This window comes from Channa argus, chromosome 8 (assembly GCF_033026475.1).
Source record: "Channa argus isolate prfri chromosome 8, Channa argus male v1.0, whole genome shotgun sequence".
NCBI lineage: Eukaryota > Metazoa > Chordata > Actinopteri > Anabantiformes > Channidae > Channa > Channa argus.
The window spans coordinates 24,093,630-24,164,918 of NC_090204.1; the positions used below are offsets into that span (position 1 = coordinate 24,093,630).

General features: G+C 42.3%; 2 protein-coding genes and 1 long non-coding RNA gene across 4 annotated transcripts in view; all 3 read right to left on the reverse strand.

Annotated features, from left to right (window-relative positions):
- Nucleotides 1–23,838: 23,838 nt before the first annotated feature.
- On the reverse strand, nt 23,839–24,650 carry LOC137131158 (uncharacterized). The gene is made up of 3 exons (XR_010914960.1): nt 24,540–24,650; nt 24,079–24,180; nt 23,839–24,000 (listed from the first exon to the last, which is right to left on the reverse strand). It is a non-coding gene; the product is annotated as an uncharacterized lncRNA (long non-coding RNA).
- A 5,609-nt stretch (nt 24,651–30,259) lies between these two features.
- Nucleotides 30,260–33,339, reverse strand: LOC137132295 (spore coat protein SP96-like). Of its 2 annotated transcripts, none has more exons than XM_067514628.1 (5): nt 33,195–33,261; nt 32,573–32,692; nt 32,320–32,487; nt 32,074–32,190; nt 30,260–31,255 (listed from the first exon to the last, which is right to left on the reverse strand). In XM_067514628.1, the coding sequence occupies exons 1-5, from the start codon at nt 33,244–33,246 to the stop codon at nt 30,795–30,797; spliced, it is 918 nt and encodes a 305-aa protein (XP_067370729.1). In that variant the 5' UTR covers nt 33,247–33,261; the 3' UTR covers nt 30,260–30,794. The 2 variants fall into 2 exon arrangements, 1 of the variants encoding a protein (XP_067370729.1); XR_010915093.1 differs by having other exon boundaries at nt 30,918–31,255; nt 32,573–32,674; nt 33,195–33,339.
- Nucleotides 33,340–66,554: 33,215 nt separating this feature from the next.
- Nucleotides 66,555–71,289, reverse strand: part of orc1 (origin recognition complex, subunit 1) — a 14,616-nt gene continuing 9,881 nt past the window's right edge. The window contains exons 13-17 of the mRNA XM_067513824.1: nt 70,512–70,661; nt 68,434–68,553; nt 68,169–68,338; nt 67,884–67,971; nt 66,555–67,191 (exon numbers count right to left, since the gene is read on the reverse strand). Of these exons, the coding sequence (XP_067369925.1) occupies nt 66,997–67,191; nt 67,884–67,971; nt 68,169–68,338; nt 68,434–68,553; nt 70,512–70,661 (723 nt within the window). The 3' untranslated portion in view covers nt 66,555–66,996. The remainder of the gene's footprint in view (nt 67,192–67,883; nt 67,972–68,168; nt 68,339–68,433; nt 68,554–70,511; nt 70,662–71,289) is intronic.

Genomic DNA, 71,289 nt, shown 5'->3' on the forward strand with positions numbered 1-71,289 from the left:
AGTCGTCCGTTGGAAAGGACAGGAATCAGCGTAGCATTGATAGGAATGACTGTGAGTGAATAATGGAACCCAGGGATGCAGTATAGATAGAAAAATGAAGAGGACCAAGAACTGAGCCCTGCGGCACACCAGTAGAGAGTCTATGAGAGTGAGAGAGATGACCCCACCAGGATACCTTGAAGGTTCGTCCCGATAGGTAAGAACAAAGCCGGTCTAGAGCTGATCCAGAGATGCCCAAGTCAGAGAGTGTGGACAAGAGGATCTGATGGTTCACATTTTCAAAGGCTGATGATAGATCAAGTAGAATTAAGACAGATGATTGACCTGTGGCTTTTGCAGCTCGAAGATATTCCACAACAGTCAGGAGTGCTGACTGTGGAGTGACGCCTCTTGAAGCCAGACTGGTTGACGTCGAGGAGGTTGTTCTTGGAAAGGAAGTCTGAGAGTTGGTTGAAGACAGCTCGTTCCATTGTATTGGCCAGAAAAGGAAGGAGGACGAGAGGTCTGTAGTTCTCCACTACAGAGGGATCAAGAGAAGGCTTCTTGAGCAGTGGGGTAAACTGGGCCTGTTTGAATGAGGTTGGAAAAGTCCCTGTTTTGAGAGATGTGTTGATGACTTGTGTAATATCTGGCATTAGAGCGGGTGCAACTGCTTGAAGAAGAGTGGAATTGATTGGATCCAGAGTGCAGGTGGTCGGATGGTTAGAGAGGAGGAGGGTGGATACGTCATCCTCAGTCAGAATTGCAAATGATGAGAGCAATGCAGTGTTGGAAGAAGTTAGACGGATGTCATCATCTGGACGAGAGAACTATGAGCTGATGGCTGCCACCTTGTTGGTAAAGTTGGCAAAGTCGTCAGCAGTGAGAGATGTTAATGGAGGAGCTGAAGGAGGGTAGATGAGTGATTTGAAGGTGGAGAACAGCTTCCTGTTGTCTGAGGTGTTGCTGAGCTTCTCCTGGTAGTAATGTATCTTTGCCCTGGTGACACTGTGAGAAAAAGATCCAAGCAGATCCTGATACTCAGCAAGGGCAGATGGAGTCTTGGATTTGCACCACTTCCTCTCAGCAGTCCTGAGCCTGGTGATTTGTTAAACTGCACTTTGTTAATATTGGAAAAAATGAATAAAATAGCATTATATTTAGTAAACAATTACATGATGACATAATTAAATAATTACCTAAGGTGAAGAGAGGCATCGAGCATGTATATCTAAAAATGATTTACATTATGAAAGATACATATTTAATAATGATACATAGAGTTTGTAAAGAAAAACAAAGTCTATGCACCCTGAGAAAAATATTATACACAAATTAAAAGTATATTTATTAAGTAGGAGAGACAAAAAAAATATTTACACTTTATTTACACAGGGGAATTGCCTCTTTCAAGGGTGATTTTATTATTATTATTTTACTGCATAATAATGGATTTTGTATAACAGTGGAGCAGAAGCGAAAGAGGTTGGTGTGTAAAATGTGGTGCACTTCAGTGTAATAGTTGCCTTTTTCTCAATTGAGATTATCATAACATTGTTGATGTTTTTAGGCATTAATCCCCATTAGTCCCCATTTCTTCTTCAACTGTGTTGTGTTTTGACCTTCATATGGAAATTTGCTGTTGTCTAGACAGTCCTGTGCTGTTGCTTTCTGACTATGATGCCACACCTGCTGTTGTTTAATTGATGCCACGGCTGCACTTTATTATCCACTCAATAAAAGGCTATTGAAAATCAAAATAGGTTTTTTCCTCAAGTAGGCTCGGTTGTGTGACATTGTTCTTAACTCCAGTATTTTGTGTCGTGACACCTCTGCGTGCTATCAGGAAAACAATCATGTTTTCTGTTTTCATGAGAAACACCCTGTCTGGTCTATGTCTGCTTCTATACTTTCATTCTATAGAGAAGCAGATAAGTGGTGATATCCAATACATGAGTTACTACAGCAAATTAACAGAAATAGTTTATATTTTTATTTTTAAGTCTTTCGGCTTATCCCATGACTTCAGGGTCACCACAGCAGATAATTTGTCCGCTTGTAGATTTGGCAAAGTTTTGCTTTTTTTTAACACTGATTTTCACTTCCTGACACAACCCTCCCAAATTTCTACCGGGCCTTGGACCGGTACTGCGTGGCCGGGGATGAGGATGGGCTGTTGGGGGTTCGGTGTCATGTCTAGGGACACTCCAACAACTATGGTCGGGAGCCTGCCACTCTACAACTGAGCTATGTTAATATTGTAATTGTTTAAAAATGTTCAACTTTGTGCAGTTAGTTGATGTTTGTTCAAGCATTTGTTGACTACTACACTTCTGGAATGTAAATGTCAGTGCTTTGCCATGTTTTATAGATCAATATATGCACCAGTTAATCGTGAAAATGAGTTGCAGGTTAATCCATACTTGCTGCTTTTGTTTGCTTGCTAAAAAGAAATTATTTAAATTCCGAACTGATGTTTTGGCAAAACAAGGTTGTTGAATAAGCCCCTATTTCTATTGAGAATTACATGTTTAATTAGAAAATAATATCAGGTTAATCATGTCAGCAATTACAGCCATGTTAAAATATGCTGTGTATTATTTGTTTTATATTATATATTTTCCTATCCTTGTAAAATATCTGCTGGGTTTTAACTCTTCTGCAATTTTGGGCTCATGACATGTTAGAGCTCCTAAAATCTGACTACAGCCCTTGTTAAGTGTAATGTTTGACTTTGCATAGAACTAATGCAAAGAGTGAACTACTGAAAAAGTCTGGAAAACCACAGGATTTAAATTTTATTTAAACTTGAGCTTTAAACTTTTAGGTTAAATGTAGAGTAAAAGTAGCAAAAAATACTTGAAATTATACTTAATGATTTGAGTAAATGTGCTTAATTATTTCCCACTGCTGTCAACATAATTTTTAGTTTCATTCTTTTCCTTCTCAAAGGACGGTTTCCATATTCTCTTGATTGGTATCTCCAGGTCATTAACACTCTTTAAAAGCACTGAAACCAGTACTCAAATAAATAAATAATTAAAAACAGGCCTTTAAACGTACTAACTAAAAAAAGATTGTTTTACTTTATTGTCCACAAAAGCTGAAGCAAAAAAAAAAAAAAAGACAATATTAACATTGTGTCACCACCCATCTTTTAATATTTCAGTTTTAATATTAGACATTTTAAATGGAAAACATTTCAATTATAACAGATTTACAAAACAATTCTCCTGGAAAGATAAAACAAGTAAAACCAAATAGTCTTTCCTCGGATCATATACATAGTATAACAGTTTACTAATTTTACCTGTTCTTTACCCGGAATCTAGCCCCTTTCTAAAGAAAGCCAGATATTTCAGCCCCTGTAAATACTAACTACTAATTATACTAATTAAGTTGGCAGAAAGCATTGAATACAAATCAGAATTTGAAATACTGTTTTCTGAGATTTGATTTTCTATAGTTCCCCTTAATTCTAGTAAAGGGTAAACATAAGGAGTCCAATCAGCACATGAATAACCCCACTTCTTATACAACAGCCATCACTGGTAGGAGTTTTAGTTGTAGCTGATTGTGTTCCTGAGATGGAGGTTGTGGTTTGAACAGCAGTTGTGGTTTGAGCAGCTGTTGTGGTTGGAGCAGTGATTGTAGTTGGAGCAGCAGTTGTTGAAGCAGAAGTGATGGTTTGTGCAACAGTCGTGGTTGAAACATCAGATGGTGACGCAGATGTCGTGGTTGGAGCAGCGGATGCTAAAGCAGAGGAGATAGTTTGAGCAGCAGTTGTGGTTGAAACAATAGATGTTGTTGGAGCAGCAGATGTTGAAGCAGAGGTTATGGTTTGAGCAGCAGTTGTGGTTGGAGCAGCAGATGCTAAAGCAGAGGAGATAGTTTGAGCAGCAGTTGTGGTTGAAACAATAGATGTTGTTGGAGCAGCAGATGTTGAAGCAGAGGTTATGGTTTGAGCAGCAGTTGTGGTTGGAGCAGCAGATGTTAAAGCAGATGTCGTGGTTGGCGCAGCGGATGCTGAAGCAGAGGGGATAGTTAGAGCAGAGATGGTGGTTTTGGCAGCAGTTGTAGTTGGAACATCAGATGTCGAGGTGGATGTTGTGATTTGAGCAGCGGTTGTAGTTGGAGCAGCAGTTGTTGAAGCAGAGGTGATGGTTTTAATAGCAGTTGTGGTTGGAGCAGGAGATGTTAAAGCAGATGTCGTGGTTGGCGCAGCGGATGCTGAAGCAGAGGAGATAGTTTGAGCAGCAGTTGTGGTTGAAACAATAGATGTTGTTGGAGCAGCAGATGTTGAAACAGAGGTGGTGGTTTTAGTAGCAGTTGTAGTTGGAGCAGCAGTTGTTGAAGCAGAGGTGATGGTTTTAGTAGCAGTTGTGGTTGGAGCAGCAGATGTTAAAGCAGTTGTCGTGGTTAGCGCAGAGGATGCTGAAGCAGTGGAGATGGTTAGAGCAGAGGTGGTGGTTTGGTCAGCAGTTGTGGTTGGAGCAGTAAATGTTGAAGCAGAGGTGGTGGTTATAGTAGCAGTTGTAGATGGAGCAGCAGATGTTGAAGCAGAGGTGGTGGTTTTAGTAGCAGTTGGAGCAACAGATGTTAAAGCAGATGTCGTGGTTGGAGCAGTGGATGCTGAAGCAGAGGAAATGGTTTGAGCAGCAGTTGTGGTTGAAACAATAGATGTTGTTGGAGCAGCAGATGTTGAAGCAGACGCTGCAGTTTGACCAGCAGTTGTGGATGGAGCTGAAGTTGTGCTTGGAGCAGAGGTTGTGGATGGAGCAGAGATTGTTGTTGTGGCTGGAGCAGAGGTTGTGGTTGGAGCAGAGGTTGTTGTTGTGGTTGGAGGAGAGGTTGTAGTTAGAGCAAAGGTTGTGGTTGGAGCAGAGGTTGTTGTTGGAACAGAGGTTGTTGTTGTGGCTGGAGCAGAGGTTGTGGATGGAGCAGAGGTTGTGGCTGGAGCAGAGGTTGTGGTTGGAACAGAGGTTGTAGTTGAAGCAGAGGTTGTGGATGGAGCAGAGGTTGTGGTTGAAACAGAGGTTGTGGATGGAGCAGAGGTTGTGGTTGGAATAGAGGTTGTAGTTGGAGGAGAGGTTGTCGATGGAGCAGAGGTTGTGGCTGGAGCAGAGGTTGTGGTTGGAACAGAGGTTGTAGTTGGAGCAGAGGTTGTGGATGGAGCAGAAGTTGTAGATGGAGCAGAGGTTGTAGTTGGAGCAGAGGTTGTGGATGGAGCAGAGGTTGTGGTTGGAACAGAGGTTGTAGTTGGAGCAGAGGTTGTGGATGGAGCAGAAGTTGTAGATGGAGCAGAGGTTGTAGTTGGAGCAGAGGTTGTGGATGGAGCAGAGGTTGTGGTTGGAACAGAGGTTGTAGTTGGAGCAGAGGTTGTGGATGGAGCAGAAGTTGTAGATGGAGCAGAGGTTGTAGTTGGAGCAGAGGTTGTGGATGGAGCAGAAGTTGTAGATGGAGCAGAGGTTGTAGTTGGAGCAGAGGTTGTGGATGGAGCAGAGGTTGTGGTTGGAACAGAGGTTGTAGTTGGAGCAGAGGTTGTGGATGGAGCAGAAGTTGTAGATGGAGCAGAGGTTGTAGTTGGAGCAGAGGTTGTGGATGGAGCAGAGGTTGTGGTTGGAACAGAGGTTGTAGTTGGAGCAGAGGTTGTTGTTGTGGCTGGAGCAGAGGTTGCGGTTGGAAAAGAAGTTGTAGTTGGAGCAGAGGTTGTGGCTGGAGCAGAGGTTGTGGTTGGAACAAAGGTTGTAGTTGGAGCAGAGGTTGTTGCTGGAGCAGAGATTGTGGTTGGAACAGAGGTTGTAGTTGGAGCAGAGGTTGTGGCTGGAGCAGAGGTTGTAGTTGGAGCAGAGGTTGTGGATGGAGCAGAGGTTGTAGTTGGAGCAGAGGTTGTTGTTGGAGCAGAGATTGTTGTTGTGGATAGAGCAGAGGTTGTGGATGGAGCAGAGGTTGTGGTTGGAACAGAAGTTGTAGTTGGAGCAGAGGTTGTGGTTGAAACAGAGGTTGTAGTTGGAGCAGAGGTTGTTGCTGGAGCAGAGGTTGTGGTTGGAACAGAGATTGTAGTTGGAGCAGAGGTTGTAGTTGGAGCAGAGGTTGTGGATGGAGCAGAGATTGTAGTTGGAGCAGAGGTTGTGGATGGAGCAGAAGTTGTAGATGGAGCAGAGGTTGTTGTTGGAGCAGAGGTTGTAGTTGGAGCAGAGGTTGTGGCTGGAGCAGAGGTTGTAGTTGGAGCAGAGGTTGTGGATGGAGCAGAGGTTGTAGTTGGAACAGAGGTTGTAGTTGGAGAAGAGATTGTTGTTGTGGCTGGAACAGAGGTTGTAATTGGAGCAGAGGTTGTGGTTGGAGCAGAGGTTGTTGGTGTGAGTAAATTACAAAAACAAATTGGTCCACTGCTGATGGAACCAGCACTTTCCATAAATGTTAGGTTTTTCAGGTTGTCGGCAGCTGCACAGATGTTTGCTGATGCACAGCCAAAGGTTGGAGTTGTACCAGAACTAGTTGTTACTGGAAATGAGAAAAATGTTGGTTCAATATTGTACATCTGTTATGTTATTATCACTTTTTGAACATTTTTAAAATAGCCTGATCTTTTTATCTCTACATTCACTATCTCCTCACTATAGCTGCTATAAATCTTTTGTATTAGAAGAATATAAAAGTAACATGTTCCACAAATGTGAGTAAACCTGCTGAAAATTTGCCCTCAGGTTGAAGTAAATGTACTTGATTACTTTCCGTTACTTTTTGATTACTGCTACATTTTGTCACACATTGGCAGAAAACTCACAGCTCACTTGAAAGCAGCAGGTCTCCACATTTTGACACTGTAATGGTGTTGTGCATTGAGAGGTGAGCACTTGTCCATCTGTACTCACCAGGTAGAGTTTCAGAGTTGCAGTTATCTGTGTTGCAGCACTGAGCAGATGCAGCTGCACCAAAAACACCCAAGTGTGTTGAAAATGTCTGAGAGCCTGTGGTTGGACACAGGGAGGATGACGCACAGGCTTTGTAGATCTGCTTCACAGTAGATTCAGATGAAGTGGCTGCAGAGTCAAAGTGTGTTTTGTTAATATGGACAGAAATGAGCCAGAACGTCACTGAATATGGAAAGATGACATTACCTTGAATGGTAGCTGTTATACACATGGTCTCTGAGGAACATGTGACTGCTGTTGTGTTTGAACACTGTGCATCAGTGCAGGTTTGACACTGAAGTGCTCCAGCTGCAATGGAGACAACACAGTCACTTAGTGACAACAAAGCCACTGTCTGAGTTTTGATAAAAAGGCTGAAAATTCTTCTTGTTCAAAAGCTTTTAAAACATTGTGTCGTCGTTGTTTTAAAGATGGTTAAACAATATCAGATACCACATTATATACAGTATGAGACTTAGTATTTTCTAGCTAATTTCTCAGTTTTCTTCTTCTAGTAGTTATGTACTGTACTATGTGGACTCGTATCTTGTACAGTACTGTGCTTTACCTGCTATTAATTTAGTGGTTGGTTTAAAAAAACTGGTTAAACATAGAAGTTAAACTCTGCAGTGTGTGTAGAGACTGTATTGTAGGAAGAAGTCCAGTTACCTGTGCTGGAGAAAGCCCAGATGAGGGTCAGAGAAAGAATCAGCTTCATCGTGATGAACAGGTACTGTAGGTACTGCAGGTACCGCAGGTACTGCAGATGGGTTTTCCAGGACGGTTAAAGCACAACTTGCTCAGTGCTGTAGTTTATATACTGAAAATTATGGGATTGGGTGTGTTTCCATTTTGCAGCGTGACAAGATTGTCACTTGTTCTTTTGTTACCTGACAAAACCATGATGTCATTGCTCTTAATCATCGTCCCTGTTTTCTGTTTCAGCAATGTTCACCTGCGTACGTCTGTGCACTGACACACGAAGTCTACAATACAAATATTTTTGTTTTGTTTTTGTTTTTTTGCATTAAATACGAGTAGATTCTGTATTTAGACGACTGTCTATGGGTGTTTGCTTTCTGGAAAGACTTTATTGGGTTTGTGTTTGTATAATTGGTGTTTTTGTTTATTACATACAGTAAAACAATCAGATCACTGACCAATGTGTATTTTTATTTTATAAAAATTAGGTCATTTATGTTTTTACATTTTATGATATACATATAATTATTGGGATGGAGGGAGAATGGACTGTGCTGACAGAATTCCTTTATCAATACATTGGTTACTTATGTTCATCTTGTGTGTCATTTAGAATTAAACTGAAAGTAAATTTGACCAGAATAATAGTTTGAGTTGAACTGATCATATTGTTGATGCTGGTGCACAAAGTGTCCTGAAGTAAATAGTTCAAACATTCCATCCGTCTTTTGTCATTTACATTGTGTCCTAAGCAACAGATCTGGCCTATTATACTAGTTGATGAAGTTTAGTATTGAAATACTGACTCTCCATGATCAGTTCAGGGAAGCACAGTGGTTACAAATCATGAATATATGGGATCGTAACTGCATTTTTAGGCATAACAATAATATTCACTTTTCTTCTACAACTGTTTTTGTTTTGACATTTATCTGGAATTTTCTCTTGTATGCAGAATAATTTTGGACCGTGGTAACCAGCGTAAAGTCCTTTCTTGTTGTTGCTTTCTGAGTATGTTGCCACACCTGCTGTTGTTTGATTGATGCCACTGCTGCAGGTTATTATTCCCTCAATAAAAAGGCTATTGAAAATCAAACATAGCTTTTTCCTTAAGTAGATTAGGTTGTGTGTCACACACATAGATGTGTGTGACATTGTTCAGAACTGCAGTACTTTTCTGTTGTGACACTTCTTTGTGTGTTATCAAAGGAAAAAAACATGTTTTGTGATTCATACATGTAATTAATTTAGGTGTGGTTCTTTTCACATGTTTTTTTAAATAATAAACATCCTGTCTGGTCTAAGTCTGCTTGCAAACTTTATTTTTGTAGAAAAGTGGTGACATCCTATGCATGAGTTACTACAGCAAATGAACAGAAAATTATTTTTGACATACTATGTTAATATTTAAATAGTTTTTGGTTTTTCAACTTTGTCAAACTACAGATTTGTCATAGTAAGCATTTGTTGATGTTTGTCCAAGCACTTGTTCAGTGCTAAACTTTTGGAACTGAAGTATTATCATAGTGTTTGGGCCTTAAAATCTCAGAGATATGATGTCCAACCACATTGTTACTCTAGATGGCATAAATCTGGCCTCCAGTACTACTGCAAGGAACCTTGGAGTTATTTTTGATCAGGATTTGTCCTTTAACTCACATATAAAGCAAATCTCTAGAACAGCCTTCTTCCACCTGTGGAACATTGTCAAAATTAGAAGCATCCTGTCTCAAAGTGATGCTGAAAAACTGGACCATGCATTTGTTACCTCTAGGTTGGACTACTGTAATTCCCTACTTTCAGGATGCCCCAGTAACTAAAGAGCCTGCAATTAATCCAAAATGCTGCAGCAAGAGTGCTGACTGGAACTAGCAAGAGAGATCATATTTCACCTTCATTAGCTTCTCTCCATTGGCTTCATTGTTGCTTCTTGTTGCCCTTTTCTTTTCTCTGTCCAATTTACACTCACCCCAACCAGGCAAGGCAGATGGGTGCCCACTCTGAGCCTGGGTATGCTGGAGGTTTCTCCTGCTAAAGGGAGTTTTTCCTCTTTACTGCTATATGTTGAAGTGTTTCTGGGCAAGACACTGAGCCCCTAACAGCCCATTCCCCTCCCCAGCTGTGCAGTGCCGATCCAAGCCCGGTAGAAATTGGGGAGGGTTGCGTCAGGATGGGCATCCGGCGTAAAAACTGTGACAAATCAACATGCGGACAATGATCCGCTGTGGCGACCCTGAACTCACGGGATAAGCCGAAACGTCAAAAAACAAAAAAAAAAAAAAAAAAAAACAACTGTTGCCTAGGGTTTGCTCAAGAGTTTTTTCTAAACATCTTTATAGTCTTGACTTTATTCTGTAAAATGCATTGAGATGACTCTGTTTCGAATTGGCACTACATAAATAAAGTTGAACTGAATTGAATTTCAGTGCTTTGGCTTAATTACTTAATCTTAAAAATAATGGAAAATTAATTACTACATTATTATTCAAGTTTTTCCATCTGGATGACCAACGATGTTGTAAAGCTTAGAGACAGTGGAACCGAAGAAAAGACAGGAGGCAGAGCTGGAGGTTGCAGAGCTTAAGATGTTGAGGTTCTCTTTGGGAGTGACGAGGATGGACAGGATCAGGAATGAGGACATCAGAGGGACAGCTCAAGTTAGATGTTTAGGAGATAAAGACATTTTCAGAGGAGACACTGAATATATCAGTAGAAGGATGCTGAGGTTGGAGCTGCCAGGCAGGAGGTGTAGACGAAGACCAGAGAGGAGATTTATGGATGTAGTGAGAGAGGACATGAAGTTAGTTGGTGTGAGAGAAGAGGATGCAGAGGACAGGGTTAGATGGAGGCACATGATTCACTGTGGCGACTCCTGAAAGGGAACAGCCCAAAGGAAAAGAAGGATATTATGTGTATTGTATTTTTTTTAATTTTTTAATTTTATTTATTAATTAATTTATTTATTGTCCTTTCAGCTTATCCCGTGAGTTCAGTGTCGCCACAGCGGATCCTTGTCCGCATTTTGATTTGCCACAGTTTTTACGCCGGATGCCCTTCCTGACGCCACTCTCCCCAATTTCTCCCGGGCTTTTCCTATTCTTGTAACACATCTGTTGTGTTGTGACTTGTCTGCAGTTTGGGGCTCATGACATGTAAAGGCTCCTAAAATCTGACTGCAGCCCTTGTTAAGCATAATGTTTGATTATGCATTGAAGCAATGCAGAAAGTTAAGTATTGGAAAAGTCTGGAAAGCCACAGGACTCAAATTTTATTTAAACTAGAGCTCTAAACTTTTAGGTTATATATAAAAGGAGCAGAACATACTACACACTCAAATTGTACTTTGACTTGAGTGAATGTGCTTAATTATTTTCCATTGCTGTCAACATAATTTTTATTTCCATTTCCATTTCCCTTCTCAAAAGGCTGTATCCATATCCTCTCAATAGGTACCTGCAGGTCATTAACACCTCTTAAAAGCACTTAAATCAGTTTCCTTAAATAAATGAATGAATTAATTAATAAAAAGAGGCAATAAAACATTTCATAAACTAGTAATAGTCATCTATGTTAGTTATAAAAGTAGTTACAAACCTTCTAACCAAAGAACGAATTGTTTCACTGAGATAGACTTTATGGTCCGCAAAACATAACACTAAAAACAAGACATATTAACATTGTGTCTCCCTCTGTATTTTAATATTTTAAATTTAATATTAGAAAATTTTAATTTTAAACATTACAATTATAACTGATTTACATAACATGTCTGCTGGCAAAATATAACAAATAAAATTTAAAAAAATTCTCCTCTGATCATATGCGTAGTATAACAATGTTATCATATCAATGTCATTGTACCATCACCTTTCCAAAAAAAACAAAAACAAAAAACATATATTTCAGGCCCTGTAAATACTAACTAGCAGTAAGCAGTAAATATAAAACAGAATTTCAAATACTCTTTTCAGAAACCTTGTTGTGACTTCATATTTTCTCTGTTCATTTTATTTCTGTGGTCTAATAAAGGGTTATCACAAGAAGTCCAATCAGCACATGGAAAACACTAATTCTGATACAACAGGCATCACTGGTAGTAGTTTTAGTTGTAGCTGATTGTGTTGTTGAAGCAGAGGTTGCGGATGGAGCAGAGTTTGTTGTGGATGGAGCAGAGGTTGTAGTTGAAGCAGAGTTTGTTGTGGATGGAGCAGATGTTGTAGTTGGAGAAGAGGTTGTGGATGGAGCAGAAGTTGTAGCTGAAGCAGAGGTTGTAGTTGAAGCAGAGTTTGTTGTGGATGGAGTAGAGGTTGGAGTTGAGATTGTGGATGTAGCAGACGTTGTAGTTGGAGCAGAGGTTATGGATGGAGCAGAAGTTTTGCTTGGAGCAGAGGTTGTAGTTTGAGCAGAGGTTGTGGATGGAGCAGAGTTTGTAGATGTAGCAGAGGTTGTAGTTGGAACAGAGGTTGTGGATGGAACAGAGGTTGTGGATGGAGCAGAAGTTGTAGTTGAAGCAGAGGTTGTGGATGGAGCAGAAGTTTTAGTCGGAGCAGAGGTTGTGGATGGAGCAGAGGTTGTAGTTGAAGCAGAGTTTGTTGTGGATGGAGTAGAGGTAGTAGTTGGAGTAGAGGTTGTGGATGTAGCAGACATTGTAGTTGGAGCAGAGGTTGTGGATGGAGCAGAGGTTATAGTTGGAGCAGACGTTGAAGATGGAGGAGAGGTTGTGGATGGAGCAGAGTTTGTAGATGGAGCAGAGGTTGTGGATAGAACAGAGGTTGTGGATGGAGCAGAAGTTTTAGTTGGAGCAGAGGTTGTAGTTGGAGCAGAGGTTGTAGATGGAGCAGAGGTTGTGGATGGAGCAGTGGTTTTAGTTGAAGCAGAGTTTGTTGTGGGTGGAGCAGAGGTTGTGGATGGAGCAGAGGTTGTGGATGGAGCAGAGGTTTTAGTTGGAGCAGAAGTTGTGGATGGAAGAGAAGTTTTAGTTAGAGCAGAGGTTGTGGTTGTGGCTGGAACAAAGGTTGTAGTTGGAGCAGAGGTTGTAGTTGAAGCAGAGTTTGTTGTGGATGGAGTAGAGGTTGTAGTTGGAGTAGAGGTTGTGGATGAAACAGAGGTTGTAGTAGGAGCAGAGGTTGTGGATGAAGCAGAAATTGTAGTTGGAGCAGAGGTTGTAGTTGTGGCTGGAACAAAGGTTGTAGTTGGAGCAGAGGTTGAAGTTGTGGCTGGAACAAAGGTTGTAGTGGAAGCAGAGTTTGTTGTGGATGGAGCAGAGGTTGTGGATGAAGCAGAGGTTGTACTTGGAGCAGAGGTTGTGGATGGAGCAGAGGTTGTAGTTGGAGCAAAGGTTGTGGATGAAGCAGAGGTTGTAGTTGTGGCTGGAAAAAAGGTTGTAGTTGGAGCAGAGGTTGTGGTTGTGGCTGGAACAAAGGTTGTAGTTGGAGCCGAGGTTGTAGTTGGAGCAGAGGTTGTAGATGGAGCAGAGGTTGTAGATGGAGCAGATGTTGTGGATGTGGCTGGAACAAAGGTTATAGTTGGAGCAGAGGTTGTGGATAGAGCAGAGGTTGTAGATGGAGCAGATGTTGTGGATGTGGCTGGAACAAAGGTTGTAGTTGGAGCAGAGGTTGTGGATGGAGCAGATGTTGTAGTTGAAGCAGAGTTTGTTGTCGATGCAGCAGAGGTTGTAGTTGGAGCAGAGGTTGTAGTTGGAGCAGAGGTTTTGGATGGAGCAGAGGTTGTAGTTGGAGCAGAGGTTGTAGTTGTGGCTGGAACAAAGGTTGTAGTTGGAGCAGAGGTTGTAGTTGTGGCTGGAACAAAGGTTGTAGTTGGAGCAGAGTTTGTTGTGGATGGAGCAGAGGTTGTAGTTGAAACAGAGTTTGTTGTGGATGGAGAAGAGGTTGTAGTTGAAGCAGAGGTTGTAGTTGGAGCAGAGGTTGTGGATGGAGCAGAGGTTGTAGTTGGAGCAAGGGTTGTGGATGGAGCAGAGGTTGTAGTTGAAGCAGAGGTTGTAGTTGGAGCAGAGATTGTGGATGGAGCAGAGGTTGTAGTTGGAGCAAGGGTTGTGGATGGAGCAGAGGTTCTAGTTGAAGCAGAGGTTGTAGTTGAAGCAGAGGTTGTGGATGGAGCAGAGGTTGTGGATGTAGCAAAGGTTGTGGATGGAGTAATGGTTGTGGATAGAGCAGAGGTTGTAGTTGGAGCAGAGGTTGTGGATGGAGCAGAGGTTGTGGCTGGAACAAAGGTTGTAGTTGGAGCAGAGGTTGTAGTTGAAGTAGAGGTTGTGGGTGAAGCAGAGGTTGTAGTTGGAGCAGAGGTTGTGGACTGAGCAGAGGTTGTAGTTGGAGCAGATGTTGTCGATGTGGCTGGAACAAAGGTTGTAGTTACAGCAGACGTTGTAGTTAGAGGAGAGTTTGCAGTTGATACAGAGTTTGTTGTGGATTTTGCAGAGGTTGTGGATGTAGCAATGGTTGTGGATGAAGCAGAAGTTGTAGTTGGAGCAGAGGTTGTGGATGGAGCAGAGGTTGTAGTTGGAGCAGAGGTTGTAATTGAAGCAGAAGTTGTGGATGGAGCAGAGGTTGTGGATGTAGCAAAGGTTGTGGATGGAGCAATGGTTGTGGATGGAGCAGATTTTGTAGTTGGAACAATGGTTGTAGTTGGAGCAGAGGTTGTAGTTGTGGCTGGAACAAAGGTTGTGGTTGGAGCAGAGGTTCTGGATGTAGCAGAGGTTGTAGTTGGAGCAGACGTTGTAGATGGAGCAGAGGTTGTGGATGGAGCAGTGGTTTTAGTTGAAGCAGAGTTTGTTGTGGATGGAGCAGAGGTTGTGGATGGAGCAGAGGTTGTGGATGGAGCAGTGGTTATGGATTGAGCAGAGGTTGTGGATGGAGCAGAAGTTTTAGTTGGAGTAGAGGTTGTAGTTGGAGTAGACGTTGTGGATGGAGCAGAAGTTGTAGCTGAAGCAGAGGTTGTAGTTGGAACAGAGGTTGTGGATGTGGCTGGAACAAAGGTTGTGGTTGGAGCAGAGGTTCTGGATGTAGCAGAGGTTGTAGTTGGAGCAGACGTTGTAGATGGAGCAGAGGTTGTGGATAGAACAGAGGTTGTGGATGGAGCAGAAGTTTTAGTTGGAGCAGAGGTTGTCGATGGAGCAGAGGTTGTAGTTGGAGCAGAGGTTGTGGATGGAGCAGTGGTTTTAGTTGAAGCAGAGTTTGGTGTGGATGGAGCAGAGGTTGTGGATGGAGCAGAGTTTGTAGATGGAGCAGAGGTTGTGGATAGAACAGAGGTTGTGGATGGAGCAGAAGTTTTAGTTGGAGCAGAGGTTGTAGTTGGAGCAGAGGTTGTAGATGGAGCAGAGGTTGTGGATGTGGCTGGAACAAAGGTTGTGGTTGGAGCAGAGGTTCTGGATGTAGCAGAGGTTGTAGTTGGAGCAGACGTTGTAGATGGAGCAGAGGTTGTGGATGGAGCAGTGGTTTTAGTTGAAGCAGAGTTTGTTGTGGATGGAGCAGAGGTTGTGGATGGAGCAGTGGTTTTAGTTAAAGCAGAGTTTGTTGTGGATGGAGCAGAGGTTGTGGGTGAAGCAGAGTTTGTAGATGGAGCAGACGTTGTAGATGGAGCAGATGTTGTGGATGGAGCAGAAGTTGTAGTTGGAGCAGAGGTTGTGGATGGAGCAGAAGTTGTGGATGTAGCAGAGGTTTTAGTTGGAGCAGAAGTTGTGGATGGAAGAGAAGTTTTAGTTAGAGCAGAGGTTGTGGTTGTGGCTGGAACAAAGGTTGTAGTTGGAGCAGAGGTTGTACTTGAAGCAGAGTTTGTTGTGGGTGGAGTAGAGGTTGTAGTTGGAGTAGAGGTTGTGGATGAAGCAGAGTTTGTAGATGGAGCAGATGTTGTGGATGGAGCAGAAGTTGTAGTTGGAGCAGAGGTTGTGGATGGAGCAGAAGTTGTGGATGTAGCAGAGGTTTTAGTTGGAGCAGAAGTTGTGGATGGAAGAGAAGTTTTAGTTAGAGCAGAGGTTGTGGTTGTGGCTGGAACAAAGGTTGTAGTTGGAGCAGAGGTTGTAGTTGAAGCAGAGTTTGTTGTGGATGGAGTAGAGGTTGTAGTTGGAGTAGAGGTTGTGGATGAAACAGAGGTTGTAGTAGGAGCAGAGGTTGTGGATGAAGCAGAAATTGTAGTTGGAGCAGAGGTTGTAGTTGTGGCTGGAACAAAGGTTGTAGTTGGAGCAGAGGTTGAAGTTGTGGCTGGAACAAAGGTTGTAGTTGGAGCAGAGGTTGTAGTGGAAGCAGAGTTTGTTGTGGATGGAGCAGAGGTTGTGGATGAAGCAGAGGTTGTACTTGGAGCAGAGGTTGTGGATGGAGCAGAGGTTGTAGTTGGAGCAAAGGTTGTGGATGAAGCAGAGGTTGTAGTTGTGGCTGGAAAAAAGGTTGTAGTTGGAGCAGAGGTTGTGGTTGTGGCTGGAACAAAGGTTGTAGTTGGAGCCGAGGTTGTAGTTGGAGCAGAGGTTGTAGATGGAGCAGAGGTTGTAGATGGAGCAGATGTTGTGGATGTGGCTGGAACAAAGGTTATAGTTGGAGCAGAGGTTGTGGATAGAGCAGAGGTTGTAGATGGAGCAGATGTTGTGGATGTGGCTGGAACAAAGGTTGTAGTTGGAGCAGAGGTTGTGGATGGAGCAGATGTTGTAGTTGAAGCAGAGTTTGTTGTCGATGCAGCAGAGGTTGTAGTTGGAGCAGAGGTTGTAGTTGGAGCAGAGGTTTTGGATGGAGCAGAGGTTGTAGTTGGAGCAGAGGTTGTAGTTGTGGCTGGAACAAAGGTTGTAGTTGGAGCAGAGGTTGTAGTTGTGGCTGGAACAAAGGTTGTAGTTGGAGCAGAGTTTGTTGTGGATGGAGCAGAGGTTGTAGTTGAAACAGAGTTTGTTGTGGATGGAGAAGAGGTTGTAGTTGAAGCAGAGGTTGTAGTTGGAGCAGAGGTTGTGGATGGAGCAGAGGTTGTAGTTGGAGCAAGGGTTGTGGATGGAGCAGAGGTTGTAGTTGAAGCAGAGGTTGTAGTTGGAGCAGAGATTGTGGATGGAGCAGAGGTTGTAGTTGGAGCAAGGGTTGTGGATGGAGCAGAGGTTCTAGTTGAAGCAGAGGTTGTAGTTGAAGCAGAGGTTGTGGATGGAGCAGAGGTTGTGGATGTAGCAAAGGTTGTGGATGGAGTAATGGTTGTGGATAGAGCAGAGGTTGTAGTTGGAGCAGAGGTTGTGGATGGAGCAGAGGTTGTGGCTGGAACAAAGGTTGTAGTTGGAGCAGAGGTTGTAGTTGAAGTAGAGGTTGTGGGTGAAGCAGAGGTTGTAGTTGGAGCAGAGGTTGTGGACTGAGCAGAGGTTGTAGTTGGAGCAGATGTTGTCGATGTGGCTGGAACAAAGGTTGTAGTTACAGCAGACGTTGTAGTTAGAGGAGAGTTTGCAGTTGATACAGAGTTTGTTGTGGATTTTGCAGAGGTTGTGGATGTAGCAATGGTTGTGGATGAAGCAGAAGTTGTAGTTGGAGCAGAGGTTGTGGATGGAGCAGAGGTTGTAGTTGGAGCAGAGGTTGTAATTGAAGCAGAAGTTGTGGATGGAGCAGAGGTTGTGGATGTAGCAAAGGTTGTGGATGGAGCAATGGTTGTGGATGGAGCAGATTTTGTAGTTGGAACAATGGTTGTAGTTGGAGCAGAGGTTGTAGTTGTGGCTGGAACAAAGGTTGTAGTTGGAGCAGAGGTTCTGGATGTAGCAGAGGTTGTAGTTGGAGCAGACGTTGTAGTTGGAGCAGAGGTTGTAGTTGGAGCAGATGTTGTAGTTGGAGCAGATGTTGTGGATGTGGCTGGAACAAAGGTTGTAGTTACTGCAGAGGTTGCAGTTGATGCAGAGTTTGTTGTGGATTGTGCAGAGGTTGTGGATGGAGCAGAGTTTGTAGTTGAAGCAGAGGTTGTGGATGGAGCAGAGGTTGTACTTGGAGCAGAGGTTGTGGATGAAGCAGAGGTTGTCGTTGGAGCAAAAGTTGTAGTTGGAGCAGAGGTTGTAGTTGGAGCAAAGGTTGTGGATGAAGCAGAGGTTGTGGTTGGAGCAATGGTTGTGGATGGAGCAGAGGTTGTAGATGGAGAAGAGGTTGTGGATGGAGCAATGGTTGTGGATGGAGCAGATGTTGTAGTTAGAGCAGAGGTTGCAGTTGAAGCAGAGTTTGTTGTGGATGGAGAAAAGGTTGTGGATGGAGCAATGGTTGTGGATGGAGCAGAGGTTGTAGTTGGAGCAGAGGTTGTGGTTGGAGCAGAGGTTGTAGTTGGAACAATGGTTGTAGTTGGAGCAAAGTTTGTGGTGGAAGGAGCAGAGGTTGTAGTTGAAGCAGAGTTTGTTGTGGGCAGAGCAGAGGTTGTAGTTGGAGTAGAGATTGTGGATGAAGCAGAGGTTGTAGTTACAGCAGAGGTTGTGGATGGAGCAGATGTTGTAGATAGAGCAGAGGTTGCAGTTGAAGCAGAGTTTGTTGTGGATTGTGCAGAGGTTGTGGATGGAGCAGAGTTTGTGGATGTAGCAATGGTTGTGGATGAAGCAGAGGTTGTAGTTGGAGCAGAGGTTGTAGTTGAAGCAGAGGTTGTGGATGGAGCAATGTTTGTGGATGGAGCAGAGGTTGTAGTTGGGGCAGAGGTTGTGGATGGAGCAGAGGTTGCAGTTGGAGCAGATGTTGTGGATGTGGCTGGAACAAAGGTTGTAGTTACAGCAGAGGTTGTGGATGGAGCAGAGGTTGTAGTTAGAGCAGAGGTTGCAGTTGATGCAGAGTTTGTTGTGGATTGTGCAGAGGTTGTGGATGGAGCAATGGTTGTGGATGGAGCAGAGGTTGTAGTTGAAGCAGAGGTTGGCGTTGGAGCAGAGGTTGTGGATGGAGCAGAGGTTGTAGTTGGAGCAAGGGTTGTGGATGGAGCAGAGGTTCTAGTTGAAGCAGAGGTTGTAGTTGAAGCAGAGGTTTTGGATGGAGCAGAGGTTGTAGTTGGAGCAAGGGTTGTGGATAGAGCAGAGGTTGTAGTTGGAGCAGAGGTTGTGGATGGAGCAGAGGTTGTGGCTGGAACAAAGGTTGTAGTTGGAGCAGAGGTTGTAGTTGGAGTAGAGGTTGTGGGTGAAGCAGAGGTTGTAGTTGGAGCAGATGTTGTCGATGTGGCTGGAACAAAGGTTGTAGTTACAGCAGACGTTGTAGTTAGAGGAGAGGTTGCAGTTGATACAGAGTTTGTTGTGGATTTTGCAGAGGTTGTGGATGTAGCAATGGTTGTGGATGAAGCAGAGGTTGTAGTTGGAGCAGAGGTTGTGGATGGAGCAGAGGTTGTAATTGAAGCAGAAGTTGTGGATGGAGCAGAGGTTGTGGATGTAGCAAAGGTTGTGGATGGAGCAATGGTTGTGGATGGAGTAGATTTTGTAGTTGGAACAATGGTTGTAGTTGGAGCAGAGGTTGTAGTTGTGGCTGGAACAAAGGTTGTAGTTGGAACAATGGTTGTAGTTGGAGCAGATGTTGTGGATGTGGCTGGAACAAAGGTTGTAGTTACTGCAGAGGTTGTGGATGGAGCAGATGTTGTAGTTAGAGCAGAGGTTGCAGTTGATGCAGAGTTTGTTGTGGATTGTGCAGAGGTTGTGGATGGAGCAGAGGTTGTAGTTGAAGCAGAGGTTGTGGATGGAGCAGAGGTTGTGGATGTAGCAAAGGTTGTGGATGGAGCAGAGGTTGTAGTTGGAGCAGAGGTTGTGGATGGAGCAGAGGTTGTGGATGGAGCAGATGTTGTAGTTGGAACAATGGTTGTAGTTGGAGCAGAGGTTGTAGTTGTGGCTGGAACAAAGGTTGTAGTTGGAGCAGAGGTTGTAGTTGGAGTAGAGGTTGTGGATGAAGCAGAGGTTGTAGTTGGAGCAGAGGTTGTGGATAGAGCAGAGGTTGTAGTTGGAGCAGATGTTGTGGATGTGGCTGGAACTAAGGTTGCAGTTACAGCAGAAGTTGTGGATGAAGCAGAGGTTGTAGTTGGAGTAGAGGTTGTGGATGGAGCAGAGGTTGTAGTTGGAGCAAAGGTTGCAGTTGATGCAGAGTTTGTTGTGGATTGTGCAGAGGTTGTGGATGGAGCGGAGTTTGTGGATGTAACAATGTTTGTGGATGAAGTAGAGGTTGTAGTTGGAGCAGATGTTGTGGATGGAGCAGAGGTTGTAGTTGGAGCAAGGGTTGTGGATGGAGCAGAGGTTGTAGTTGAAGCAGAGGTTGTAGTTGAAGCAGAGGTTGTAGTTGAAGCAGAGGTTGTGGATGTAGCAAAGGTTGTGGATGGAGCAATGGTTGTGGATGGAGCTGAGGTTGTAGTTGGAGCAGAGGTTGTGGATTGAGCAGAGGATGTAGTTGGAACAATGGTTGTAGTTGGAGCAGAGGTTGTAGTTGGAGCAGAGGTTGTAGTTGTGGCTGGAACAAAGGTTGTAGTTGGAGCAGAGGTTTTAGTTGGAGTAGAGGTTGTGGATGAAGCAGAGGTTTTAGTTGGAGCAGAGGTTGTAGTTGGAGTAGACGTTGTGGATGAAGCAGATGTTGTTGTTGGAGCAGAGGCTGTAGTTGGAGCAGATGTTGTGGATGTGGCTGGAACAAAGGTTGTAGTTACAGCAGAGGTTGTGGATGGAGCAGAAGTTGTAGTTAGAGCAGAGGTTGCAGTTGATGCAGAGTTTGTTGTGGATTGTGCAGATGTTGTGGATGGAGCAGAGTTTGTGGATGTAGCAATGGTTGTGGATGAAGCAGAGGTTGTAGTTGGAGCAGAGGCTGTGGATGGAGCAGAGGTTGTAGTTGGAGCAAGGGTTGTGGATGGAGCAGAGGTTGTGGATGTAGCAAAGGTTGTGGATGGAGCAATGGTTGTGGATGGAGCAGAGGTCGTAGTTGGAGCAGAGGTTGTGGATGGAGCAGAGGTTGTAATTGAAACAATGTTTGTAATTGGAGCAGAGGTTGTAGTTGGAGCAGAGGTTGTAGTTGTGGCTGGAACAAAGGTTGTAGTTGGAGCAGAGGTTGTAGTTGGAGTAGAGGTTGTGGATGGAGCAGAGGTTGTGGATGGAGCAGAGGTTGTAATTGGAGCAGATGTTGTGGATGTGGCTGGAACAAAGGTTGTAGTTACAGCAGAGGTTGTGGATGGAGCAGATGTTGTAGTTAGAGCAGAGGTTGCAGTTGATGCAGAGTTTGTTGTGGATTGTGCAGAGGTTGTGGATGGAGCAGAGTTTGTGGATGTAGCAATGGTTGTGGATGAAGCAGAGGTTGTCGTTGGAGCAGAGGTTGTGTATGGAGCAGAGGTTGTAGTTGGAGCAAGGGTTGTGGATGGAGCAGAGGTTGTAGTTGAAGCAGAGGTTGTGGATGGAGCAGAGGTTGTGGATGTAGCAAAGGTTGTGGATGGAGCAATGGTTGTGGATGGAGCAGAGGTTGTAGTTGGAGCAGAGGTTGTGGATTGAGCAGAGGTTATAGTTGGAACAATGGTTGTAGTTGGAGCAGAGGTTGTAGTTGTGGCTGGAACAAAGGTTGTAGTTGGAGTAGAGGTTGTGGATGAAGCAGAGGTTGTAGTTGGAGCAGAGGTTGTGGATGGAGCAATGGTTGTGGATGTGGCTGGAACAAAGGTTGTAGTTGGAGCAGAGGTTGTAGTTGGAGCAGAGGTTGTGGATGGAGCAGATGTTGTGGATGTGGCTGGAACAAAGGTTGTAGTTGGAGCAGAGGTTGTAGTTGGAGCAGAGGTTGTGGATGGAGCAGATGTTGTGGATGTGGCTGGAACAAAGGTTGTAGTTGGAGCAGAGGTTGTAGTTGGAACAGATGTTGTGGATATGGCTGGAACAAAGGTTGTAGTTACAGCAGAGGTTGTGGATGGAGTAGATGATGTAGTTAGAGCAGAGGTTGCAGTTGATGCAGAGTTTGTTGTGGATTGTGCAGAGGTTGTGGATGGAGCAGAGTTTGTAGTTGGAGCAAGGGTTGTGGATGGAGCAGAGGTTGTAGTTGAAGCAGAGGTTGTAGTTGAAGCAGAGGTTGTGGATGGAGCAGAGGTTGTGGATGTAGCAATGCTTGTGGATGGAGCAGATGTTGTAGTTGGAACAATGGTTGTAGTTGGAGCAGAGGTTGTAGTTGGAGCAGAGGTTGTAGTTGTGGCTGGAACAAAGGTTGTAGTTGGAGCAGAGGTCGTAGTTGGAGTAGAGGTTGTGGATGAAGCAGAGGTTGTGGATGGAGCAGAGGTTGTAGTTGAAGCAGATGTTGTGGATGTGGCTGGAACAAAGGTTGTAGTTACAGCAGAGGTTGTGGATGGAGCAGATGTTGTGGTTGGAGCAGAGGTTATGGATGGAGCAGAGGTTGTAGTTGGAGCAGATGTTGTGAATGTGGCTGGAACAAAGGTTGTAGTTGGAGCAGAGGTTGCAGTTGAAGCAGAGGTTGTGGATGGAGCAGAGGTTGTAGTTGGAACAATGGTTGTAGTTGGAGCAGAGGTTGTAGTTGTGGCTCGAACAAAGGTTGTAGTTGGAGCAGAGGTAATAGTTGTGGCTGGAACAAAGGTTGTAGTTGGAGTAGAAGTTGTAATTGAAGCAAAGTTTGTTGTGGATGGAGCAGAGGTTGTAGTTGAAGCAGAGTCTGTTGTCGATGGAGCAGAGGTTGTAGTTGGAGCAGAGGTTGTGGATGTGGCTGGAACAAAGGTTGTAGTTACAGCAGAGGTTGTGGATGGAGCAGATGTTGTGGTTGGAGCAGAGGTTATGGATGGAGCAGAGGTTGTAGTTGAAGCAGAGGTTGTAGTTGGAACAGAGGTTGTGGATGGAGCAGAGGTTGTAGTTGGATCAATGGTTGTAGTTGGAGCAGAGGTTGTAGTTGTGGCTGGAACAAAGGTTGTAGTTACAGCAGAGGTTGTAGTTGGAGTAGAGGTTGTGGATGTAGCAGAGGTTATAGTTGGAGCAGAGGTTGTGGATGGAGCAGAGGTTGTAGTTGGAGTAAAGGTTATGGATGGAGCAGAGGTTGTAGTTGTGGCTGGAAAAAAGGTTGTAGTTGGAGCCGAGGTTGTGGATGAAGCAGAGGTTGTAGTTGAAGCAGAGGTTGTTGTGGATGGAGCAGAGGTTGTAGATGGAGAAGAGGTTGTGGATGAAGCAGAGGTTGTGGATTGAGCAGAGGTTGTTGACTAAGTAGAGGTTGTGGATGGAGCAGAGGTTGTAGATGTGGCTGGAACAAAGGTTGTGGTTGGAGCAGAGGTTGTGGATGTGGCTGGAACAAAGGTTGTAGTTGGAGCCGAGGTTGTGGATGAAGCAGAGGTTGTAGTTGAAGCAGAGGTTGTTGCGGATGGAGCAGAGGTTGTAGATGGAGAAGAGGTTGTGGATGTGGCTGGAACAAAGGTTGTAGTTGGAGCAGAGGTTGTGGATGAAGCAGAGGTTGTGGATGGAGCAGAGGTTGTTGATGGATTAGTGGTTGTAGTTGGAGCAAAGGTTGTAGTTATTGGTATGAGAGAATTACAGAAACTCGTCCCACAACACGTTGGTCCACTGCTGATGGAACCAGCACTTTGCATAAATGGAAGAGTTTTCAGGTTGTCGGCAGCTGCACAGATGTTTTCTGACGCACAGCCAAAGGCTGGATTTGTACCAGAACTAGTTGTTACTGGAAATGAGAAAAATGTTGGTTCAATACATCAATTCTGTTACATTCAGTTATGGAGTTTTTGGAAATAGAGATTTTCCAATGAATGAGACATTTGACATTTAACAAGTATATTTAAAACCTCTGTATGTCAACTAACAGGTTTGTTTGATTATTTTGTTAAATATGTGATATGATGTTGCATCTGCTGGTTCAGGTCACATTGATCTTAGTCTGTTAGCATGTACACACACAGTAGCTACTCACTATCATTTTTGTAAGAATCCACTGTATTACAAGGAGCTAAAGTAACATGTTCCACAAATGTGAATAAACCTGCTGAAAAATTGCCCTCAGGTTGAAGTAAATGTACTTTATTGCTTCCCAGAACTGTTTGCTTTTACATCTGTTACAAGTGAAAATTTGTTAAAATACAGACTCACAGCTCGCTTGAAAGCACTGGGTCTCTACGCCTTGACACTGTAATGGAGCTGTGCATTGAGAGGTGATGGGGTCACATGTGAAACACTGAAGACTGTTATCAGACTGGGCAGAAGGGGCTGAAACACAAAAGAACAAGACAAATCTTGTATTTTATATGTCTTAAAATAAAACATATCAGGATGGCAATGCTCTTATTGTCTTTCTTAGATAGGAACTTTTCCATCTGTACTCACCAGGTAGAGTTTGAGAGTTGCAGTTATCTGTGTTGCAGCACTGAGCAGATGCAGCTGCACCAGAAAAACCCAACTGTGTTGAAAATGTCTGAGAGCCTGTGGTTGGACACAGGGAGGATGATGCACAGGCCTTGTAGATCTGCTGCACAGTAGATTCAGATGAAGTGGCTGCAGAGTCAAAGTGTGTTTTGTTAATATGGACAGAAATGAGCCAGAACGTCACTGAATATGGAAAGATGACATTACCTTGAATGGTAGCTGTTATACACATGGTCTCTGAGGAACATGTGACTGCTGTTGTGTTTGAACACTGTGCATCAGTGCAGGTTTGACACTGAAGTGCTCCAGCTGCAATGGAGACAACACAGTCACTTAGTGACAACAAAGCCACTGTCTGAGTTTTGATAAAAAGGCTGAAAATTCTTCTTGTTTAAAAGCTTTTAAAACATTGTGTCGTCGTTGTTTAATGCTGGTTAAAAAATATCAGATACCACATTATATACAGTATGAGACTTAGTATTTTCTAGCTAATTTCTCAGTTTTCTTCTTCTAGTAGTTATGTACTGTACTATGTGGACTCGTATCTTGTACAGTACTGTGCTTTACCTGCTATTAATTTAGTGGTTGGTTTAAAAAAACTGGTTAAACATAGAAGTTAAACTCTGCAGTGTGTGTAGAGACTGTATTGTAGGAAGAAGTCCAGTTACCTGTGCTGGAGAAAGCCCAGATGAGGGTCAGAGAAAGAATCAGCTTCATCGTGATGAACAGGTACTGTAGGTACTGCAGGTACTGCAGGTACTGCAGGTACTGCAGATGGGTTTTCCTGGATGCTTATACTACAGCTCACTGCTCTTTTGTACTTTATATACTGGCAAGTATGAGATTGGGTGTGTTTCCATTTCGCATTGTGACAACTCCGATCGTCACTTGTGCTTTTGTTACCTGACAAAAACATGATATCAGTGGATTTAACCACCACCTTTTTTTCTGTTTCAGCAATGTTCACTGGTTTCTGGAAATGTTTTATTGAGTTTGGGTTCATATAATTATGTTTTCTTCTTCTATGTTTTTTTTTATTATTTTAATTCCAGAGATTGAATAAAACAATCAGAAAGTAATGTGTGTTTTGTTTTCATACAAATTGGTTAATATATGTGGATTACATTATATATATCTATGTGATTGACTTTTATAATTGTCATTCATTCAATAATTACCATAGTTGTTAGTTTTTTATCTTCATAATCCTAAATTTGGTATCATACACCGTTGTTGATCTTTCATTCCAGAGTCAATACCACATAACTATCCATCTAATCATATTGTCACATTTTGACAGGGAGAATTTACTGTGCTGATGTGCGGTGTAATACAATCCTGACTCGCAAATTATCCCATTGCTGACTTCTGATCCTTTGGTTCATCTGGAATGTTGTGAAACTGGGAAATGGTCTGTACACTCTGTTCAACAGTGGTGCAGACGACACTAAAACTGTCACAGCAGCAGGTGTGACAGCAATGTGGTGTATGTCAGCAGAGAATTAATATAAAGGTCTCATCCAACCGCTGTGAACCCAACAAATGAACAATTGGCTTCTCCTTAAAGTTCTACATTTGTCTGGATGTTGCAAAATGACACAGTGTGCTGGCACTAGCTGACACCAGGATTGTAGACCCGAATGAGGGAGTCAGGGGAAGCAGGAGCTGTTAAAATGACCCCTCTGTGGGTGAGAGTCAGAGCTTTCAGTGTAGAGATCTGAGATGAGATGCGTCGTTTGTCCGTTTTGGCTGATCAAAAATGAGACGCTGCTGCATTTTGGAGCATCTGGAGAGGTTGTGCATGGTGGAGGCCCCGTTAGCGGGACACTGGAGCAGTCGAGACAAGATGGGAGCGGCGCCTGCACAGTGAGTTGGGTTGCATATTCAGAAAAGTAGGATGTGATCTTTCTAATGTTGTAGAGGGCAAATCTGCTGTTGAGAGAGAAAGAGATGTGGTCAATGAATCTGAGTTGGTTGTCAGTGAAGATGACAGACTTAGTGTTTACGATCACTGAAGATTCTAAGGTGATGCTAATGAAGGTCTGCCTGGGAAGATTAGAACTTCTGTCTGATTCCATAATTCACAGGTGATCTCCAACAATGTTTCCACTAAAAACTTGGCTTTTTGTGGCGGGTTTTTTAAAAGCGGCACCTGTGTTGTCAAATTGATGACGTTGTTTTTTAAAATCTTTTTGTCTTTTGTCTACGTGCATGTGTTTTCTCGATTTACAGTTGCGTGAGCTCTCAGGGTCACCGTACACATCAAGTCAAACAAAAATAATAAAAAAAATCCAACACCAACTAGAAGTGTATGTCTACGTTCTAATTGCGCCTTCATGTAACCTGCTTTGACGTGGTTCTGCCCTTCATTAGAAATGTGAGGCTAGGCGTTCACGAGGAAAAGGAAAAACCTACAGAGCCTGTCCACAACAACCTGCAACTGCATACCTGCACATTAATTTCATGGTTGACATTGGCTCTGCTGTCATCTCAATATTAACCTCTTCCAGAAGGATGGAAGTGTGTGAACAACATGCGGCTGCTTTAGATGGACTCCATCAAGTCACCAAGTCCACAACGGAGGATCACAGTTAACTAAAGAGAAACAGTGTGTGACTTTCTTCAAACAACAACTTTTATCATCTCAGTCAGTGACTAATGCTAATTTACAGGCTGTGTTTGTGTTTGATTTTTTGGATCAGAATCCTCACACTCACGATTATTTTAAAGTTTAAAGGGGGATCTTTGCCATGTTGTTCTAAAAGGACTGAGTGAAAAGATGGTAAACATAGCTTTGGATATTACCCAGCGCTTTGTTGCTGATCCTCTCTGGCATCACTGCCACACCTGCTGTTGTTGAACTGACGCTATTCTCCCTGTTGTTCGCTCAATAATAGCTACTGAAAACCAACCTTTCTTTAGGTTGTGTGTGAAACACAAATGCATGTACGACATTCCTTCAACCTTGTTCATTGCTAACTACCAACTAAATACTCATCATTTTTTCTATTTGGAGACTTTGGTGTGTGTTTGTGTGATTCATCATTTAATGACTTCAGGCTTGTCTGTAGTCAATCCACGTGTCTCCTTATTGTTGGGCCTTTGGTTGGATATTTTGATAAATTCTGCTTCATGCTACATTTATATTTACTGGATTTGTGCTGTTTCTACATGGAAGAGGTGAAGACTGAGTAAATGAGAGCTGGGGTGAAGCCTGAGATGTGTACTTACTCTGATAATACATGTTGGTACTTAATTGAAATTATATGACTTTTTATTCTAAAAACAGAGGTTTACAACGAGAGTTGGTATATTGGCTCTTTATTTTAAAACCGTTACCGATTCGCTGGCTTGGACAAAGAAAAACTAATTTGTCCAGGGTGTGATTATTTGTGAGAACTTTATTGAGTTGGACAAAACAAGCTGTTTAAATTAAAGTTTGAGTCTTTTAATCAAGAAAAGGATTTTCAGATTAATCAGTCATGAAACACTTTTTCTAAAGAAAATGCAAATCGTGACACATTTCAAAGGCTTTGGAGGCAACAGGAATGGTTTTATTTAGACTTGTCCACCAGAGATGAAATCCCAAAGCAAACGTGCAGTAAATAGTTTGTAGTCTACAAGTACTTTGCCTGGAATTAGTTGGAGGAGCCACTAACTGACCTCTTAGAGCACATTTTGCACCTGTGCTGTGTAACTGTCGAGATATCAGAGCCCTGAAAAGTCACCAGAGCCCTGAGTTTCCATTGGAGGCATGAAGACAATATCCTGAAAACATGTTAAATAATGTTACATAATGCATTCAGCTCACTGAAAATCACTAGTGAATATGTGCAAAACACATTCAAGCTGTGGGAAGTGGTTGAATCAGATGGAAGAAATGAGGAAATACAGAACATGAGGTCCCAGGAATTTGTTTTCTTTTTCTAACTTTAGGCTGTTTATGACTCACATATAGGGTTCAATTAACCTACAATAGGACCTTATTTCTTATTTGTTTTAAATGGAAAAGTCATGAACAATGTCTTGTATCATAATGTGTGTGTGTGTGTGTGTGTGTGTGTGTGTGTGTGTGTGTGTGTGTGTGTGTGTGTGTGTGTGTGTGTGTGTGTGTGTGTGTGTGTGTGTGTGTGTGTGTGTGCGTGCTCTTGTGGAGGGAGTAAAGGAACATTGCCGTGTGGGTTTCATTCATTCTCACCTGAGTAAACACCACGGTAGAAACTTGGTTATCACCACTGCGGTTTCTCTTGGACAGAGCGAAGCTGCTGTAGCTGGTTCTTTCTGCTGTATTTCACAGACAAACACAACAGCTTTCAGTCAGTGTTCCGATGCAGCCGGCACCAGTTGGGGTTCAATGTCTCGCCACAGGACACTACCTCTACCTCCTGAGCCACAGTCGCCCTTTTGTGGATAATTGCAGCCAAAAATATCCCATTTTGCAGCTGCTTTTCTAAATTGTGAAGTGTGTTGCTCTGTTTTTTATGATTTCATTGCAAGGTTGCACAAACTTTTAACTAAACAAATTTCTGGAGCGACTGCACTTTGAAAATGTTCAGTGCTAGATGCAGGTCTCAGCCACAGAGTTCCAGTCATTGATCACCTGTTTACAGCCTCTTACTTAGTTCTTGCCTGTGTCCTTACACTTATTGTCTTTGCTCTGTCTTTGGACTGTTTCCTGGACTCACATCTCGTCCACCCTTGCTGTCTCCCTCACCCACAATATGCTTGCTTTGCTCTCTCAAATAACTTCCTGCTCTTTTCCGCATTTGGGTCTCAAACTGGGACTTTTGCATAAACCAGTAATTTTCAACAAGTTTGTCAACTTAGGAGAATCAATGACTTGGGAAACAAAACTCTTTTAACATCAGCTTTAGAAGCAGCTTCTGTAAATCAGGCTGGATTTTCGAGTGTTATTGTGACTTAGTCCATCTATTGTAGCTGGTGGGAGCATGTTAGACACCTTCCAGTGGCTGCAGGAATTACGACAATCAAGAGCTACATCAGGTTAGTTTAGGTTGCAGGGTTTATAACATAGGGACACGTGCTAATGGAGGGAGGAAACGTGGAACTGTTGAATGTGATTAGAATACTTAATAGCATGATGTAATAAAACAGTCATGTGTTTCTGCTCACGCTCTGCAGTTTGAACCTTCCTTATTTTGTTTATGCTCGTTTAAACTATTTCTGTTGGGTCTTGTTCACTAAAAACAACACCACACCCAAAGCAAACACTTCCCTCTTCAATCAAAACCACATGTTGTGTGCATCCAAATGTATATGCAAATTTACACACACACATTCTAACGAGAATCACGGACTCCTGCTTTCGCTGTCAGTCTTTTAAAGGTGTGTGAAAACATTTTTTAAAATTCCCCTGTAATCTTACGCAGACTTAATTAAAAATACATTTACTTCATTAACATTAAGCTATGCATTAAAAACTATTGTGTTAAACCCTGAATTTGTTAACAACTTGTCATATGTCAACAACAACTCCTACACAAACCACTTCAACCGCAACTGCCAAAACTTCCTGTTCAAACACCTTCTAAAGATACTGCTACCAAAATGCCTGCAACATCAGGGTGTGTTGCATCGCTAGTTTAGACCTGCCACAGCTGCCAAAACACTCATTTTCACTGAGGCCTGAGGGCGAAACATGTGGTGCTGCTCATTATTTCTATTTTATCTTCTGTGTTACGTGAGATGTGTGCGACACACTGATATTTAAAATACACAAGATAATATACTTTTAGGTTGAGATTATCACAGGATCAGAGGCTGTTGGTGTGACATTGGAAGACCTGAACTGTGCTTCTCTTCCTGTGAAATGTGACTCTGTAGGTGGTTTGTAAAATAACAACAAAGAGAGATTATTGAGTTATAGTCCAGTGATGGCTGACATCTCTGGCCCAGTCACTGAGTATTTAGATTAACAAAGTCTTGGAGAAAAAAAGACTTTTCCACAGGAGCCTGAACAACTTTTGCAATTATTGCTGTACCGTACGTTGTGTGACGTTAACAAAGCCCACAACATTGTTCCTGAACGTGTTTATTTTGTGCCTGAATCTCGCTCTATACTGTAAACTATACGGTAATAATTAAAGAATTCTCAAACAATAAAACTAATAAAAATTGCCTGAATATATTTGTTTGAAAACATCATAAAAAACTGACTAATACTGCGAATGGGGGTCTCCCCGTATATGTGTCTCTGTGTTGTCCCTGACACAGACTGGAGACATGTCCAGGGTGGACCTTTGATAAGCTCCAGCACCCTGAGACCCTGAACAGCGGTTACAGATAATAGATGGATTAAGTGTGTTCATATTAATATTTAAAATATTGTGTTGACTCAAAAATCAAAAGAAATGTTCACACTCTCAAATCAGCACGAAGACTTTTCCTTTATTCAAACTGTCACAAAGAAAAAACGTTTTAGCTCTGCCTTTTGTGTACAACTGTTCCTCAGTTTTTCAAATCCCACAACCACCAAAAACTAAACTATACACACATTTACACGACACAATTATTACAGCTTTCTGTGATAGTATCTTTAATATATTACTACAAAATCTACCCCAACACACTGAAGCAACAATTCACTTTCCCAACTTACCATAAGAAAAACAACACAGAGAGTTAGCACACAAGTCCTAGTTTTTCCATCGGCCTACAGTAATTATCATGTTCATTCTTATCTGTTAATAATTTCTCTTTAATCTATTTTTCTGCATTTTTCATGTTTCATGTCCAATTAAAATGACATTGTTTGCCATAGTTGTCTTTAGTGACAAAGGATGTTTCTTTGGACGTTATTGTAACAAGTTGCTGTCATTGGTATAAAAACACAAGGTTGTTGTTTTACTATAATTTTGGGATCTATCTTGTCTCTTCATCAGTGGTTCATGCTTCTCTGTGGACTAATAAAATGTAATAATAAATAGTCCAAGGAGCAAAAGGATCATATTCAATCTAAAACAGCAGACAGTGTTAAATGTCGTGGCATTATTGGTTGTGTGATTTGTTGTAGTTGTTGGTGCTGATGTTGTTGTTGTTGGTGCTGATGTTGTTGGTGCTGATGTTGTTGTTGCTGATGTTGTTGTTGTTGTTGATGTTGTTGTTGCTGATGTTGTTGTTGTTGGTGCTGAAGTTGTTGTTGTTGTTGGTGCTGAAGTTGTTGTTGTTGTGCTTGTATTTGAATCTCGGAATACCCTCTTTTTAACAGTTGGCCTGTTGCACAAACTGGTCCCACAACACATTGGGCCAATGGTGATATTACTGAAACCTTGCAACAACGGTAAAGTGACTGAGCTAGAAGCTGGTGAACACAGGTTTGCAGATGTGCAGCCCAACACTGAAACATGTCTGGTTCCTCTCATCACTGCAGATAAAAAAAGAAAGAAACAAATAAATAAATAAACAGTTGTAGCTTAGTAGTTTGTAGTTTTTGTCAGTTTAAAAATAACGATGAAAAAAATAATACTAGCTAAGTATCTCATGATGAGGTACTTCTTTCTTTTTACAGTAAAGGTTGAATCAGTTATTTGTGACAGTGACACTGGTTAGACAGGGTTATCTGCATATCTTCCCTTTGGCAAAATAGTCCTTTAGTTAGATGGCTTTTATTACTGGACAGTTTGTGGATTGTTTTGCATGATTTTATCGCGTGAAATTGTATCCTGGATTACGGGTCACGTTGACCGATGGTGGTATCTGAAGTTCATTTTAGCAGGACTGTGAATAAGAATGCAAGCATCAGGAGGGACCAGAGGAACATTTTGTGGAGCCAGGGATGTGATGATAGTTATTTATTAAGAACCTTGGACACAACACGTGTGTTTGTTATTTGGAAAATAATAATGAGAAATAATGAGTTTTTAAGTGACTCCCGGCATGATCTGGAAATTTGAGTACAGTCATACTCACTAACAGTAAGGCAGAGGGATCCTCACAACATCGTGCACACACGCAAAACAGTTCACTATAGTGTGTAGTTTGTATTATATCTGTGATATACTGGAAATAAGTTGCAGTGAAATGTTGAATAATTAAAAATGTGTAATGTTCCCTTACACTTAGTACACGAGTAAATGTGTTGACTTTCTGCCACAGTTTGACTTTCCACATTTCACAAGTTCTAATTAGCTTTAAATACTTTGAGACAGGAAAACACCTTTGAAAAAAATCACAAAGACTCACCGCTCGCTTCAAAGCAGCTGTCCTCCACTCCCTGACACTGTAGTGGAGTGTTGCACCGAGAGGAGCGGGAGTCACAAGAGAAACACTGCAGGCTGTTATTGGTCTGGGCAGCAGGGACTGAAACCCAAAAGTCAACATCATTAAGGCAGGAGATCATATTTAAGTGTTGCAGTATGAAAGTAGAGCATGTCAGAAAATACCCTTTTTTAAAATCTGAAATAAGTTTCCGGGTCTACCTGTACTTACAATCTAGAGTTTGTGAGTTACAGTTATCAGTGTTGCAGCACTGAGCCGATGCAACTGCACTTGAAACACCTTCGCTGGCTGAAAATGTCTGAGAGCCCGTCGCCGGACACAGGGAGGAGGATGCACACGATTTGTAGATTTGTTGCTCGGTGTTTTCAGATGAAGCGGCTGCAGAGGAAAAGTGCACTTTGTTAATGTTGAGAGAAAGTCCACATGGCAGTGCATGTGTTTCAGTGAACAGTAATAGACCTACCTAGAATGGCAGCTGTTATACACATGGTCTCTGAGGAACATGTGAGTGGTTCTGGGTTTGAACATCGAGGATCATTGCAAGTGTGACACTGAAGTGCTCCAGCTGCAACGAGGAGAACAACTGTCAGTGGAAAGGATCATATTCAAAGTCTAATCACACATCGCATGAGATTTTTAGAACTAAAGGTTAGTGATGATTTCTGGTTCAGAGTGATTTTGAGAGACACAGTGGTTGCACTGGTAAAACAAGCTGTGGATGCAGTTCCCTTTTTCTATTTAATTATCTTGTGATAATGAGATAACCCATTAGCTCTGGACAACAAAGCCCATTTTCCCATTAAAAGGAGAACAATTTTCAACAAATTAGTTTTCAGGCAAAAAAAAACAAAACAAGAAAATTATTCCATTATCAAAAGTAAATGGTTAAAAAAAGATAATGTGTCCATGTTTGTTCTCGGCTTCCGTGCACACATTATTTAATCTGATCTAATCTTTATTTTTATCTCTAGATTATCTGCCGCTGTACTGGATTTCACATAGCATTTTATCCTTCGTGGTAAAACTTTGTTGAAGCTGATGTATGTATAAAAAATAAAGCCTATTATAATAATATGTATAATCACCTGCGCTGAAGAGCACCCAGACATGAGCCAGAGCGAGGATGAGCTTCGCCATGACGAACAGGAAAGTGATGTCGATAATCTCCGCAGCCCTTTAAATATCGCAAAGGCGCTGATAATGACGTCATTAGTTTTCCTGGAGCTTTTCTAGGACACGTCCTAGAAAAACTTCATTAATGTTCCTTCCGCACAGTGGACGAGGTTTTCCTGATACTCATAAATAAACACAGAAAGAAACATTCATCATAGTATGTTAAGTAGGATTAGAGACCTTCCTGGTGTGATGTTGGATGTATATTTAATATATTTGCATTTCCACAGAAATCATTTTCACAACAGTTATGTTGTTTAGCAGTCACTCCTGGTGTATTGGGTCAGTATGTGAACACATGGTTGCCTATTTGACGACCTCTGCCACTGATGAAGGTAAAGAGGACCACTTCAGGGGTTCTACTCATCTGATGAAGGCGTTAAAACCGACTCACCAAAAGCTGACAATAAATATTGTGTAAAAGCATTAATGTATGATTTAACAGACATTAAATTTTTTAACGAGGTTTTGACAGTTGTTCAGTGTTTGTGTCAAACGCTCAATTAAAAAACAACTCTCCACGAACTTAAACAGGTCAGGGCAGACGTTCGCCCTCACTGAGCCTGGTTCTGTTGCAGGTTTCTTCATTTAAAGGTTGTTCATCTGTTTCACACTTGCTAAAGAAAGATTTTATCCTGACTAGTCTCCCAGTTCCTGCCGCAGAAAAACATCCCCACAGCATGATGCTGCCACCACCATGCTTCACTGTAGGGATGGTGTTGGCCAGGTGGTGAGCGGTGCCTGGTTTCCTCCAGACATGACGCTGGCATTCAGGCCAAAGAGTTCAATCTTTGTTTCATCAGAGCAGAGAATTTAGTTTTATTGAGGAGTGGACTCTACCATTCAGGCCTGATTGGTGGACTGCTGCAGAGACGACTGTTCTTCTGCTTTTCCAGATCATGTCCAATCAACTGAATTTCGCAAAGGTGAACTCTAATCAAGTTATAGAAACATCTCAATGATGATCAGGATGCACCAGTTTTGAGTGTCATGACAAAGGCCATGAATACTGACGTGTTTTTTTTTTTGTTTTTTTTGTTTTTTTTAATTTTTACATTTGGAAAAAATTCAAACAAACTTCTTTCACATTGTCATTATGGGGTGTGGTTTGTAGAATTGTGAGGAAAAGAATGAATTTGATCCATTTTGAAAGGGCTGTAAGGGTAGAGGTGCTGTAATAGGCTGTGTGTGCACGTTTGTCCTCTGTATGAGACAACACATAGACTACATAACTGCATATACTGTGACATTTATGTCACTGATTGCTTGAGGCAGGCGACTCCACATATTCTGATTGTGATGTAGCCCATCAAACTTACTTTGTGTTCCATGTAAGTGAGTGATAAATTGAGTTGGGTTCATTTCTAGACCACCAGCAGCAGCAGCAGAGCCTAGTTTTGCATTTCCCAGGTAAGCAAATTCACTACAGTGCTGCCGTTAGTCAACCAGTTGTTCCTCATGTTAATTCTGAGGCAAATTTATGGAGAAATGCATCGAAACTATTGCGAAGGAGCCTTATCATGCAGGACAACCATGATGCAAGTTTTCTTTGCTTTAATTTACTTCAAATATCTTTGCCCACTTTGGGTGAACTGATTAAAAATGTCCCATGTTCTTTGCTGTTGAACCCGGAGATGTGGATCTCCGCCTGCACACATGAGGCCTCTCCCCGTCTTCAAACTGCACTCAACATTACTGGTGCTGCCCTCTCCTGGCCACATGCTGCTGGTTCATCCCTCTGTGTGTTCTACTCAGGAGTAAAGATGAGGAGCACAGACAGCAAATGGACCGTACCCACTGTGATTCAGCAGACATTACTAGTAGGACTTTTAGTTGCAGCAGAAGCTGTGGTTGTAGGAGTAGTTGTTGCTGTTAAGGCAATGGTTGCTTTTGTGTTAGCAGATTTATGTTGGTGCAGAAGCTGCTGCTGCTGCTGCTGCTGCTGCAGTGGACACAACAGTATCTATTGAATTGTGGGGTAAAATCTTTTGATTCATCTCAAACTGACCAGGGAGGAAGCAACTAAACATGGATTGCAGATGCCCAACCATCTGCAATTTATTATGTTAATGAGCTACTTTTTAGACAGTTTGTTTACTTAAAGCTAAACTATCTTACACTAACTTTAATTATTTTTTCCAAACCTTGAAAAGAGGTTCTGTTGAAGCCTCTCGTGACACAGACTCACAGATCAGCACCGATAAGAGTGCACACATATCCACTTCTGGACGTTTTTGAGCAATGTTCTCCCTTGATTAGAAAATGTTGCAGTGTTCAATTATTATCTGTGTTACAATTACCTGTGTTGTAGTTGCACGTGAAACATCATCCCACTATTATGGAGTTTTTTTCTATTTTATTTTACTTTACTATTACTATTATTTGTTACCATTAATTATCCTTATTTTTATACAGACGGCATTTATTGTGGACGGCAAAGTAAGAATTTCATTGTGCAGGGAAACATGCTTTCTGTCTGTGCATATGACAGTAAACACTTTGAATCTTGAATCTTTTGGTTATATTATTGGAATTGACCCACATTATTATGGCTGTGGTTCAATTTACTGAATGGGTCTTGTGATGTATCCAGAAACACATTTTTGTAAATGCTTCTAAAAGACAAACAGTGAAACTGTCTCTGGATATACTGCGTACATGTAGTGCAGTAGTACCGTGTACAGAATTGGGTGTCTGTTTCTCCCCTTCCCTTTTGCTCACTCACACAACCTACACATTAAGACTTAAAATCAAACCAACCACACAAAAGCATCTCTTACATTATATTGCACAAAGTATTTGCTCACCTGCCTTTAAACCCATATGAACTTTAGTGACATCACATTCTTAATCCATAGGATTTAATATGACGTCGGCCCACCCTTTGCAGCTATAACAGCTTCAACTCTTCAACAGCTTTCCACGAGGTTTAGAGTGTGTTTCTGAAATACATAATACACAGTGCTCGCAGTCTTCGCTCTAATTCATCCCAAAGGTTTTCTATCGGGTTGAGGTCAGGACTCTGTGCAGGCCAGTCAAGTTCTTCCACACCAAGCTCACTCATCCATGTCTTTATGGACCTTGCTTTGTGCACCTGAATTCATTTGTTTGGATGGTGAGCGAATACTTTTGGCAAAATAGTTTATATAGCCATAGCTCACACCTATTCAAATTGAAACATTTACAAAGTAACGGATATACATTTATTTTGTGCAGGATCAACCAACTTGGGAGATTCCAGAGACGCAGATCTGAAGTTACAAAGAAACAGTGCAACTTTATAAAAAACCAAAACCTCATGGCTCAAAAACTACTGCATTTGATGCGTGAAGTAAATATCTCTGTTTCTATACCCACAAAACCTCTGTGTTTGTGTGTGTGTGTGTGTGTGTGTGTGTGTGTGTGTTCCTTTAGGAGTTTAGGCTGTGTAGGTTGTGTGGGTTGACATTTAGTGTGAAACGGGAAAGAGAAGGGAAGTGGTCCGAAACCTAAAATCCAAACCCTTTACCTGCTTATGTGGCATCAGATTGTTTTAAAAATGTGTAACTGAGGTGTTCACAAGTTCATAGCAATAAGCAGCTCATATGCATATCTTAATAATAAAAACGTGTTCCGTAATAAATCTACAGTGACTTTGTACAGGATCATATAACTGGCGAGATCAAGTCAGGCTTCTGATCTAGATGGAGACATTTTTTTGGATGCAATTGTTCTCATGTCTCCACAATTGTTTGTGTATTTGCTGTGGACATGAAGAGTTCAGACAAGAGGACTCTTGCAATACTTATATTGAAATTCTTACTTGTCACAATGTATTTTGAATATTTAAACTCGCTTTATAGATATCTGGAATGTTGTCTCAATTTTGCATATCTGAAATCTGAAATGGGAGTTTTTCCTAGTAAAAATATAATCTTAGTGGATATCTATTCAAATCAATTCAACTTTATTTTTATAGCGCCAATTCACGACAAAGTTATCAAAAGAAACTTTCCTCTTTCATAAAGCTTATAGTTAGTTATAGCTATTTATTTGTCACCACTGTATGAAATTAACTATGTGTCTTCTTTCTCCCGTAGTTGTCTTTGTCCTTCTCTGTCTCCCTCTCTCTGTCCCTCTTTGCAGGTGTCCCCGGCTCCGAAGCTGTGTTTTCCAGCGGCTACTGGCCGAAACTTTTATCCAAAGCGAATTACAAGTGAGGTACAAGGCAGCAGAAATCTAAGTCAAAGAGAAAACATCGAAGCAAAGTCCTGTCAGAAAAGTGTTCACAGTTCACGAGATGCGAGTGCGAGAAAGAGCAGAAAGGAAGTTTTGGGGTTTTTTTTTTTTGTTTGTTTGTTTGTTTTAAGATAGAATAGATTTAAGTGCGTAGGAAGATGCTGAGTAGCAAAAGTGATGTCATTTGTCCTAAGAAGAATGATGCTGACATCACAAAGGACAGTTGTGGATGGGAAGAATGTCTTTGTGGAAATGTGAAATTTCCTTTTTGACTTCCAATATGTGCAATATATGTCTAGTCTAGCAAATAAATGTTAAAAGGCCACCTGTACTTTTAAGAAGTTTTAGATAAATTAAAAGTAGTTCACACTAGTGAAATCAACGTTTTAGATAGAATTTAGTAATTAAATACAATTGTAAGAATGTGATTGTGGATATATATAAAGTAGCATTCTGACTGCTGAGAATGCAAATATAACTATGCGAAATGCTATGAGAATATTTAAAATGTAACTCCACATATATGAGTGTAGTTCCATTTAATGTAAAACTGCTTGCCACAGAATAGGCTCATGGTCAAAAACAGGCACTGATCAGAAGCAGAGTTGCACAAATGTAAAGTGAAGGCAAGAATCTGTTTTATATAGTGAAAATGACAGGCAGGTGTACAAAGAACTGGAGAATCAGAGTCTGTTCAGGGAACGCAGTGCAGGTGACCTGGAGTTGGAGCCTGGTGGGAGAGTTAGTGGAAAAAAAACAAGAATAGCATCAGAACATCTGGAAAAAATAGAATTGTCAATACATAAAATGCTTTATTTGTCATTATATCTGACATTTTGTCAGATAGTGTCGGCCCTGAGCCACTGTGACTGAACGGGCCAACTGACCTGGTCCCTGACACACGTGTTTAGCAGAAAGGGAAACCACAGCACCTGAGAGCATGCAGACTGTACACAGAAAGGCTTTGACTGAACCCGGAACCTAAATCTTGCTAACGCTAATGTCATCGCATGTTAAGCACTTTGGGACTTTCAGAGTCATAGAACAGTGCTGTATAAAGGAGGAAAAACCAAAAGCCACTTTTCTGTTATCCTGCTAATCTTCGGTCATTTGCATGTATAAAACAAGGTCTGCAAATATGTGGTGCATCAGATGTCAGTCCCAGCTCCTGTCTCACACCAGTGGGTAACATTTTGTTTAAGTTTCATGCGGAAGCCGCAGAGCTGGTAAACAGCAGCAGGTGGAAAACAAAAGACTGAAGCCGCATCTCTCATCTCTGGTTATGGGCAATGTGAGGTCTCTGGGGAACATGGTGGACAAGTAAGAAGGACAATATCTCTTGAGAGAGTGGACTAATGTGTTTCACAGAGACATGTCTGCATGTCTGTATGTGGACTGTCACACCACGGGGTAGAAGACACTGGACCCCTGAGCAGGTCTGACCAAAACCTGATCCACCTCCTACCTGTGTACAAGCCCCTCACCACCAAAACAGTGGAAAATCTGAGGTCTGAGGGGCCACAAATGCCCTGCAGGGATGTTTTGTAAAACAGTCTGTGAGACACATGGTGAGGACATTGATGGACTGATAAAAACTGTCCGCTGCTTCCAAAACAACAAGCCATTGGTCACCAAAGACATTAAAATAATCCTAAATGATAAGAAGGCAGCGTTCAGGTCAGCTGAGAAGGTCCAGAGACGGCTGTCTGTGAAGCTCGAACAGAGGACACCAGCTCAGTTTGGAGTGGCATGAAAAGCATCACTGGATATAAGACCAGCAGCCAGAGGACAGAGGGGAGTGTGGATGGAGCTAATGATTTTAACACAGTTTTCAATAGATTTGATGTGACTCATATCCACCCCCCAAGGGGCTTCACCACAGTCCTGTCTCTGCAGCCCCAGGGTTCTGAAAGCCTGAGCCCCACAGCTATGTGGCATCCTTCAGCACATCTTCCACCTGAGCCTACAGCTGGAGAGGGTTCTTGGGGGATGGAAAAAATCTTGCCTGGTACCAGTACAGAAAGTGTCCTGCCCCAATGTCCTCAGTGACTACAGACCTCTGGCTTTAACCTCCCACAGTAGGAAAGAGTTGGAGAGACTGGTCCTGGACCCTGGTGAAACCATCTCTGGACCCCTTCCAGTTTGCTTATCAGCCTCAGCTGGGGGTGAAGGACGCTGTCATCCACTTGCTACACCGCATCTACAGCCACCTGGACAAGCCTGGGGGGTCTGTAAGGATTATGTTCTTGGCCATCTCCTGTCCAGCCTGTCCTGCTGGTGGAGAAATTAAAGAACGTTGTCGTTGACACCCCCATGGTTGCCAGGATTTTGTCTGCGACTCCTTCCTTCCATCTAGGGAGAGGATGTGGATGTAATTTTGAAGTACAAATACCTGGGTGTCCACCTGGTCCTTCAACATTTAATTATATAATGTTTTATTCCATTGTTTGTTGCGTTTAAGTTTAGTTTCTTTTATTTTGAAACCCTTGCTGCATGCTTCTTTTACTTCCTGTCCCTTATTAGACAATTGCCATCACCTGTGATTAATTGAGTAAATGTTTGGCCAATAGCATGTCCTGGAAAATGGGTGTGTGTAGTTCAGAAGGTCTGTTGTTAAATGAACTCCAACACCCACCGAGCACAGTGTTGGTTTGTGCCATGTGGACATGGTTTCTGTTCATGGTTACATTTCCATTTCCATTTAGTCATTGAACAGACGCTTTTATCCAAAGCGACTTACAATTGAGGTACAAGGCAGCAAAAATCTAAGTCAAGGAAGAAACATCAAAGCAAAATCTACAGTACAAATAATTATACAATCACCAAACAAACAATTGTTTTAGGGCTCATGTTATTGCACATTAGTGGGTTGATGCTGACGGACTGGGGCCACTCTGCTCATAAAAACAGCAAGGAAATGGTTCAAGGAAAAAAAAAGGTTACGAGGTTGACAGTATACAAGTGGAACAGACCAGATAACATTTGCTTATGGATGCACATTACGATATTGCAATACTTAGACGGAGGCAGAGGGTCATTGAGAATGAGACGATGCAGCATTTCTACTCGCTTTTGGTGAAAAGGTCTGGAATTAAAGATTGAACTCAGTGGGATTCTGTATTTGCAATTTATTATATTTATATGGTACTAATTATTGGAAGTGGGTCTTTCAAAATTTAGGAGAAACAAATACTCACCTGCACCCTGAAGATGATAATGAACAGGAAGTATCTGGTGTGTTTGTAGCACTCTCTGTGGCGTTACAGGAATGACCAATTACTTTTGGCCTCTATTATGAAGTAATGAGATAAAGTCCACATTGGTAAACTGCATGAAATTGTCTTGAGGTTGAAGAAATAGGACAAGAGGACAGAGGACCGATCGATCGATGGTCATCTAAACATATTCCTACATTGTAAAGATTTTAAGAAAGTTAATTCTGGTCCCATTATGTGTATATATGGCAGGAAGATGTGAGTAAATGTTTGAGCTTTTCACAAATCCATACTATCAGCTAAACATGACTTGGATTAAGAAAGAGACGTCACGCTGCTTTATGAAATCACATTTATTTCTATGATTAAAAACATCATGCTAAGGCATAAAGCAGAGTGAGATAAACTATGAATTATGCTGTATTTAACTCTTTACAGGTGAAAGCAGCTTCTGTAATTCAGCCTGGATGGTCAAATATGTGCTGTTGCTCTTCTGCTTGAGCTCATTGTTTTCATTCTCTGAGACAACACTGAGTGTAGTGTAATAGACAAAGGCACCGAACAAATACATTTACACAGTGAAACATTCAATTCCTTAAATGCTGATGACGACTTTTCTGTCTTCCAGTGTAATAAACAAACCACAAACTACACGCACGTGCACGTGTGCCTCCGTTTCTTCTTCTCCTTATTTTGTCTGAAATGTAGCAAGTAAAAATATTCAACCTCCCACACATTCAGTCTACAATGTCTGTTTTCCCAGCAGCTTCATGTGAACATGGAAAAGGAGGGTTTGACATATTGTGTTTTTTTTTTAAATGCTTATTTTAACCTTGACCATAAAACAATTATCATCCTTCAAATGCATGTGTGTCAAAATGATGACAAGCCACTCGCTCTCAAATATACACAAATAACAGGTGTGTTAAGTGACTAGTAAATTCTAACGATGTCCATCTGTATGAATTAGGCTGCAGCCGTGTGCATTACTGTTGGCTGCATTGTCACCTGCAGATCTTTGCATCTCCAAGCACCTGGAGACACCACAGATACTCGGAAACAGTCAAACTCATAAGTCACCTTTGTTAAATGCTGTCTGACTTTCTGCTCTCACAGTTGAGTTTGTGTGTGTGCACCTTTACGTTCTGTTGTCTGACATATATGAAAGCAGAGAACATCAAGACAATGTCTAAGTATAGATTTGCACTAAAGATATTTCTGTTCAGTTTAGACACTTTAACATAACTAAAAGTTCAATCACGTCTGCAGCATCATTTCTTACTCCGTCCACATTTGTGGACACAGCAGTTACATACGTCCAACCTGCTTGTAAATCTTGACTGTAACATAATGAACCATCTACAGGTGGAACAGAGGACCCCAGTTTGTAACCCTCATGTACACTATCCACTAAATAACACAAGTCACATTAGAACCGAGTTTCATACCATCAGTAAAAACAGAGCTTAATTTTTGTTTGTTACAATTCCCCTATTTCATAATTGACAGTAAAGAAAAACCGGACGTTGAAGCCCCACAGTGTGAACTGTTAGGGGACTCGGCCTCCATCTTACCGTTGGTGACGTAGCCACAGTAGGTCATTGCTGCAGCAGCAATGTTAAACAGACCCCACTGGTCACAAGATGGCGCTGTGCCCCCAACGGTTAACATGGTGTGACGTCATTTGACATTCGCTGCATTCAGGTAGGAAAACAGGTGACAGAGAGGGGCTTGATCTAAAACAAAGGTCCCCAGGTGGAGACGGCACAGAAACACTGCAGCTCACCTTTTCAATCTCCTACCACTGGGTTTGTCCACCAGCTCCCATCACTGTACCACACTGCCATAAAACTGAACGTCTACTTTGTCCTAGAAGGTCACTGTGAAAGAGAAGGATGTTTTAAGACAGGAGAAGCAGGATCATTACATTTAGTTTTCATATTAAGAGAAAACATCTGATTCAACAATTCCCACAAAATAAAAACACAGCTGCTCTCACTAAATCCTGTCATCGTTGCTGCTCGACTGTGGAAAAAAATAGAAACCGTCAAAGACACGTAAAAACATGTAGGTTGAAGTAAAACTTGTGTGTGTGTTTTAATGCTTCTCTCCCCCTCCCTCACTTTTCAGATGTAGCTGACATAATGATGATTGTGCTGCGTTGCTGCATAAGTGAGAGTTGTACTGTGAGTAACTTTTTTCCACAATCTCTGTCGTGTTTTGCTGTTGTGCGTTTTCTCAAAAAAAGAGGAGCAGAGTGTGTGTGAGCAAAGTGTTTATTAATATTATTATTTTACTGAAATGATGAAAACATGTCAATACAGACACAGGGTAACATTACAGCAACAAATAGTCAGTAACTGTGTGTGTTTTTGTTGAATAGAGGACAATTTACCAGCTACAATAGTGTTAATGTGTGGAGAAAAAAATTCAGATTTTTAAAATCAGTTTGGATAATTACTGACATGATTATAGTGCAACCACAAGGGGGCACAAGCCAGTATCTTCTTGTGTTAGTCCCAAGTCTGGATAAATGCAGAGGGTTGTTTCAGGAAGGGCATCCAACATAAAACACATGGCAAGTTAAACATGCAAATCATTACTTTCATACCGAATCTCACTTCCATACCGGTTTGATGGCAGCACGGGTTAACAACGACCACCACCAATACTATTGACTTACAGGGTGCTGGTTGAAATTGAGGTACTGACGGTCAAAGAAGGACAGGAGGAAGGTGTGTTCGTAGACAAAGAAAGAAGAGGAAAGCCAAGAATGTAGGACTGACAGTAGGGACTTTGAATGTTGGGACTATGACAGGGAAGGATAAGGAGTTGATTGACATGATGCAGAGAAGGAAGGTGGACATACTGTGTGTCTAGGAGACGAGGTGGAAAGGTAGCAAGGCTAGAAGCTTAGGAGCAGGGTTCAAGTTGTTCTACCATGAGTCAGATAGGAAGAGTAATGGAGTAGGAGTTATACTGAAAGAGGAGTTTGTGAGGAACGTTCTAGAGGTGAAAAGAGTATCGGACAGGTTAATGAGTCTGAAGCTGGAAATTCAAGAAGAGGTGACTGGTGTGGAGCAGGAAGTAGCAAAGATTAGTAAGAATGAAGTGAGGAGGACATTGAAGAGGATGAAGAGCGGAAAGGCAGTTGGTCCTGATGACAAACCTGTGTAGGTATGGAAGTGTCTAGGAGAGGTGGCAGTAGAGTTTCTGACTAGTTTCTTTAACAAGATCTTGGAGAGTGAGAGGATGCTGAGGTTGGAGCTGCCAGGCAGGAGGTCTAGAGGAAAACCAAAGAGGAGATTTATGGATGTAGTGAGTGAAGAGGATGCAGAGGACAGTTAGATGGAGGCACATGATTTGCTGTGGCGACTCCTGAAAGGGAACAGCCCAAAGGAAAAGAAGAAGATAAATAAACACAAATACTTTGCAAATTAAAAATGGTTCTTAACCTTCACCAGTGCCCCCTATTATACATCAGCCATACAGATGCTATAAGTAACAAAACATTGTGTCTTTAAACGTGAACATCTGTGCTGTGGTCCAAAACTTTCTCACGCAAGCATATTGGAGCCTGGAAGACTGACTATGATTAGAGACACGAGTCTGAATGGGGTTTGCTGAAGATCTATGAGCTAAGTTATTCGAACATCGCCACTAGTTTGGCTCTGTCAAAATAAATGAATTATCTTTCACAAAATAACAATTGTTATCTGCCCGTCCTTTCAGTCAAACCACTTCCTGTTTTGAGATTTCAATCTCAATGTCCAAGATAAATCCAGTGGGTCAGAAGTTGTGGTCATATTGTAATGTGTCATTCATTAATTATGTCAACATCCTCAGGCCACGTGTCACGTGTAGGTCATTGAATTATAACATTATATCACTTCTGAAAACCTTTTCATTATTCAGTCAACTGCTAAACATTACATGTTTATTCTTGCTCTTCTGTGTTAGTTACTTGAACCCAAGCAGGTTAAAACACAGAACAACAAAACAGAAAACTGTAAGTGCGTTTTTTTCGAGTTAGAGGAAGCAAGAAGACCAACTCTGACTAGGAATGTTGAACCACAAGGAACATGAAACAAACTAATGTGCGGTGTTACCCACGTCCCCCTGTACTAGGCCACCCTCAGGTGTGAACGAAGAGTAAAAAGAGAGAGGACTGCTGATCAAAAGAAATCCCAGAGGACGGAGGATGGATCCAAAATGACCGTAAACAGCCACAGCAGCAACATGCAGCCACATCTCTGAACAAATGCAGAGAGAAACGAGATGAAGGAAACCGAGACCGAAAATGTGCTGCGCAGGAACAAGCCAACCACACGAACACCCTGAACAACTACAACCCAGATGCTCACAAAGACACGTTACAGGGACATTTATTCTACACAGGGTTTGTAGCTGTAATTCAGATGCGTTCACCTAAAATCTATCTGTCGGTGTTTCACGCCACCTCTGGTGATCTCATTGGTCTGTTCACAGGTGGGAAGCCCCTGACACTTTTCTGTCGAGGCATTTCCAAGAACTCTTCAATAAAATCACCAAAACGGCAGCAAGTGTTACCTGCTGCCTGACAGTTCAGCTCATACAGAGTTTAGATTAATGACAAAACATTTTACAACACAACAAAACTGAAAAAATGTGAAGGGGTCTGAAAACTTTTTGAATGCAATGTACACTCATTTTTCTAGTGTCACGTTCAAAACCCATCGGTCCCGTAACCAGAGAGAGTATCTGTACCACATTAAATATGGATAGTTTCTATCTCCAATCTCCAAGAGAAAGACATAACAATGTAATAAAGCACAATATTCAGACTTTAATGTTCCATTTATCACATTACAAGCCCACTCACTCACGAGTGTGTTTTCTCGTGAGTGAGTGGACTTGAAATATTTCAAGTCGTTTCCTCTGTACACATGCCGACAATAGTCACCAAGCACATGCACACACCCAAAAGCTAAAGTTTCCTAAAGAGAACTTTCAGCTAAATTTCAAAGAGTTATAGTCATTTCTGTCATACTAAGCATCAGAAACAAAGAATACGTTTGAGCGATGGTAAACTCTCCACTGAAGGTAAAATTTAAGTGTAACTTTGTTTTCCTCCCTGGTTCAAGCAGCAGTTCAGCTACAGAATTGCTGCCAACCGTGTCAACATCCAAACGTATTACTACATAACATAAATCTTCGAAATATTTGGGTTTAGAATCAGTGATGGAGGAAGTGTCTGAATACGATACTACAGCTAAAAGTCTGTCGTTCAAAGCCTTAAGCTTGTGTTTCACTGCTTTTTACATCATCTTTCTTAATGGTACAGCATCACCGTGGTGTGTGGGTGGGTGGGTGTGTGACTGCGAGTGCGAATGGGTGAGTGGGAAGTAGGGTAAAGTGCTTTGAGTAGCAAAGTGCTGTATGAGTGCAGACCATGTACACACACACACACACACACACACACACACACACACACACACACACACACACACACACAAGAGACTCCTTTGACTCTGTGAACAGATGCCCTGTAAAACCCAACTCGTAGAGATGGAAATGGTTACAGCAGTCATTTCCATGTGTCATGTGTCTTTACTGGTGGACAGCAGGGAAGCGGGGGACTGTCCCCAGGTTATTGTAAGTCATAATTCATAATTATTTCATTGAGTGAAAAATGCGTGTAGGCTTTGGTGAAGTCTGCATAGTTGCTGCCACAGTTGCTCACTGTAGCAGCCTGTGGTCTGACCTCTTTTAGTAGTTAAATGTAGCTAAGGTAGTTAAAGGAACGAGAACTTAGGGCAGCAACAGGAAGATGGCAGACAGTCACAGACTGGACAAACTGATAAGGAGGGAGAAGCTGGACCCTCTGCATGCTGGGGCTGAGAGGAGAATGTCGTCCAAACTCCCCTCCATCCTGGACTTTCCGTCCCACCCACTGCACTGTGTGGAGCTGCACAGCATTTTCAGCCAGAGACTGATCACAGTCAAGTTCTCCACAGAACAAGACAGGAAATTCTTTCTCCCAGTGAACATTAAACTGTTCAACTCACCCCCCTTCTGTAAAAAGGGGGGGGACTGAATGAATCATTTATGACTTTCTCTAGCTGGGTTTTTTCTTGCTTATTGATCAGTAGTTTGAACTTGTACTTTTTTTTATTGTCTTGGTTTGGTGGAAGTTTGGTTTGAATCTTAAAAAAAGCTGCTGAATTCATGGTCAAAGTTGTTTCTTCAGTGGGGATCACTGAACATCGTGTCACTTCTTTCAGTCATTTCAAACATTTCCTGTGTGGTTTCAAAGTCGTGTTTCTTGTTAAGGTTGATATCTGTGAAAACTCTCAATCACTGTAGTGGCTGCTGCCCCTCATCACTGCTGCAAACCCAGGAAAGGTTGCAGCTGGAGGACGAGGTGCAGTGTGTGCTTCACTGTCGGTTCTGCTTCCCGCTCGAAGGACACGACCGGAGGGTGATGATCAGCTTTGTGCTGTAACTGGGTTTAATTCTCTTGAAGTCAAGTTAGATCAGACTTCAGTTTGAAGCCTTGAGGATCAACAATCACACTCTTAGACCCGCTGATGATGTTCTCCTGTTGCCAGTTTGGGAACTAAACCTGATTTTTCTTCATGTTCCTGCAGATTTTTAAAGACTAGGAAATGCTCTGTTATCTAATTTTAAGTTTCATATTTTTATTTAATTACAGTGACTTTGTAGAAATCAGTTCCCGCTTTGACATGAAAGTATTTTTTGTAATTTTAAGGTCAATAAGCCAAAATAAGTCGACTTTGGTTTAATGCAAAAAAAAAAAAAAAAAAAAAAAGGATGAAGTAGTCATAAGTAGTGGGAGGAAATAAACGCCGCACTTGTTTTCTGGTCTCCCTGTTTTCAGAGGAAGTCCCTCAACCGAACGACATATATGGACATCTACGTCAGGGAGGGGGCGGGGCTTATACCGGACTACGTGAAGAGAGGAGAACACTTGAGCAGCCTGCAGTGGATTAAGCTCTTCCTGCAACTTTCTTAGAAAGACCTCAAAGTCATTGTCACCGGGGGATTAAACCAAGATCAGCAACAGTAAGTGGAAAATTCTGACAGTTCAGAGCAACTCGCAAACATTTGCCTCTAAGTCATTCAGGTCTTGGTTTTCTGGTCATGGTTGACGCCTTTGGCTTCATGATTATAACGGACTGTTTATTCTTGATTTGCTTATGCGCATTTGTTAAATTCAGTGAAGTTAAGACTTTTAATTCTTTCCTATTAAGTTCGGAACATTATATTAATTCTTTTTTTTAAAAAAAAGGAAATGAAGCTATTAGTTAAAAGATGAAAAAACTGAACTTTTTCCCCCAAAGTCTGAGTCAACAGGACGATTAAAATACCACACAACAACAACAGCAAAAACTATAATAATAATAATAATAATAATAAATAATAATACTAATAATCTGTGTTTCTGTAGCATCTTTACAAGCGTGTATCTGCTGATTTATTGTGTCATACAGTGTTGTGCAAAAGTAATTGGCCCCTTCAAATGTTTCGCATATTTATCACATCTAAATAATTCTGATGATCAAACAAATGTGTGTTTGTGTCAACACAAAGATAAACCGAGTAAATGCAAACTGGCGTTTTTAAATGAGGATTACATTTGTTAAGTGATTAGAGCTCCCATCCCTGTGGAGGAGTTATGGTCCAGCAGGACTTTCTAGTAGAGCGCAGAATTCACGCTTCCATCACTTATTGCAAGGTGTAAAGCAGAGACCATGATCTTTTTAGGAAATTCTTTTAGACCAGATGTACCGGGACGCACACCTTCCAAGAAGTCCAACTTAATTGTCTTTGTCTTGGTCGCTTATATAGCGCTTTTATCCAAAGCGCTTTACAATGTCCCATTCACACATTCACACATCCACGACATTTTCATGAGCTCATTTTGCTCTTCCAGTAGTTCTGATTTATCTTTTTTCACAGCACGGTCTCTAAACTCAGTGTGACCTGGTAACGACACTGCTCTGCGGCCAAATTTTTATCAGGAGCTGTTGTCAGAGCATAATTATGAAATAATAATTACATTATATAATTTTGTATATATGTTCTATTGTCAGAACATAGTTATCGTATTTACACACAAACGGACCGTATAGAGACATGTCCAACATGCATGTCTTTGACCTGCGGGAGGAAAGCGGAGTCGTTTGTTTGTTTGTTTGTTTGTTTGTTTGTTTGTTTGTTTGTTTTTGCCTTTCTGCTTATCCCGTATATTCAAGATCGCCACGGATCATTGGTCCCTATGTTGATTTGGCACATTTTCACACCCAACGCTCTTCCTGGCGCAACCCTCCCAATTTCTACCGGCCTTGGGACCGGTCCTGCACGTCTGGGGACGGGGATGGGCTGCCGGGGATTCAGCGTCTGGCCCGCAGGGAAACACACTTTTAGAGTGAATCCACTTTTAGTGTTCACAGTTGGCGTTAATAAAATTATAGGACTGAACCTGGTAAATACAGTTTGGATGTTGAGAAAGTGGAAATGCGATTATTCACTGAGAAATAACAGATACTAAACAAAGCAGCAGGACGCCCGCTTCTTCTGGTCTATCTTCCAACACTGCTGGTCCTGATTCTGAACTAAGACCTGATCTGACTGATTTATTAAGGTCCAGGTCCGCACTGACACAAACCCTTGTCCCACATTAACGCAACTCGTGCGTTTTTTTTAAACAAAGCAATTTACTGCATTTTGTGTCTATTTTTATGCTTCTTGTGGACATTTTGTTTACCTCTTTCTAACCCCGTGTAATATTTGGCACTTTTACGGAAACCTACTTGGCAACAAACCCACATCTGATTCCAGTGATCAGAATATCAGAATCAGAAAACTCTAACTGGCTCTAACTGGTGCTGCTCATCCGTTGTCCTAAATTCTCCAGAAACCGGTTTCAGCCTGCAAACTCGTGTCCTCTGTAAAAAAAAAAAAAAAAAAAAAAAAACGTCTCGATCACGTCATCTGAGATCTGGTTGATGCCATTGGTGATCAGCTGTTTTTACTTAGATGTAAAAAAAAAAAAAAAAAAGGTTCAAAAAGTCGAATGACACGACAAAGAAAAATAAACAGGAGGAATGAACAAACGAAGGAGCGGAGATCTGATCTGGACTTTAAGATGACGCGGTCATTATTCCTCTCCCCGCATTCTGTCCCCCTCGGTCCCCTCTGTCTCTCAGGATGAACTGGACGTGTTTCACGCACACCCCAGGTCCGGAGAAGCCCACCGTGGTGTATGATGAGAACAGTGACTCAGAGAATCTCTGGACCTGGAACGGTTCCCTGCCTCTTTGCGCCTCCTCCGCCGCTCCGGACTCGCGCTGCCTGGTCTGTAGCTCTGACGGGTTCCTACACACTGTCTGCCGCAACCTGAAGGCCGGAGTCAAACTGGTGATGGAGGGGGAAGGAGTCACCCTCGACGCGGTGAAGAGCGGTGAGAAGCTGCTCATACAGTTTTACTGCAGCGGGTTTCTGTGGAAAAGGTTTCTCTATAAACGGGCATTAGTGGAAAAGTGGATTTATTGTTGTGCAAATATCTGTAATTCTTCATTTTGTAAACTTTTTTTATTACAGAATGCCCACAACTTCTCTCTGATGGTAAGTTCACAGTTTTACATCATTTATACTCCAGTCCTTCATTTGGAGGCTTCTTTAAATCAGAAACAGTCATTTAAGTCTGTGTGCGACCTGAAAGTCTTGATGCAGTTCCCAAAGTGGTTCAAAGTATTTATTCAAGTAAGTTTAAATTGAAGGTACTTTCCTAGTCCCAAAGCTATTTGCGTGTACTAGATTAAAGTATTACGGTGTAATGTTCACTGTAGTAGTGACACGATTTAACATATTCACCTTCAGAGCTCTCACTTTATGATACTTTGGTTTCCTCCTCCTTCTACTCTTCTCCCTCTGTTTCAGGTGAAAGGCCATGGTGGCTCCTCCTCCTCATCATCATCATCATCATTCCCCTCATAGCTGCTGCCTTGGTAGTTTACTGTAAAGGGAGAGAAAGTAAGAAAGCACCAGAAAGTGGGGGAAGGTAAGAAGCAGTCGGTGCTTCGAAGGAATTTGGGTTCAGGAGGATCTTCTCTGGTTGCTATGGTTTCATCCTCTTCTCGCATGTCTCCTCTGTTTACAGAGACAGTGCAGAAGCAGTTGTTGGAGCTGCAGAGTAGGACTTCATCTCTCCACCTCCACCAGTTTTTACACTGAATTCATCCTACTTAAAGCAAAGCTGTGCATTTTAGCGTCACTGGGAGGATTCGGTTTGACTAATGAAAATGGAATTGAACTGACATTAAAAGAATCCATGATTCAAAGCCTGTATCATTGCTTCATTTTCACATTTGGCTTTTTCGTGTAAGTCTGAAACACTGAGGATGAAACAGACATTTATCGCTCACACTAAAACACTACAAATGTACTGTGGTTTTAGAAGCTGCTGATTGACCTCTGACAAAATCCGACTCAGGAGTCAGTCCATCGCCACATCAACTAGGGAGGCTAGGTGTTAAAATCCACGGCCTCCAAAATGTCCTTTCACGTCTGCCCTTCTCTGATTGGTTAGAAGGTGGAGCCTCGCTCAAAACCCTTCAGTAGCAAATGTCTCTGCCCTGCTGCCAGTGGTGTTCAGGGAATCTGGATCATGGGAAGCATGGACAGCACTTCTCCACAGTAACATAAGTCACGTAGCATTTAGTTCTACTGAATAGATATTTCATAAAGATTGATTCTGTCCAAATATGGCAGAAAAAAGTGTTGATTCAGACATTTATCATGACATTTATTTTGGAGGACGTTCCCGGTCACCCTTTTCACGCCTCCACTATGAAAGATACTATCTTTCCGTGTGAGGGGGAATTACAACGCTGTAACATCATCTGACATATAACAGGACATTCTGTGAGAGTCAGTTTCAGAAGATCCTGCCACAACATCTTGTCCAACAATTCTGACACCTTAAAAAAAATTCTCTAACTTTCCATGATTAACCATTATGGCATCAGCTATTATAATATATAAATTGCGGAGCAATGTGGAGGGGCAACATCTTGAGAGCTATGCTTCAGAGCTGCTCCGTGGCTGGTGAGGCAGCTGCTGAAACCTAAAACCAGCTGTGGGCTGAGGTTTACTACAGTAACATCTTGTTGCTCTTCACAGCCACCATCAAGGGATCTAGAGGGGTTTTTTTTTTTTTTTACTTCTCCTTTTTATTTGTGGAAAAGAAAAATGTGCGGTTTCCCATCCATCTTTGAATGATATTACACCTTCCTCCTTCTTCAGTTTAAGATGGCGGTTCAACCAACCACAGGAACTGATCCCTTTATTTAGTAACACACACAGTTCCTGTGTGACTGTGATCAGTCAGCTGTGCAAAGGTGAGAATGTCTGATTTTCTCTTTTACAATACAAACACTGTTTTCTTATACGGTTGCCTAGGAGACATATATAAAGTGTTGGTCCTAACACGCAGAGCCTTGTAGAACTCTATAACCAACCTTTGTGTGCATCATTCCTCATTAACATGAACAAATTGGAATCTATCTGATACATAAGATTTAAACCTGGTGCAGTTCCTATAATCCCAGTTTCATGTTCCAGTCTTTGTTTGTTCATAGGTTCTACTGCCATGAAGTGATTCTCACTTAAATATACTAATGGGATTCTGCTGCTGCAGCTCATAGATCCACCACGGTGCTTTTATGCTTCTATTCCACTGCATTTCAGTGGGAAATGGGGCCTTTATTTATCTGGCAGCTGTTGTCATCAGTGTTGTCATCATTATTTAAAGCTGCTGCAGTGACTTGGAAACATCTGGAATTTTTCTTCCTGTGTGAAAGTAAGAAAGCGACTGAGCAGCTAAAGTGCAGTTCAATGTTCAGAAGCAGAGAGAATTAATCGTCTGAATTTCAAAATGTCTTTGCTGCCGTGCTGTGCCGTGCTTTCATTTTTTTCTTTTGTTTCTGAAACTAAATTACCAAACCAAAGACGGATAGAAAGTAAACCGTGCGAACACATTAGTAATTTGTATTCTGGTTTCAGCTTGAGACTTTCATCCCCGCCCGCAGCAGATCAGAACAGATCCGATTCTCGCGCCCCCCGTGAAAACCACGCACTGAATCTCAGTTCTGACTAGTCGGGTTTTAGTCATAGCGACAAAGAGCCATTTACCGATATTTCGGATTTCTGATGATGCTGGAGGTGGAGCTGGAGGTCAGCCTGAGCTGTCTGCATCAGGCTTCTGCATCAGGCCACCTTGGCTTCTAACTGCCAAGGTGACAGCAAACTGTAGCTTCCAATGTCGACCGAAAATACCACGTTTCACCCGAAACACCGAGATTTCACTGAGCTCTGCTATATTTCCAGAATTATTAACATTATTTACCAAAATAAAAAGCTGAAGGGTGAAAGACCGCGGCCTGTTTCGATTTCACCATCTTCCATCCGAAGATCTCAGACAATAATTCACACGAAACGTTTTCGAACCAGCAGCAGCAGAAAGCAAAGTTTAACATCTGTGACAGTGAGTTCGTTTTCCCACAAAAACACGGAGGACTTATTGTTAAGGCTACAGTTCACTTCAGGTCATGGACTTCATGGTTCCCCAAACTTCTGTTGAACCAGTTCACCCTTTGGTTAATATCCACAACAACAGTAAATAATAATAAACAATAATTATTACCGTTGTTACATTTCACAGATGTTTTCATCTAAAATAAAGATTCATCATTTATTCATTATCTTTTTATTAAGATTTTAGATTTGCACATAATTAGGTCCAGAGAAATGGAGTGAAGTAGAAAGTACAACGGGGAGAACCTGCAAACTCCACAGAGAAAGGCCACAGTGTCACTGGGGGGAAAACTATTCTTATTTTGTTGTTGATAGATTAAGTGTATATCTTCTCAAAACTTTATTTATCAATGTCTTCCGAAAATATGACAGTTTAAAGAAAAACCATAAAAGAGCAATGTGTCTGAAAACTAAATTATTCCAACTTTATGGGCAACGGTGCAAATGCAATATTATTTACCATCCACTTAAACACGTCATAGTCATAGATATTAAGTTGCTCAAAAACAAAAAGCTCTAACACACTTTTCCTCCAGATGGCACTGATAACTTAATAGATTAATAGAACACAGCCATCACTGTGGAGCAGGACACCACTTTGTTAGCTGTTCTCCTTGAAGACAGCCTCTCCCAGCCTGCTTTGGTGTCATGTGGACGGAGGACGGGACTTAAAAGCTTCGTCTGCAAAATATCACGCGGGCTGAACGAATCCCTGACATGTCGCTGCCGTTTCGATTCTGTCTGAGAAGCAGACGAGCAAATAGCATAAGATGTAAATATATATTAAATCTTTCATCAGTACTATTGAACTGAAAACTAGAAAAAGGCTAAATGTGTGAATAAATCTTCCAGTTTAAACCATAACTATTGTTTTTTTTTATATACAATAAGTCCTCGTTCCTGCAGTTTGATGATGTTCGGTCACACAAACTAAAACGCTGTGGCGTCATCTCAGCTTCCATCACGCGTCACAGTCACTAATCAGCCTGGACAATCTGGACTTGTTTCAGTGGTTCAGTGTTGTTCTGGGACTGCAGCTCACTGTGGACACAGGACAGAGGCTCAGGACTTTATCAAAGAAAAACAGATGTGTCAATGTTAAACATCTCAACTCCAGAGGCTCACAAGTCTTCGTGTAGCAGACCAGGGGGTTTCACGTGTATTTAACTTCTTTACTCTAAATCCACAGCGGTGTCTCAGCTGTGCAGCCCCTGAACTGAGACACCGCTTCCGTTTGCATGATCAGACTTCTCCTCCACTCTGGTCCAATATTTAAAAGTGCATAACTGATTTACACCTACTTCCTCCTCTTCAGTCTCCAACGGCAACACGAAACCAGCGCGACGAGGATGAAGAACACTGGGACGCAGAGGATGATGGTGATATTGGTCCCACTGAGTTGTCCTGTGGGACACGGAGAAATGAAAAGCCGCAGTGAGGCACGAGGAGGACTGACAACCACAAAGCAGGGACAGACAAACAGTGACACGGTGAGAGCAGGACAACGTGATGAGAAGAAACCTTGTGTCCTAAGTATGTGTCCCTCAGTCCTTCCACTCACCAGAAGGACGCTGGTCCACACTGAAGCCTTCAACTGTCCTGTTTTCTACAACTGACAGAAAACAACTTATCATAACTCATTATGGCTACAACTCACTGGTACAGTTTATAATGAAAAATACGAGCAGAAATCAACAGGAAACACGTGACACTCACCGTCTGAGAGAAGCTGTGGACATTATGCAATAAACAGAAGGTCATAGTTAGTCACCATGGTTTCAGTTAGATTGTTATCTCATGAACGAGTGTTCGTGGTACTGATTATTATTAGCAGCAAAGAGACACAGCCAGAGCTGCCCTGAGCCGGTCGGGACGTGTGTGAGGGTGGAGCTGATGTATGGGACCAAAGTGGAGAACGGAGAGCAAAGAAGAGCAACAGGAGGCAGCAGATAAACACTGGGCACGTTGGTGTGATGGCTGCACACAGTCCATCAATTCCCATCATGAAATTGATGATAATGATGAGATTGAGACCACCATCCTCCACCTGGAGCCCTTTGTGTGTGTGTGTGTGTGTGTGTGTGTGTGTGTGTGTATGTGTGTGAGAGAGAGAGAGAGAGAGCACTGAACCAGACACAGTATCCACCGATGTCAAAGGACTCAAACTGGCTACAAACACTTGATCACAATGTCCCCATAAAGCTTAATCAGGAGCTTCTTACCACCGCGCACTATGTTGATGGGGACTCCGACACCCTCCATCACTACTTTCACTGCGTTCGTCAGGTTCGTGCACACAGCGTAGACCGTTATTTGGAGACAGACCAGGCAGAGGAATTCAGGAGGGGAGAGGGAGGAGGAACATGGAGGGAGCTGACTTTGTCTGACCCACAGATTAGCATCATCATTGTTGAAGTCGTACAGCTTGGTGGCGTTTACTGCAGCTGGATCTGACGTACTGAAGCAGAGGGAGGCCATTCTAAGGGAGGGGGGGGGGGGGGGGGGATGATGTGAGAAAAAGCTTTAACATTATTTTTCCCTCCTTAAATGAGTCATTCATCGTGTTTCAGGCTTCAGGAACAGGTCAATGGATGTAATGCATTATTAGACTCAAAGTCGGTGACTATGAGGATAATGGCACGTGATTCAAAGTCAAAGTTAGTTTATTGTGAAGTGGAATCGATAAAAACAAATGTGATCATCCATCAAGAATTTAAAATGCGGAGGAAACTGATGCGCAATGAAAGCAACCAAAACTGCACCTTCATTAACCAAACGTGCTGCTTAAGGCCTGAGACAAAGGGAGGAGAAATGATGCACTGTCCCACTGCTGGTGTCAGGGACTGAAAACCGGCACTAGCAAAACGTGAATGAAAGAACAGCTTAGTGGCAGAAATCGCAGCACAATCAATAGATGAGGTTTTATCTGCATCGCAACTCTAATGCGCCTCTGAGCATCTAAACTGATTAATTTCAGGCAAAAAGATATTTGACTCACCCGGTTTATCTTCTCCTTGCTCTCTCTGAAAGCTGGCGCAGACAAAGTGTCAGTCATCCCTTGTGTGTCGCGGGGCGGGGAAAAGAAAGAAGTCAAGAAGCTGCGGCGGCACCCCCCCCCCACCCACCCGTTCCGATTCCTGAGTGCCCGGTGAAAACCACGCACTGAATCTCAGTTCTGACTAGTCAAGAAGCAGCGGGGGCGGCACGGAAGGAAGGACGTGTTTTTTTTTAAAAGAGAAGGAGAAGTTTGTTCAGTTGGAAGCGCAGAATCCTATTGAAGTGTTATTTTCATTTACATTTGATACAGCGACGTACAGGTGAGCAGCAGACGTCTAAGTCCAAGGGAAAACAATGAAAGGACAATGTTTTCCTGTCCTAAGTTGCAGTTTTTAATTCTCCTGCAGGCGCCTCACGTCGCACAACGCTTCACAGAAACACTTTATGCAGAAATCTCAGGTCATCAACATGCTGCAGCTGCATGTGTCTGTCATACTGTGACATGTTGTAATATTATGAATCAGCCAAGTAGTATCTTATTTTACAACATAGAAGTATAATAACCACACAGCAGAGAAGCGGAAGGGAAACCTCAAGACATTTGATCAAAAGAAGTTTATTTTCTCGAAATTACGCCGATATCAAAGATAGAATCAAATATTATGTCCGTGCTCAGCCCCTAAAAACCCCCAAGTGGAAACCTGCTTTGGTTTTTCAGCTTCTGAAATGTTTGAGTCAAACGGGTTTTACAATGACCCTGACCCCCCACTCACCTGTGAGATGTGACTGAAATAGTCCAACATCAGGCCTGTGTCTCTTCAGAAACAAAGTCCTATCAATCGTGAATATTAAAGCGCTTTTATGAAGTTTTCTTTTAATATGCGTTAAATATCTGCAGGTATCTGCAGCCTAACGTGCATGACTTTTAAATACATCTTATTCTGGACCTTCTGATCCCATCATGTGAACTAATGTCGGCACTGGCGCACAGAAACACCTTCATCACAGCCAGAACGGATCAACACATCCATTAGGAAACACAGTAAGGCTGCGGATCATTTCTACGGAATAAATGAATAAAGTGTTTCAGTTTAAATACATCAGCTGACAGTGGCATCAGCGAGAGTCCACTGAAACATGCGCCGGGACCTGAACCTGTGGCACAACATTAATACCACCTGCTGGTTTTAATAGAAAAATATGCTAAATCTATATTTATATATATTATTAATAACTGTTCACGTAACCTTAAGTAACCTCAACGTAACCATAATCACCTGTGTTTAAAATACACTGTTAACTTTACTTTTATACTTTAAGTCAAATGTAGTACTTTTACTTAAGCAAAAGACTTGAAGTGGCACTTTTCTTTCCTAATACCATCACATTTACCCGAGTACTCAGTTTGTGTACTTGTACCACCTCTGTATATACTGTGCATGTGGCTGAGTAGCGGCAGACCCTGATCCTCATGACACCATTAGACCACCAGAGGTATTGTTGGTGTGAGGTCTCACTGAATGTTTGTCTCCTCCGTCTCTTACCTCGCAACCTGTGCATGTTGCAGTTAGTCTGTCCAAACGCTTTAAAGTATATTTACTGCAAGTAAAAGTCATTGATGCATGAATGTGTCTCATTTCTCTGCAGATTCTTTCTCATTAAAGGATTATTAGAGAAAACGCAACATAGTTGAAATATTTATCACCGTTTCGTTGAGCTAAGCTGGAACCATCATGTGTTGCAGTTCTTGACCAACAATTGATCATAAATGTTCTGTCATCTGACTAATGGATTTTTAACCGTGCATGATGTTTTCTGAGCTCATCCTGTCTCTTAAATAGAACATATATCTCCATTACTCGAATACTGCTCTTCTCTGCGTTTTGCACCACGGTACCACAGCGTTTTAACGTTTGATTGATTGGTGATTTTTTATTTTTTTGTTTTATTGTTGGAAAACGAGGAACTGGAACCCGCACACATTTCCTCCATTCTGGCAGGATGTGGTTTGTCTGAGTTCGTCTTGTAGTACAGTTCCTCAATGAATACTTGTGTACTTGTACCACCTCTGTACATCCTGTGCACGTTGCTGTGTAGCTGCAGACCTGATCCTGATGACACCATTAGCCCGTAATGTTTGTGTGACGTCTCACTGTAACGCGGGGCTTTTTATTATAACCTCATGCAGCAGAGGCAGAAAACCTGCCTTTACATGTTCAGGTAGCTCACAGACTGGTTTAAATCGCAGTTTTCTGTTCATTGTGTCTAAAAGCACGTGCGACGTGCACAGCAGGTCCCCGGCAGAGGTGGTTTCCTGTTTTGCAGCAGTTACATTATGTTTCCATCATCTCAGTACTTTTACTGAACTCATACACTTTAATATCGATATCAGCTTGAAATGAGGTTTAAAAAGAAAACACACGTTCAGAGAGACTAATCCCATGTTTCTCTTTAAAAACACACAGACCTTTACAAAGAATCACAGAGTCAAACATATTACTTCAGTGTTGAGGCCAAGAACGTTTTTCACAGTCTGGCTCCTTTTCCTCCTCATTTCTTGGCAGATGTCTCATGTCCTTGTCCCTGAACTACAAAACGTGCCTGTTAAATCCGTTTCCCCGCAGAAGAATCCACCTGCCTGCTCTGGTTTCTGTAGATCCTGGAATTCCAGTCCAAATCCGTCGCCTTTGGTAAATAAAAACATTTTAGAAAAGTGCAAATGAAGAAGCTTGATGAGCCGCTGCAGGTGTGGGTTCATAAGTCAGCAGAGCTCCGAGCTGGCTGCTGCAAGAGGCGAGTGATGAGGGGCAGAGAGAGACAGAGAAATAAGAGAGAGACGCAGCAAGGCCCCCTTCCGCTTGTAGAGGCGGGTTTTTTTTTTCCTATCATATTTTATTCTCTGAAGTCTACAATAATTCGGTCTTTACATCTTTGTCCCGTGTCCAAAGAAATAAACGACGAACTGAACGCAACGTTTTTAAACACCTGAGAAACGTGGTCGGTGCCTGATCTGCAATATTTCTTTTATTAAGTCATTAAAAAAAAAATCACAGCCGTTTTAGCTGCTCTGTGATAAAATGTAAATTAATAATCAATGTAAAACCAACAACCCAGGGGCCTTCTGGGTAAAATAAACCGCATAAATTAACAAACACAAACGAGAAATAAACGTTTCACGTCTTCACATTCAGCAAGTCTGTATTTTTATTTATTTTTAATCTCTATTCAAAGCGAAGTATTCTGGGAAAGTAAGCGAGGCCTGAGGCCTGACGCACACACGCGTGTTCTTGGTTGCGCCTGCTTGAACAGCAGCCAATAAGACGGCGCAGAAGGTTCCAGCCCGCAGGCTGTGAGCACTGTCTCAACTCTTGAGTGGCTCATATTCCTCATTCTCGGGCCACATGCAGCCACTGCAACACCGATGGATTGTGGACTACAAGAGGCCCGAAATGCTCAGGATTTAAATCTTCATCTCAGATCAAGGGGACTGAGGGACCGAGGACAAAGGGACACCTGGAGCTGCTGAGCTTTAAGCTGAGCTGATCAGAGCAGAAGACAGTTTGGACTGAATGTTTGTCTCCGTCTGTTTCCTAGCAACCTGTGCACGTTGCAGATAGTAAGTGGTTCAAGATAAAGCCAAGTATAAAAAATGCTGTATTGTACTGAGCGAAACAACAAAAAAGAGTTAGATTTATCCATCATGAGAGCAAAACGTGACTGCGCACATGGGGTCGGTGGAAGGCAGCATCCAACCCTTTAAAGTGCTACATATTTAAAAAACGCAGGTGAATGTGTCTCATTTCTCTGCAGATTGTTTCTCATTAAAGGATTATTAGAGAAAACACAACCTAGTGGAAATATTAACGGGGCCCTTTGTCTGTCAGAGCTTGTATCTTGTGATACAGTTAGTGAATGTTGCGTGTCAGTGTTTAATTAGGCCACGTTTTGTCACACATAATATTTCCTCCTGTCATCAATTAAATCCATACAAATTGATTTTGAGTGACCACTGTGGTGAAACGCATAACTCAAAAATGACGATTCACGTCAGGATCTGGCATCTGTTTGAACGAGCGGACTGCAGGTGTTGTCGGCAGCAGCGCGGACTGACTGGATCCACGTGCACAACCAAGACAACAGCGGTAACAGCCGAGAGGACTGAGAACCACAGACAAGGTTTACTGCGTAACGAGCGGGAAGGAAATTGATCACTCATCCGTTTATTGTGGCCACTTCCCCTTTTCAAGGTCGTGGCGGGTCAGACAACCAAAAATAGAAAACCTTCAGGACCAGCAGTGTCTGTCTCCTTCTGGAGGCAGCAGAGCACATCCGCCGGATTTACTTGGCTTAAATCAGGTGCATTAGATTAGCATTAGCATTAGCATTAGCGATTAAACAGCTTCAACCAGTTATTTATTTATGTCAACATTAAGTGCGATTTTAGCCCAAAGATCACTGACCTGCCTTGTTCCAAATCAAACTTTATCCACTATCAGCAACACACGCACGTTATAGGCAGGAGATGAAGTCTAGGGACCTCTGGTGGACAGCAGTTAGCAGCACACCTTCACCTGTCTGTGTTTCAGTGTACTGTGTTAGAAAAAGATGGAGCTGTCACTATGAAATCATGCTTCATTAACAGACTTGCTCACTGTGCCCATAGTGTGGAACATGTGTGATGAAGTTACTGACAGAGGTTTCTGGTAAAGTGCTTGTGTCCATGTCCGCGGCTGACAGCGTCTACAGTGGACCACAGAGCAATGGATGAGGGTGGTGTGGTCTTATACAGTTCCTTGGACTTCATGACGCTGTTTGTTCCCTAATGTTCTCTAACAAACGTCTGAGATGGACTCTCTTTAGTGATGAGGTGACTTCTGATGACAATTGGTTCCACTGGATTTTAGTTCGTGGAATCAGAGTAAAGGAGGCTGAATACAAATGCATTCCACACTTTTCAGATATTTATTTGTAAAACATTTTCAAAACCGTTTATTATTTTCTTTTCCCCTCACATTTTTGGGGCGACTTTGTGTTTGGGTCTATCCCATAAAATCCCAATAAAATACATTTACGTTTGTGGTTGTAACGTGACAACACGCATAAATACTTTTTCAGGGCACTGTACATTCACAGTTTCTGTCCGTGCCAGCTCACATTATCAGGTTAACATACTCGGAAAAGGAAATCAATAAAAAGCCTTTCGAAACGTTCTCCACAACACCCAAACTGTACGTGAGGATTTAATGTTTGGAAACCAGCAAATGACCAGTGTAGCGCTGCAGTACAACTCAGCTGCATCCAACTACCAGAAGAAGAGACTGTGTTAGGTGAAGTAGATTCTCAGAAGTCCTTAGGGCCTGGACGGAAATGTCCGGGGGCCCATCGTCACATAGTCCATCCATGGCCTACAGTGCTCATGGTCAACAAGTGCAGCAAGGAGAATTGAACCTTTCTACCTCCTGTTCCACTGCCGCCTCCCTTCAACACAAGTCCCTCTTGTTCCTGTCAGTTGTTCTGGTGTCCTGGTGATCTTCTGTGAACTCCTCATCTTCCAGTTATGATGATTAGAAAAGTGCTGAAGATGAGGAGGAGTTGCCACCAGCGTGGTCCACCTGTCAGACACAGAGGAAACTCGGTATGTGCAGACGCAGTGTTCAGAGCCTTTGTCTCAGCCCCAAACTCTGGATAACTTTCCAAACAATGAGCCTCAGAAGGTGTGAATCCAAAAACTCTGTGTGAATGTAAGGACAACGACCGACTACTGCACTGAATGTTTCTGCTCTGCTGCTTTGTTGTGAAGCATCTATTCTAGAAGGATTCTATAACATCATTAGAATGGAGCTGCACTCTCTGATATTATATAGGTGAATTTCTGTACAGCAGAACATCTCATGTGGCCAGAAATGTGTCATTTACTGAATGTCAAGCTCTCTATTACAGGAGACAACTCCCCACCAGGTTTGCATCGTAAGATGTGGCTGTGACGGGTTTGGAAAGTGGTTAAGTCATCTATGACTTAACCACTTTCAACCACCATGACTGAAAATATGTACAGTGTGTAAATCAGGGATAAGGTTAACTGGGCAACACGTTCCCTGTGTCACTGTTTATTACTCACCTGAGTGATTTCCAGTCCCAGAATGTTGCTTTGCACCTTAAACAAATGAACACACATTTCTAAGAAGTCGCATTATGTTGAACGGAGCCCACTGCTGAAACCGAGAGCTGACACAAACCTACCTTCAGCTAGAAGCTGTGGGCACTCTGAAAGAAAACAGAAGAACAGAATTCATCAAGCTTTGTTCAGCATGAATGAAACATTTTATGCCATCTGGAACTTTCTGCGACTGGCTTTCTGCGGCCCACCTCCGATTTCTTTGACAACTGGGGTCATTTCCACCGACGGGGAGGAAGAACTCTGTTCCAGATCCTATGCTGTGGTGTATACATCAGGCCAAACTCTGCTTGTGTTGCCCCTTTTTCTCGTGGCATTTTTCTGCTGCTCTGTTCCTCAAATGTTCGGCCTCTCCTGCTACTTTCACTTCACCCTTCTCATTTATTCTGGGGAAAATCTCAACATCTACCGTGTAGGTGCATGTGCACAGTGTTTGGCGCAGACATGCAGGTTAAACTCAGAGTGATTACGAAAACTCAGGTGTTCCTCAAACCTTATTTCCAGGTTAGATTTTTGTATCTGTCAGCTATTTTAGTTTGTGCACTGAAACCATTCCCATCGGCCTCAGTGCTAATATTAGCATGCTAACACAAGGTCACAGTCCTTTCTGGGGTGAATGGCCCCACACACAAACAGAACATTAGCATTTAGATAACAATTACCAATAAGTCTTTCCATATAAAACTGAAAGAGGCTTTGCATAGAGGGAGGACTGTGGGTTTGGCATATTTGGAAGCACCAGTGTTACCAGAAGAGCAAGCAAACATACATATGTTAAGCAGACATCTTAGCACAAAATCCCTTCTTTTGATCATTTTATCCATGTTAACTAATATCTGAACGTTTTTCACACATGCAGCTCCTTCAGGTAATGTGTAGATCAGGGAACATGAAGAGGGATTTTTTTTTTTTTTTTTTACTAAAAATATAAGATTCCCTCTTAATTTAAGAAACTCAAACTGATGTTAGCTTTAGCACATCTGAATAGAGTTTCTGAAAGAAATCCGCTTGTCAATTGTAACAAAAGATTTTCATAGCAACAGAGCTGATCTGTGAGTGGACAGAGACCCAGAGTCCAACATGGAGGACACTGGGTACTTTTTCCACTTCAGCATGGTTTGTAGACTCCATCACCCTGATGTGATCTGATGTTCCATTAAAGACAGAAGAGACCAAATGTCAGTCACAGCTCTTACCACTCTGCACAAGGTCGATGGGGCGACCTGCTCCCTCCATCACCGGCATCGTGCTCTTTGGGAGGCGGCAGCAAACGACGTGAACGAACTCCACAGAACACACTTCACAGCTGGAGGGTGCAGGTTTGGAGGTGGAGGAGCAGTGGGGAGTTGGCCCATTTCCAACCCACAGGCGACCTTCATCGCTGTTGGCGTCGTACAGCAGATCCACATTTCGGACGTTTGGCTTAGTGGAGCGAAAGCAACTTAAAGACGTCTGTGAAGACAGAAGGAGAAAGTCCAAGGTTGTTTGGTCCAAAGATGCTCAGCTTATACCAGCAAAAGATTAAACAACATGTAAGAAACTGGAACAAGTGAATTTGTGAAGACGACTGGCTTGTAAGTCTCCTTTTACACAAGTGACAACCCTGCTCGCTTCCTGCAAGCTTTAGTTTACAGTAAATCCCCAGTTAGATCCCCCATTTGTCTCAGAGGGGTATCACATGTCAACCCTAGTTAAATCTGGACTACACTGCTGACTCAAACACACACACACACACACACACACACACACACACATTTTATTTCACAGTAAAGTGGAAAAGAACAGAATAGAAAAAACTAATTAAGATAAATCTGAATATTTTAAAGCAGTGAAATCTGATCAAATGCTTCTTCCAGATCTGAACTGGAGGCGTGAATGAACAGACTGGACTCACCTGAGACGCTTCACCATCAGGCAGGGAATCCGGTAAAGTGCAGGCTGCAATCAGACTGGGCAGCAGGAGCGTTTGCAGTAGCAACAGTGAGGAGGCATCTGTAAGGATATGATCGCATCCAGGAATCACGGGGTTCATTTCATTTTTCTAATAGTTTGTTTCATTTATATTGACATTTCCTCGGAGGCTTTTATCCAAAATTATTTATAAATGTGCAAAACTTAATCACAAGGTGTTTTTTGGTCTGAAACTGCACAAATTGCAGAGGTAATGAGGGTAAAGTGTGAACTCTGGTTATTATCTACTTTCACACCATTGTTCCATTGTTTTTTGTTTGTTTTGTTTTTTGCTTTTTCATGTCGGTGCAGAGTGAGGGGAAGATGATCACAGAATGACCCCCCCCGCTTCTTTTAAAGAAGCTTGGCATCATATTTAGTCTGACTGATCTAAAAGCGACATCGCTCCAATAATACTCTCATCTTTCCTTCAGCTATTCGTTACGCACATGTGCGGTTGGCGAAAGCCGATTAGAAACCTGATTACGCGCGGACAAGTCAGAAAAAATACGTGGGAAATCCGGCTTCCCTAATCCCCCACCATGATTTTGGAAACCAGCTTTCCGAAGAAAACCGACTGTAACCGATTATTTAAGTGCGTGTGAGATGTCTCGTAACCATCAGCGGCCCTCTGTGGGCTACGTGTGGCTGGATTAGCCGGGGATCGAACCTGCATCTCTTAGGAAGCCGCACTTACGCATCGAAAACCTTCATATTCCATAAAATAGAAACAGAAATGGGCGAGAACTCACCTCTAAAATCACTTTTTGCCATTGTGGATCCACTAAATCGTACCCTGCTTGTCTAAATCCACTCACTGGTTGGAGACGCACCCTGTCTTGGACTTAATGTCACAGAAAAGTCGTAAGTGCCACAGCGCAGCTGGAGATCACAGGAGGTGATGAGGAGATTTGACCGATGTGTCTCGACCGAGTGCTTCACTGTCAACAGCAGGTACGATTATGAATCACGGGATTAAATTGGGGAGGGGTCAGCAAACCCACACATGGCCCATTGGAGAAACCCGACCAAGGCAGAAATGGGCGCGCTTAAGATCTGAATGACACTTCTTGGTGTTTCCTTTATGCTTTTTTGGAAGACGCCGAAGCTCAAGTTGGAAACCCACGTTTTTCAGACCAAGCAGCGACTTGGCTGAAGCTGCTGTTTGCGCGTAAAGTCAGCGCGTTGTGACGGCGCTGCTGCCTTCAGGTGTAACTGTAGTAACACACTGCTATTAAAAGTGCAAAAACATTAAAAAAAAGGTTTATTCTCGACATCGTCCTCACTTTTTCCCGCTTATCGTCCGCGTGCCTCTGCAGCAGCTTTTCCTTTTACTTGTACACGTGCGCGCAAACCAGGAAATAAACCACACACTTTTCGTTCCGACTATAGACACGTGAAATACATAGGTTCACATTGGTCTCCGCACAAATACAGACATATTGGCCATTAGCAAGTATATTTAAAGCTCACAGATGTCGACTTTAATTTAAAATTTCATTTCATTTTTATGTAGTCAGCAGCACTTTTCATTTTTCAAACTTGACCTAATCAGGCAGGAACCGGAGACCTGAGAACAGACATTGTACAGTTCACACAATGCACGTGCTGAAGCCCTTTACATGTCCGCGATGACCTCTTGACATTTCAATGCAAGTAATGCAGTAATGAACCAAATGGCACCGAATTCTGCAACAGCCTGAAAGTAAATCTAAGTAAAGTTTGTTTGCTCCGGGGTGTTTAAAGGATTTAGTGCTCCGAGTGACAACGTGAGGACCAGGTGGTGGAATACATGACACCATTTCCCCAAAAGTTGGGACACTGTCTACAATGGAAATACACCTGCAATTTGAAAAAAAAAAAAACCCATCAAATTCAAAATTAGAGAATAAGTTTCAACCTTTGACGTGACATTTTTTCAGCCCACTTCGAAGAGGAGAGACAAATCCTTTAAAAGCACAGAAGAAACCATGACCACAACTGAGGCTTAGGATCCCAAACCACAGACCACAGGGGCTGAAAGTGATTTTTGCGTTTTCCCTCCCATTCAGAAATAGTCAGAAAGTGTTAAAACCCCCTGCAAGAAAGACAAATTATGACAGTTGATCTTAAAGTTTTATTGTTTATTCAACTACTGAAACAGAAAAATAACACATTATACAACAATAAAATTAAATTAGAAAGAGCAAAATCTGACACTTCAAATAAACTGGGGACATCACAAGCTCTCCCATTTAAAAACCACAGACACGGGACAAAAAAAAAAAAACGGATTTATTCGGAAAACACATGAAAACAGCTTTAAGTTAATTTTGCAGTAAAACTTGTTTTGCCTGTGCTGATGGGTGGTGGGCTAAAATTGTTAAGAATGTGACGGAAAATATTAAAAATATTTAACGTTGAAAATCCTTAGTTTGATTAGAGGGCAGTTTGTGTCCGGCCTGGATCAGGATCAGACTCTCACCTTCAGAGTTAAAACCTGCGATGCCACCGCAGCACACAGCTATGGTCCCACACCCCTGTTCCCATGTGGTTTCAGCTAAACCGATGGTGGCCCCCTCAGTCGGCCTTCAGGGCGAAGAGCACGTCGTCCTGGCTGATGTTGAGGCGAACCCGCTGCAGGACCCCCAGGCGACTGGGCTCCAGCAGCAGCAGCCTGCAGGCTCCCAAACGCTGACACACGGCCAGGCTCTCCGACACGCTGACGGGCTGTAGACCCTCCACCCGACACAGAGCCTGGTGCTGCACGAAAACCTGGGAAACCATGTTCACGATCAGATTCACAGTCTGAATCACACCAAACTGCAAATCCAATTAGACCAGATCTTGTGTCACTTAATTTTTAAATGGGCACAGACTCAATCAGGATTTTTTCTGAGTTCAAAATGTTTCATTTAATCTCTAAACATTTCCCGGCAGTGTACCATAAAATTATTCCAGAGGATTCACACATTAAGTGAATGCACAGTGAACACAGAGGCAACAGAAGATAGCTGTAAAGACTAACAGCTAAAAATGAGAAATGGATTTAAATCTGACGAGCAACCTTTGCAGCAGTGACAGTGTTTGATATTCAATGATCTCTGGAGTGGGTCATTTTTGGACCAGCGGACATTAGTAAGCCTGCTTCTTCGACGCCCTCTTCTAAGTCTATGGTGTTCTTATAACTTATCAGTTTAGAGTTACGGGATGTGATTGTGGTGGTACTGCACGGCTGCTGGTGGGTAAATTAATGTGCTCTTCATCACAGTTTCCCCAACATCTTTACAAGAAATCGAAAAAAGTTGTTCATTTGCCACTAAGGGGGTTATTGCTATTGCTCATTCTGTGTTCTCATACTGAAACCAGTTCAGAACAGTCCTGCAGCAGGTACAGAACCTGTGAAAACACATTCTGGATGCAGAAGTTGGATTTTCTGCATCTTTGTGCGACTATTTTATCGTCACCTGTTGGAAAGTGGCCTCCTCCAATCCCAGCCGCCGAAACTCAGCAATGAGCGCCCTGAGGAAGAGCTGCTCCTGCACTGACGCACATCTGAAAACACACACCAGTCACTTAATCTCATCACAGCTACTGATGCACAGATTTAATAATCCATCCATCTTTTCCTTAGTGTGGGAATCGAAACAGAAATATGCAGCAATGCAAAAAAAGGGTGCTGTTTAGTGTTTTGTTTTTATTAGTACTTTTGCAGCTTGTAGCTACATTTCTGAGAAAAAAGAAAATCTCACTTGATGGCAGTGATGTAAGCAGAAGAAAACATCTCATTGAGTGCCTCCATCACGTGACTCATTCCCACTAATCCTTTGGCAGAGGGGTCGGCGGCAGAGTGCTCGCAGATCTCCGTCGCCCTGCGGCAAATGTCCAAACACCGGCGAGCGTCTCCCGACAGAGCAGCCACCTGCCGGAGGGGAGCGTCAGTGAGATCTGTCTGAAATCACAACCTAGACACCTGTGAGCGAGGTCAGCTCAGTGGGGAGTTGTAGGAAGCTGTACCTTCCTGGAAACCAGCTGCAGTGCGTCCTCCTCAAACGCCTTCACCTTGTTGAGCCTCGACATGATGATCTGCTGCAGCTGCTTGAAGCTGTAGGGCTGGAACGACATCCGGGTCAAACCCTGGAAACAGTCGCACAGACACAGAAACACGACAGTTTTTGTCATTAATCGAGTGTATTATTTGGCAGGTGCTTTGCTGTTTGTTGGCAGGGCGCAGTGGGCAGGAGGGGCTGTAGACCTGGAGCAGGGGGTTTAGGAAGGAATGTGCTGTAGGTGAGATTCAGAGCTCTGAACCTGACGAAGAACTTTGTTATGAGGCTGCAGAGTTTTGTATGTGATGAGGACGCATAAGATTGTTGCAGAAAACTGGGATCACATCAAAGTGTGAGCGTGGAGCAGCTGCTTTGTGTCGGGCTTCAACGTGAAAACAAAATGATGCAGTCATATCTGCAGAAATCCCTGAAATATTACTGTAATCTCTCAGTCGACAGCTCGTCAACAAACGCACAGCTCTGTTTATGAGGAAGACTGGAACGCTGCTCATTTGGGGAGTGAGCGGAAGTCCCACAAACTGGGGGTCCCTACCTTCCAACGCAATCTGCTGTTCGTTTTCCCGACAGCTGAGAAAGTTTCACAAGCGCTGTGGGCCAAGTTCTACACTTGTTCCAAAGGATGAGTCATCTCCCTCTCCATCATTGTGTAATTCAGCTCTGCATCATCACACTCAAACACAAACTATGCCCTGAGCCCACCCCTCACTAAACAGAATCTGAAAAAAACACTATGAATCACTATTAGTTATGTTCATTTCTTTGTCATTACTGTTACTGTGTGTTGCTGATGTTGAAATAGGATGACACGCAATTCCTGACAATTATCAGATTCTGATTCACAGCATCTGTGCTCACTCATACGGAGGTGTTTCCGATTATTAATTCAGCTTGTGAGTCAGTTAAGACCTTAACAGTACACAACAGTCAAAAAACTATTTTTAAATCTCGTGATGCTACATTTATGGCCGAGGGTTGTTCCTGATTGTCAAACTATTAAAGTGCACATTACTTGTGTCTGCATCTGTGGCCTCTTCGCTCTGCAGCTGTGTGTGTAACTTATTTTTATTATACAACCAATTCCAAAAAAGTTGGGACGATGTGTAAAACAAATAAAAACAGAATGCAGTTATTTGCAAATCTCATCAACCCAATATCTGGAGGAATTTGATGTGTTGCTTCCATCAAATTCCAAACGAGCTGATATTTTCCACGAAATGTTAAACTCTTAGTTTCAAGATCTGATATGCTGTTTATGTTCCATTTGGAATAAAATATGGGTGGATGAGATTTGCATTCTGTTTTTATTTACGTTTTACACATCATCCTAACTTTGGGGAATTGGGGTTATAGTTCCGTTTTTTTGGATAAGCAATATTTATGAAAATAGTTAAACGTTGTCTTTCAGGTCATGTATGACCATCAGCATAAACAGAAGACGAGAACAGCAGCCAGAGGGCTTTAACTGTGGCACCCAGTAACACATACTGCAGAAATGTGCTCATACATAACGTCAATACTCACATTGTTGTACTTGACCTTTACATGGAATGTACCGACCAAAAGTGCTGCTCAAGACTATTAATTTTCAGTTACAGATAAGGGGCTGTTGCTTATGGGGACAACGTGGGGTTTTTTTGGTGGTCTTAAAAGGTTCCTGTGGTTCATGTTGACTATCGGGTGATGGAAAACAGTACGGGAGAAATAGACTAGTTGGCATATTTCTACACCTCCATTACACTATAAAGACCACAAGTGTTACCTGGCAGCTATTCTGGTTTGCTGCTTTTACCCGTTTGATTTTAGCATTAGAAGACATCTATTTTCTGGATTGGTTTGGTTTTCTCAGTGTTCCTGACTTAATAGTACTGAATTGTGTTTGGATCACCGTGTAGGTTTAACGGGTGTGTTCAGTAAAGAAATGACCTATTATGACTGCACATTTTATCACCTTAGAAATATTGTATTTGTTGATAGAGGACCAGGAAACTGAAAATAGTGACACATGCACAGGCTGAGTTCCCTCACCAGTCTGCTGGCCACTCTGTTGATCATGATCCTCTCTGGCAGGTCCATCGTGTTGGCGATTGTTAGCACCACAAGGCGAGCGTGGCGCCGTGTCGGCCAGTCGAACAGGTTGTACATGACGTTCTGCTTCCTTGTCCACAACAGGTCCAACTGCAGAAGTCGAGAACACAAAGCTCAGAGCGTCAGTCTGCTGCCACATGATGAACTCGTAACTTAGTCTAGTTTATACTGAATCCAATATTAAGTATTTATAAGTATTTTCCTTGACTTTTTCTTCCTAAAACGTTGCCAAGTTATAACATAAAGCATTTTTTGCAGCACTGACAAAGTTTAACCAAGCACATGCTCACTCCTCTCCAGAAATTTCTACCATGTCCAGGAAAGATGGACTACTTTTGTTAAATTACACCCCCAATTCCCAAAAAGTAGGGAGGACGTGTAAAGCGTAAATAAAGACAGAATGCAAGGATTTGCAAATGTCATTAACCCATATTTTATGCACAATAAAAACATAAACAACATCAGATATTAAAACTGAGACATTTTACAACTTCATGGAAAATATTAGCTCATTTGAATTTGATGGCAGAAACGCATCTCAAAGAGAGATGAGCGGCAACAAAAGGGCTGGAGAAGTAATTGCTGCAAATCAAAAACAAATACAGCAGCTGACAACTAATTAGGTTAATTGACAACAGGTCAGTAACATGACTGAGTATAAAAGGAGCATTTCAGTGACTTCCACTGAATATTATCTGAATATCCTGTAACACCTGAC

Bases quoted from the DNA above. Each gene is read 5' to 3' on its own strand.
- LOC137132295 (XM_067514628.1), bottom strand. From the start codon at position 33,246: ATGGCGAAGCTCATCCTCGCTCTGGCTCATGTCTGGGTGCTCTTCAGC. The intron at 32,693-33,194 runs GTGATTATACAT...TTCCACTGACAG, and splicing joins CTGGGTGCTCTTCAGCGCAG to TTGTTCTCCTCGTTGCAGCT. The intron at 32,488-32,572 runs GTAGGTCTATTA...TTTCCTCTGCAG, and splicing joins TATAACAGCTGCCATTCTAG to CCGCTTCATCTGAAAACACC.